Source organism: Eubalaena glacialis, chromosome 1 (assembly GCF_028564815.1).
Source record: "Eubalaena glacialis isolate mEubGla1 chromosome 1, mEubGla1.1.hap2.+ XY, whole genome shotgun sequence".
In the NCBI taxonomy this organism is placed as follows: domain Eukaryota; kingdom Metazoa; phylum Chordata; class Mammalia; order Artiodactyla; family Balaenidae; genus Eubalaena; species Eubalaena glacialis.
In genome coordinates, this window is record NC_083716.1 from 49,958,097 (window position 1) to 50,023,388 (window position 65,292).

At 48.6% G+C, this 65,292-nt stretch overlaps 1 protein-coding gene across 1 annotated transcript; it reads left to right on the top strand.

Annotated features, from left to right (window-relative positions):
• Positions 1-9,774: 9,774 nt before the first annotated feature.
• On the top strand, positions 9,775-54,749 carry ANTXRL (ANTXR like). The gene is made up of 17 exons (XM_061190167.1): positions 9,775-10,055; positions 27,454-27,525; positions 28,843-28,914; positions 31,213-31,294; positions 32,227-32,448; positions 32,525-32,593; positions 32,931-33,011; positions 33,103-33,163; positions 38,983-39,081; positions 43,185-43,254; positions 43,832-43,922; positions 44,929-45,135; positions 46,632-46,670; positions 47,784-47,867; positions 48,412-48,557; positions 52,310-52,451; positions 54,522-54,749. The coding sequence occupies exons 1-17, from the start codon at positions 9,775-9,777 to the stop codon at positions 54,747-54,749; spliced, it is 2,046 nt and encodes a 681-aa protein (XP_061046150.1).
• Positions 54,750-65,292: the final 10,543 nt, after the last annotated feature.

Consider the following 65,292-nt stretch of genomic DNA (forward strand, 5'->3'; position numbering starts at 1 on the left):
TACAAGGCAGCAGGGCAGCACCTAAATCTGCTCTGCTTGCACAGTCACATTGCCTTGTTTTTTCGGCAAATCTCCCTCTGCTTCCCTGTCACAGGACCCTTTGATCAAGTGTAGGAGCCCTCCCAGGTAACCTAGAATAGTCTCCCCATCTCAAGATCCTTAATCACACCTGCAAAGGCCCTTTTGCAATATGACCTACAACACCCACAGGTGCCAAGGATTAGGACCGGGATATATTCGGGGCCATTATTCAAGCGACCATAGCAAACCACTGAACTAGAAGCTTCCTTGAGAGCAGGGACTGTTCTATTGGGCACCTTGCATACTATGCTTCATGTAAAGAACAGAGGGACACAAAGGCACGAAGGTGTGAGTGTACATGGTGTGGGGATGCATAGATCAGGCCAAGAAGCGTCCACACTCAGGGGCCATGGCTCAAACTGTGCTCCTAAGTTCTGACTGCCTTGGTTGCCAATGAGATTTTGGGGGGTAAAGGTAGACCCTGTGGTCCTTGAGGACCTGCCCACTGGAAGTGAGCTGGGAGTCTGGGAAAGACCAAGGTGTTCTCCCTCTTCTCCCTTATGCTGCCTCAGAGCATGGAGGCCCTTTCTTACTCACTGTCTGCATCTCTTGGAGCTGAGTGCTCAGAGTTGTTGCCAGCTTCCAGAGTGCTTAGGGCACCCCGTCTGGCAATCTGGGCTCTTCAGCTGGGAGTCCTCAGCTGAGCAGGAGCTGGGGACAAGGAGGAAATGACAGAAAAGCCAGGGGCAGTTTTTGCTACAGACGGATTACACTGTCCCAAAGGATCTGCATCAATCTTTACCCAAACCTAGGGGCCCATGTGCCTCCATAGCCCATCACCCATCTGAGGGTGCCCCCACCTGCCCTTGCCCTGTGGGCCCAGAGCCCAGCCTGAGGGTTGTGGTGGGGACTCATCCCTTCGGCACACACTCACCAAGAGAGCCTGGGCAATGCTGTGGCTACAGTGGCAATCAGTCCTTGTCCTTGCTCCATAGGCTCCCAGTCCAGAAGGAAGCAGACAAGTTCAACACCAGAGCAAAGGCAGGCCAGAGTCAGAACAACAGGGTTCCCTGGGGAAGGGAGGGCAGATGTCCAATGCCTGAACTGAGTCTAGAATTAGGAGCGCAGGCTGGAGGCCAGCACCCAGGGAGAGGAAGGGCATCAACAAAGGCTCACCCTGGGGATCCTGACAGGTCCTGAGCCTGCTCCCCTTGAACCAAGGAAACCACAGCTTTCTGCTCCCAATTCTGGTGGCTTCTCAGTGACCTTCTCTCTCTACTCTTCTTCACACAGGGGAGGTGCACCAACTTCACCTTAATGAATCCCCACTGCACACAAATGTTCTGCGGCCCAAAGATCTGCCTTCAACCCAGCCAGGAGTGCTTCCCCCTCAGTAGCTGCTGTTCACATGGTCAACATCTCCCACCCATACGCTCTCAGTCACTCTCCAGGATGCTGCCGCTGATCCTCCCCCTGCCCGGAGTGCTGCAGAAGTACTCTGTCACTCCCACCCCCATAGCCCAACACCTAAAGCACCAAAAACCCAACATTGTTAAGAGTACTTTGTGTACTGAATTGGACATATATATTGTGTTTTGGTTTACAGTCAAAAGGAGTTAGAATTTGTTGCTGATCAGCAAGATAGTTTACTTGGTGAGTACTGCTCCACTGTATGAGAAGTATCTATACTGGTCTTGCCAAGACAAAGCACCCTGGTGTCCTCTGGATATAGACATGATGAGTCCCATTCCCCATAGTTGGCTCTTCATCTGTTACCAAGGGCTGGGATACATGCGGTTTTAGTCAAATTCTGCTCTTTGAAAACAGCCCAAAATATCTTTGAAATATGAATACAATCCTGCCTCCACCACTCACTGGCTGCAAATTAATCTCTTAGCCAAGTTACTTAATCTCCTTGCGCTTCAAATTCTTCATTGAAAAGGTGGGGATAATCATGTCTCCTCTACAGGGTGCTATGAGGGAGACAGTAACTGCTGCAATGTATTCAGCAAAGGGCCAGGTCCCTGGTAAAGACTCAGGTGCTCAATAGTTAATGTCTTCCTTTTGTGCCCTGAGAGAGGAGAGGATGATGACTCAGAGATATAAGAAGTGTCTTGTGAAGTCAGGGGAGTCAGAGAGGAGAAGATGATGACTCAGAGATGTAAGAAGTGTCTTGTGAAGTCAGGGGAGTCAGAGAGGAGTACATGACTGGTTTTTTCAGCTCCAGACACCAACATGTGGGGTTGACACACATAATCATTCTCTGAGGAGGCTGCTGACCACACATGGGTTCACATTCCAGGCCCATCACCCATACAGCCTCCCAGATATGCCATTGGAAAAGGTCTTGGCACCTACTAACTCCTGCAGAAATGTTAGTTCCCTTCCCATACCCTTAATATTTCTCATAACATAAAGGAAACCCATGGTTCCCACATTCCCAATTGTTCAAATCTACTCCTCTGCTGATAGACCCAGACCTCACAATCTTTCAGGTCCATTTCCCTCTAGACTTTGAATACCCAATCAAGTTTTCCTTTGACACTAATGTGCTTGAGGACTATCCATAGGCAAGACTCCATTGTGAAAATCCCAGAACATAAGGTGAGGCTGCAGCATCAACCTGAACCACAGAGTTTGAGCAGGTAAGAGGAGATTGCTAACTCAAATATGCACATACCAACAGAACAAATCAGGGATCATGGAGATCAGGTAAACATGACATGACACAAGGAAATGAATAACGCTCTCATAACTGACCCTAAAGAAATAGGGATCTATGAACTGTCTGATAATCCCACAGCTAACATCATAGTCAATAGTGAAAAGCTGAAAGAATTTCCTCTAAGATCAGGAACAAGACAAGGATGCCCACTCTAACCACTTTTATTCAACATATTATTGGAAATCCTAGCCACAGCAATCAGACAAGAAAAATAAATAAAAGGAATCCAAATTGGAAAGGAAGAAGTAAAACTGTCACTGTTTGCGGATGACATGATGCTATACATAGAAATCCTAAAGGTGCCACCAAACACTACTAGAGTACATCACTAATGAATTCAGTAAAATTGTGACACAAAATTAATATACAGAAATCTGTTGCATTTCTACACACTAACAACGGGCTACAAGAGAAATTAAGGAAATAATCCCATTTACAATTGCATCAAAAAGAAAAAAAATACCTAGAAATAAACCTGCCTAAGGAGGTAAAAGACCTGTACTCAGAAAACTGTAAGACACTGGTGAAAGAAACTGAAGACAACACAAATAGATGGAAAGATACACCGTGTTCATGGATTAGAAGAATTAATACTGTGAAAATTACCATATTGCCCAAAGAAATCTACAGATTCAGTGCAATCCTTACCAAATACCAATGGCTTTTTTCAAAGAACTAAAACAAGTAATTTTAAAAATTTATATGGAAACATAAAAGACCCCAACTAGCCAAAACAACCTTGAGAAAGAAGAATAGAGCTGAAGCAATCATGTTCTCCGACTTCAGACTATACTACAAAGCTATAATAATCAAAGCAGTATGGTACTTGCACAAAAACAGACACATAGCTCAATGGAACAGAATAAAGACTTCAGAAATAAACCCATGCACTTATAGTCAATAAATCTACAACAAAGGATGCAAGAATATACAATGGAGAAAAGACAGTCTATTCAATAAGTGCTGCTGGGAAAACTGGACAGCTACATGTAAAAGAATGAAATGAGAACATTTTCTCACACCAAATACAAACATAAACTCAAAATGGATTAAAGACCTAAGTGTAAGACCAGAAACAATAAAACTCATAGAAGAGAGCATAGGCAAAACACTCTTTGACGTAAATCACAGCAATTTTGGGTGGTCTGTCTCCTAAGGCAAAGGAAACAAAAGCAAAAATAAATAAATGAGACCTCGTTAAACTTAAAAGTTTTTCCACAGCAAAGGAAACCATCGACAAAATGAAAACACAACTTATTGAATGGGAGAAAATATTTGTGAATGATATGACTGTTAAACAGTTAATATCCAACATACATAAACAGCTCAAACAGCTCAACAACAAAAAAAGAACCCAATTAAAAACTGGGCAGCAGACCTGAACAGACATTTCTCCAAAGAAGATATACAGACACATGAAAAGATGCTCAACATTGCTAATCATCAGAGAAGTGCAAATCAAACCACAGTGAGATATCATCTCACACTATCAGAATGGTTATCATCAAAAAGACCACAAATAACAAATGCTGACCAGGATGTGGAGAAAAGGGAAGCTTTGTACACTGTTAGTGGGAATGTAAATTGGTGCAGCCGCTGTGGAAAACAGTGTGGAGGCTCCTCCAAAACTAAAAATAGAACTACCATATGATCCAGCAATTCCACTCCTGGGTATGTATCCGAAGAAGATGAAAACACTAACTAGAAAAGACACATGCACCCCAATATTCATAGCAGCATTATTTACAATAGCCAAGATATGGAAGCAACCTAAGTGTCCATCAACAGACGAAATGATGAAGAAGATGTGAGACACACACACACACAAAACACACAACACACACACAATGGAATACTACTCAGCCCTAAAAATGAATGAAATTGTGCAATTTGCCACAACATGGATGGACCTGGAGAGTACCATGCTCAGTAAAATAAGTCAGAGAAAGACAAATACTGTATGTTATCACTTATATGTGGAATCTAGAAAATGAAACAAACTAGTGAATATAACAAAAAAGAAATAGATTCACAGATATAGAGAACAAACTAGTGGTTACCAGAGAGGAGATGGAAGCGGGGAGGGGCAAGATAAGGGTAGGGAATTAAGAGGTACAAACTACTATGTATGAAATAAATAAGCTACAAGGAAATATTCTGCAGCACAGGCGATATAACAAATATTTTATAATAACTATAAATGGAGTATAATCTCTAAAAATTTTGTACACCTAAAACTAATATAATATTGTAAATAAAGTATATCTCACTAAAATTTTTTTGAATAAAAAAGTTGTGGTATATATATATATATACAACGGAATTTTATTTGGCCATAGAAAGGAAGGAAATCCTGCCATTGTGACAACATGGAAAGAACTTATAGCATTTTGCTAAGTGAAATAAGTCAGAGAAAGATAAATACTGTGTGATCTCACTTATATGTGGAAACTTAAAAAAAAATAAAACCTCACAGAAAAAGATATCATATTTGTGGTTACCAGAGGTGGGGAGTTGGGGGAGGAGGAATTGAATGAAGCTGTTCAAAAGGTGCAAACTTTCAGTTATAAGATAAAATAGTACTTGGGATGTAATTTACAACATGATAACTACAGTTAACACTGCTATATGGTATATTTGAAATTTGTTAGGACAACAGATCTTCAGAATTGTCTTCATAGGAAAAAACATTTTTTCTTTTTCTTTTTCTTTTTTTGTATCTAGATGAGATGATATAAGTTAACTAACCTTACTGTGGTAACCATTTCACAGTATATGTAAGTCAAATTATTATGCTGCATACATTAAACTTATACAATGCTATGTTAATTATATCTCAATCAAATGGGGAAAAAAAGAACCTCAGCTAATAAATACAGAAGAAATAATAAAATTAGAAGTCACCATTTTACCTGCTGTACAGCACAGGGAACTCTACTCAATACTTTGTAATGGCCTATATGGGAAAAGAATCCAAAAAAAAAAAAGAGTGGATATATGTATATGTATAGCTCATTCACTTTGCTGTACACCTGAAACTAACACAACATTGTGAATCAACTATACTCCAATAAAAAATTTTTTTAAAAAGTCACCATTTTGCAACGCTTAATGAAATAATATAGACATTTATCATTAATAGATGCTTAAGCCATTAGTTGGAATGTTGCTGGGGGATTTAACCATGAGTCAAAACATTGCTGGAGAAATTTAATGGTGGGAACAGACTGACAAACTTGATCCCATTTACCAATCTTATCATCAGTAAAAATACAACTATCAAGTATCATGTGTCTCCTGATGTAATACAAGAAGAATAAAATCAACAACAACAACAAAAACAATTAACCTTGAATCTCACCAAGTTTCTAGCTCTAACCACTAGCTTATAGGAAATTTATGATACAATAAAAAGTTATATGAGACTATAAGGAAACAACCAAATTTAAAATATGGGAAATTATACAAAACTGACTCTGTTTTCTAACATAAATGGGATGAAATAAAAGGTCAAACTAAAAAAAAAATTGTTTAATGTAATATCACAGAGAAACTATATATCTCTTTATGACTGTGCTTCCTACTTAAAAAGATTCTTAACTAATTTTCAACCTCTTGGAGGCAATATCCTCCTTGTTGTGAATCCATAAAATAAGAAAAGACACAAGTAATAATAGGAATTAAAAAGACGATAGAGCAGAAATATAAAAATCAAACATATTCTGAACAACTTTATACCAATATAGGGGAAAAGATGTTCAAATTCCTAGAAAAATATATCTGAAATGACTGATAAAAGAAATGGAAGCACTAAACAATCCAATGTGGTAGCCTGCTCAGGCTGCCTTAACAAAGTACCACAGGCTGGGTGGCTTAAAAACAGAAGTTTATTTTCTCACCATCTGGAGGCAGGAAGTCCAAGATCAAAGTGCCAACAGGGTTGGTTTCTGATGTGCTTTCTCTTCCTGGATTTCAAATGACCACCTTCTCGCTGTGTCCTCACATGGCCTTTCCTCTGTGTCTGTGTAGGAAGAGAGTTCTGGTGTCTCTTTCTCTTCTTATGAGGATATCTGTCTTCTGGGATTAGGACTCCACTTTATAACCTCATTTAACCTCAGTCACCTCCCTAAAGGCCCTAATCTCCAAATACAGTCACATTAGAGGTTAGGGTTCAAAATCTAAATTGGTGGGTGAACAATTCAGTCCATAACATTCAGTAAATATTGAGTAAATTTTATCAGTAGTTTAAAAAGTTCCCATAAGGAAAACACCAGGCATAGATTATATCATATCAAATATTCAAGGAGATTATTGTGATCATGTTCAAAGCCTTTCCAAAAGAAGGTGAAAACATTCCCAAGCACATTTTATGAGGCTAGTATACCTAATATCAAAACCAGATAAGAATAGCACAAAAACAGGAATTAAAGGGCAGCCTCTCTCATGATCATAGGTTAAAAAATTCTAAACTAATGGTAAACGCAATCCAGCAGTGTTTTAAAAAATTATCATGATCAATTTGGGTTTAGTTATAAAATATTAAAATTAGTTTTACATGCACCAATGTAATTAATCACACTAACAGATTATTGGTGAAATGCACATATTCATCAAAAGAATATACAGAAAGAGAATTTAGATAAAATTCAACACTCCTTCATGATTTGTATCAAACCGAGAATAACAAGGAAACTCCCTAATCTGATAAAAGATATCCAACAGAAGCCTTCAATAAATACCATTCTTAAATGTGATGTGTTAGAATTATTCTCTTTAAAATCAAGAATGCCTCCATCACAACTTCGAGTCAACATTTCATTGAAGAACTAGTCAGCATAATGTTTTTGGGTTTTGTTCATTTTTTATAGAAACGCAAACAATTCTACAGATAAATTTTTACAATAACAGAGTTTAGCAAGTTGGGTGAGTATATCAATAAATACGTAAATGTCTTCAGGATAGCAATCGTTTAAAAACTCTGTATTAAAAATGCCATCCCAATAGCATCAAAAATACAGAGTATATAGGGAAGGCACTTGACAAAAGAAGTCAAGATATTCATAGGGAAATTTATAGGAAAAGCATTGAAAACAACTCAGATAAATGAAGACATTGCCGTGTTCACTGACAGAAGGAGTCCAGATCACAGATTCAAATCCCTCCAAATATTTAGTTATTGTAGTCGAATATTAGAAGGTTTGGCGGGGGGGAGGAGTGAAAACAGTGTGCTACTTCTAAAATTTACATGAAAGAGCGAATGGATTTGTTACCCAAACGCAAGTCCGTGTGCCCCACGCACTGTGAGGCCAAATACCGGAACGTCAGAGTTTGGAGCAGAGAAACGTTTATTTCAGGGCCACGCAAGGAGACAATGGCTCATGCCTTAAAAACCCCAAACTCCCCGAAAGCTTTCAGCAAAACCCTTTTATAAGAAAGGTGAGGGAGGGGCGTGGTTAGTTGTTGCAGACATCTTGGTGTCAGATCCTTCATTCTTGAGGTCAGGTCACAGTCAGGTCACGATGTTATTAACATTCGTTAATAACAAATGTTATTCTCTGTTCTGACAAGAAAGGGAAGGGGAGGCATTTAATTCTGTCTCCACGCCTCCTTTCGACTTTCAACACTTAACCAATCCCATAAGCAAAGCGGCATCATTACCCCTCACTTTACTTGTTCAAGGTCCCAAGGCTGGACTTTCGTCCTCCGAGGTCCAGGCGCCGGCTAAGCGGAGTCCCTGCGCAGGCCGGTCACCCTGCCCGGGAGCGTTCGTCCCGCACCCAGTCTGGGTCCTCCCGCCAGTGCCCAGGTCCAGCTGAAGAGGCAGAGCTCAGCTGGCGGCGCCCTCAGGGCCAGGTCTCCAGACCCTGCCCAGCCTGAGGGAGCCAGGCGCCCAGGACCAGCCCTCAGGCTCCTCAAGCCACCTAAATGGGGGCCGGGTCCCACGGACTGCGACCCATGGAGACGGCCGCCGCCATTAGGTCCCGGAGGTGGGTTTTGGGGAGAGGTTCGGCTACTGCTTCAAGGCCTGGGCCCGGTCCGTGGGCGGCCATGGCCAGGGCTCCACAGCCCTCAGCCTGTCCCCGGACCCCCAGCTCACCTGGCAGCCTGAGGCCGGACGGCCCGGAAGGCCCCGGGGAGAAGGCCGCAATCCACCCCTCACCGCACTCTCTGCCGCGGGGGCCGCTGGGAGGATGACTAAGGGTCACGCCCTAACGGTCTCGAGCTAATGGTCGCAGGTTAACAGCTGCGAGCCCACCACGCCCCCTCCCCACCCCCATTAAGTTTTTGCATGTTTTTCCATGGAGCAGAGACAAGCCATCATCACTCAGCCCTTTCTGAATTTCTGGTCCACAGACCCTGTGAGCATAACAAAATAGTTTTTGTTTTGTCACTCAGCTTGTGATGGCTTTTACAAAAAGTAGATAACTGGCATGCCCTTCATTCACAAGGGACTTTGACATCCTTGCAGGACCTTCTTCCCCTTCTAGATCCTTCCATCCACTGGGTCACACGATGACCACTACAACACTCTACACTTCCAGTTCCTGGACCTCCTCCCCCACGGCGATGTCCTCGTCTAAGCCACCTCAGCTGCCCTCTTTCAGCTGACAAAAAGGCAGGATTTCTCCAGGATTTTAATGGCCACCTGAGAGGGTTTGGGATGAGGAACAAACGGAGGCCTCATCTTACTGCCCCTCCAAAGAGCCCCTGACTCCCCCCTGGGATTGTCAACAGGCAGGACACTGAGCAGAGCTGCAGGTCACAAAGTCACCATGCCAACCTTCCTGTCCATCATAAGGGACATCACAGGGAATTCTGCCCCTTGGGGCGGGGGAAGGGCCATCCCCCAAGACCAGCCATCTTTGCGTCTTCCGCCCTCAGGGCAGGTACCGGGGGAGGCTCACAGCTTTGGGGAAAGGGCTAGAGGGGCCGAGGACCCTGGGAACGCGCAGACTCGGCGGAGGCCGGCGCCTGAGGTGGCCTGAGTGGCCGGCGTCCGGTGGCGCCGCAGGGGCAGCCAAAAAAAAATGGGAAGCGGCGGGTCTGGCGTGCCGGGGCCCACGCTCTTCCTGCTGCTGGTGCTGCCGCCGCCGCCGCTGCTGAGCGCGGGGAGCTTCCAGCACGACGGTCCAGGCCGGAAGGACCTCCACCACCTCAGTCTGGACTGGGGGAACCTCTACCCCCACCCCATCCAGGACGCGGGAACCTTCCACCACCTCCGCGGCCCCAGCACCTGGACCCGGAAGAGCCGGGCAAAAGACAAGAATTCCTGCCAGAGCTCTTTTGACCTCTACTTCATCTTGGATATGTGAGTGGCTCTCCTGCCCTTGATGGCGCCATTGGTAGTAGTAGTGCTGTCTCTGATGTCAGTGTGGGCAAGACTTGGCTTAAACAGATGCCAGCTTCTGTGAGGGGAGAGGGTGGAGTAGTCTTGGTCAGACCTCTGTGGCCTCCCTCCTTGTCCTGAGGCAGAGGGAGTGACCCGGGCATTTGTTTCCTGGGACTTTTTCTTTTGGAAAGGAAAAAAGGCCACCATAGGTTTCTGGATGGCTCTCAGCTTGACTAGGACCTGTGGCCTGCATGCCCCTTAAACAGCTGGAGGGGCAGGTGATTGCTAGGAGCCATCTTCTCAGCACTTGGGAGAAGCTCACTTTGGGTTTGGGGTTGTGTTTTTTGTTTTGTTTTTAACCAAATGACCTCTACTTTTACTGGGCCCCAGAGAGATTACCGTGTCATCTGTTAGGCATTCTCCTAGTGTCACTGCTTAGAAAGTCCTTTGCGTTGCTGGTTCTAAATGTTTTGCTTCTTTCTTTGACAACTTAGAGACCCACATTACGGTTTGTGTGCACTTTCTGAACACTGGTCTTTCTGCATGTGGCCTTGGGAAACCTGGGCTGTGCATTAGGTACCTTCTGGCCCTCAAGGAAGGAAAGGGATGGGCAGGTCTTCAGACGGGGGAGATTGCCTTGGTTCCATTTTCAACTCCTCTGTGGGACTGAGGATAAATTTTACTTATTCAGTAATAACAGTGATATGACTCCCAATATCACTGAAGCACTTTATGGTCCCCAAAGCCCTTTACTGCACATCTGCCATCCTCAAAACAATACTGGGATATAAAGCAGGGAAAGTATTTGCATATGCAATCTCCTGGAAAGGGGAGCAGGCTCCCAGAGTTTGGGTGAAGTAGCCCAGAGGCTGGTGGGGGTGACAGAATCCAGGCTTCCTGTGTTTCCCTAATTCCCACATCCCAGGTTGTACTTCCTCTGATTCCTCTTATTCTCCATGGAGACTGATGATTGGGGGGGATGTGTGCCCCAGCCCACTAGCTTCTAAGCAGAGGCAGCAGAGGTGGGAGCACCGTGCTTGCTAGAAGAGAAATTCCCTCCTCACGGTCCAGTGGCAGGAATTCTAAGATGCCCTGGGCACATCTTGTCTGGTTGCCCAGGGTGGTAGTGATTCCCCTCTTGGGCATTGGGGTTGGGGATGGATGGACATTGTAGGGGGATGACAGCCTCTTTGGGTCAGTCTTTCCAGAGAGTGGCAGTGAGTCCAAAGGGTCCTCTCAGCTGCCATCCTGTTACAGTGCCACTGCCCACACCCCTGCTGTCTGCAGTCAAGCCCAGTGTGGGCACAGCACAGCCCCAGGATGGATGGGGAAGGGCTCTGGGCACAGGTGGGTCACTTATTATGTTCCAGGGATGTGCTGAACACTAAGAACAACCAAGAGCTTGAGGGAGTAGGTTCTATATCCCTACTTTAAGGTGATGAAACTGAGGCTGGGAGTACTGAATGATTTGCTCAATGTCAGTCAAAGTTAGTTTGCTGCAAAACATTAAATAGTGGAAGGATGCTCCCCTTTCCTCTCCTCCAAGAAGGGTGTGAGGTAGGGGGACTAGAAAGGCACCAGAGAAATGGCTTCCTGAGCCAGGTTGTCCCCACTTCTCACCCCTCTCACCCACCCCCCTCCCCCACCTCTTGCCTCCTTTGGCTTCTTAAGTGCTGGGAGGCAGCACTGATCCCTCTGACCATAGCTGGTGTAGCTGTAGTTCAACGTGAAGGGTATGGGTCTTCCCATGAAGGCTGGGAGGGCGGGAGAGAAAGGGGAGCAACTCAAGCTCAGTCCTAGTCAGGCTCCAGGACTGAAGCTGCTCCACAGACCCTGCCCCTTACTGTCAGTAACGACACTTGCCTTTCAGGCTGGCCAGGTCTGAATCCTGCTGGATTCTGCAAATGAGAAGGGGAGCTGGGGATGTCCAAAAGAGGGCCCTCAACACCCATTTCCCATCCCCAGGCCATCAGGGAGGAGTAGACCTACAGCTCGACCACAGTGGGACAGGCCAGGCTTGTCTGAAAGTGCAGCTCGCTCCTCAGCCCCAGGGAAGGAACACCACTCCCTGGGAACTATGCTCTTTTAGTCTAGTTGAAGAAAACCAGCTTGACCAGATTTTCCCAGAATGTGAGGACAGCCTTCCTCCTGATGTCCCCTGCTACTCTTGCGGAGAGGGGAATAATGACCACTGAGGAGGCAGCTCCAGCTTTGCAGTCAGGCAGACTCCACTCATCAGTCATGCGGCCTAGGGCAAGTCGCTCACCTCTCTTTGCCTCAGCGTCCCCATCTGTACAATGGGGCCTTCATACCCACCTCACCAGGTTGTGATGGGGATGAAGGGGAGTTTATATGGTTTGCCCAGCATGTGTCAGATGCAGTCATGGAGGATGAGCATAAAATAAACTGCCAGGGAAGGCAGAGTCACACACCCTGGGAGCTCCCCGGCACTGCAGGGGCCCCTGATCCAGCCCTGACTCCGTGGCTCACTCTCTCTGCATGTGCCCTTTGTGGGGAGGTGGGGTGTGGGTCAGACACCTCTGCTGGTGGCACTCCCAAGGTTCTCTGGATCTTTCATCTATTAACGAACAGTCTTATTCATTCTCTCATTCCCTTGTTCATCCGCTCACTGAAATAATTACTGGAAAACTGCTATACTCCAGTCACTGTTTTGGGCAGTGGGGATAAGGCAGCAAACAAAACTTGAAAAAGTCCTCATCTCTTAGAGCTTTCATATTAGGAGACAAGAAATAAATAAATCAAAGAGGAAATATTGTGTTAGATGGGGATAAACACCAGGGGGAAAATCAGGACAGGAGGATGGGAAGTGCTGAGGTAGGGGCTGTCCTAGAGATGTGCTCAGGAAAGGCTATGCTGACAGACTGGAAGGTGAGGAGGTGGGAGAGGGTAGGTGTCGTTTGAGCAGAGGAGGTGTGTGATTGCACTGTTTCTAAAAGGGTCACAGTTAAAGGGCACAAGGGCAGAGCCTGGCAGGAGACCACTGAGGGGCCTCATGCAGGGATCCAGGGAGGAGATGATGGTGGTGTGGACCAGTAGGTCCGGGTGGTGATGATGGAGCTCTTTTGAAGGTAGAGGCCACAGGATTCCAGACAGAATGGATGGAGGGAGACCAGGTGTGTCCCTAGACTCAGGGTAAGGGTAGAGTAGGAAATCAGCCTCATCACTGCGTTTTCTTAACAACTATGTGTAAATGCTATTACCACTGTTTTACAGATGAGGAAAGGAAGCTGCTCGGGGCCTGGGAATAACCACCAAAATCCTCAGATAGGAAAACATGGAGCTGGAATTAAAACTCTAGAGTATCTGATTCCAAAGCCATTCCAAAGACTCCAAGACTGGGTGGGTCCCTGAGAATCCCTCCGGTGGTTAGAAGCAAAACCAATGTCTCACCTGCAGGAAGGTCTTGAGTGGTTCACTCCCAGCTCCTTCATTAGATTCCTTATTCATTGGTTCCTTCGTTAGGCTGAATTGGATGAAAATGACAGACTGTCCCATGTGCCCACAGTACTGGCCAGTGGCCTATGAAGGCCAGGGAGCTGCAGGCTAAGGGAGTGGCCTGTGCAAAGGCCTGAGGAATGAGGCCCTCAGGTGATCCCAGAGGATCCAGGTATGTAGAAGTTGGGCGTGGGGGAGAAGGAGAAAGGAGGGGCACAGGCCAATGATGTGGCCCTGGGCCCATGTAGGAGGTGTGTTCTTCACATTTTATCAGAGAAATGGATCAGATCTGCATTTTCAGAAGAACCCCTTGGCTGCCTTGGGGAGGATGGGTAGGAAAAGGAAAGACTGGAAGCAGCAGCTGGAGTAAAAAGGAGAAGGGTCCAAGGAGGTCCCAGGCAGCTGGAGAAAGGCAGGTAGGAGCCCAGGGTGGGTGTGCCCAATGAGAGGAGAATGAGGAGACAGAACCCAGAGGAGCACCCACACGTGGGGCAGAGTGGAAGAAGAGGGGCTGGCCAAAGAGGAGAGAAGCAGAGCGCCGGGGACAGAGCGATGCAGGATGTTCATTAGGAAGTGCCTTGGCATCAACACCTGTGCAAGGGGACTGACAGAAGGAGGATTAAGTGGAGCTTCAGTGCAGGCCTGACAGGCTCGGCTGACCTGGGAGGAGCTTTGGAGCTGAAAGGCACCCTCAAGTTTGTCCCAAGTTGGGCCAGATGATTAGGCCATCAGTCACTGCAGGTGTCTACCTGAGGAAGGGAGTGACCTTGGGCAAGGAAACTCTGCACATGAGCGGTTCCTAGAGCTGATGACAGCTGAAGGGACATCCTCAGAGTAATATCCAGACTCAGCATATCTGTGTCCTTCACAGCTCCTCCCGCAGCTTGGATGAATGGAAGAATAGGGCTATGCAGGCCAGACCATTGACCTGTGTTCTCCTGTTTGTGGGTCATCTCATGTCTTGTTTTCTCCTTCTTAGGACCCCTCACAGTCCCTCGTGGAGCTAGACATGGCTTATGTGCTTTGGTCAGCAGAGGACATTGAAACCTGTACCTATTAAACAATAACTCCCATTCATCTCTCCCCAACCTGTGGTAACCTCTATCCTATTTTCTGTATCTGTGAATTTGCCTATTCTAGGTACCTCATACAAGTAGAATCATACACTAGTTGGCCTTTTGTGTCTGACTTATTTCACTTAACAAAATGTTTTCAAGGTCCATCCATGTTGTAGCATGTATCAAATTTTCATTCTTTTTATGGCTGAATAATATTCCATTTAATGTATATACCATTTCCTTTATCCTTTTATCTGTTGATAAGCACTTGGATTGTTTCCTCATTGGAGCTATTGTGAATAGTGCTGCTGCAAACACTGGTGTACATGTAACTATTTGAGTCCCTGCTTTCACTCCTTTTGGGCATATGCCTAGGAGTGGAACTGCTGGATCATTCTGTGCTTTTAATTCTGTGTTTAACTATGTTAACTATGCCATACTATTTTCCACAGTGGCTGCACTATTTTACAGTCACACAAGCAGTGTACAAGAGTTTCAGTTTCTCCACATTCTCTCTGACACTTATTATTTTCCAAGTTTTGTTTTGTTTTATTTTATTTTGTTTTGTTTTTGATAATAACCATCATGAAGTGGTATCTCATTGTGGTTTTGGTTTACATTTCCCTAATGACTAGTGATGTTGAGCATCTTTTTATGTGCTTAATGGCCATTTGTATATCTTCTTTGTAGAAATGTCTATTTAAGTCCTTTGCCCATTTTTGAATTGGGTTGTTTGGTTTTGGTTGTTCAGTTGTAGGAGTTCTTATGTATTCTGGATATCAATTTCTTATCAGATATATGATTTGCAATTGTTCTTTCATTCTGTAGGTTATCTTTTCTTTTTTTAAATATTTATTTATTTATTTATTTAGCTGCATCGGGTCTTAGTTGCAGCATGCGGGCTCTTCGTTGCGGTGCGCAGGCTTCTCTAGTTGTGGCACGCAGGCTTCTCTCTAGTTGTGGCTCGTGGGCTCCAGAGTGCACAGGCTCAGTAGTTGCGGCATATGGGCTCTCTAGTTGTGGCACGCGGACTCTAGAGTGCACGGGCTCAGTAGTTGCAGCTCATGGTCTTAGTTGCCCCATGGCATGTGGGATCTTAGTTCCCCAACCAGGGATCAAACCCGTGTCCCCTGCTTTGGAAGGTGGATTCTTAACCATTGGACTACCAGGGAAGTCCCTATCTTTTCATTTTTTTTCATGGTATCCTTTGTACAAACGTTTTTACTTTTGATGAAGTTTGGTTTATCTCTTTTTTCTTTATTGTCTGTGCTTTTGGTGTCATATCTAAAAACCATTACAAAATCCAATGTCATAAAGCTTTTCCCCTATGTTTTCTTATAAGTTTATTAGTTTTCGCTTTTATATTTAGGTCTTTGATCCATTTTGAGTTAATTTTTCTATATACTATGTAGGTGTAAGATAAGAATCTAACTGCATTCTTTTGCATGTAGACATCCAGTTTTCCCAGAATCATTTGTTGAAAATACTGTCATTTCCCACATTGGATAGTCTTGGTGGTACCCTTGTCAAAAACCAATTGAATACATATATGAGAGTTTATTTCTGGGCTCTCTATTTTATTCCATTGTTCTATATGTCTGTCCTTATGCCAGTACCACACTGTTTTGGTCATTGTAGCTTTGTATTAAATTTTGAAACCAGAAAATATGAATCTGCCAACTTTGTTCTTATTCAAGATTTGCTTATAGCTATTTGAATCCCCTGAGATTCCATATGAATTTTAGGGTGGATCGTTCAATTTCTACAAAAAAAATTGCTGTTGAGATTTTGATAGAGATTGCATTGAATCTGTAGATAGCCTTAGCTAGTATTGCCAATTTAACAATATTAAGTCTGCTAATCCATAAATATGTAATGTTTGCTGATGAAAATTCAATTAACAATCAGGCAAAGAAGAAAAATTAGAGAATTTTATTTGAGCCAAACTGAGGATTATAACCTTGGAGACAGATTCTCAGAAGCTCTGAGAACTGTTCCACTTGCCAGGAGCTAGAGATGCAGTTTTATATATTTTTGAGACAAAGAATTATGTGTCACACTGACAGGTTAACATGATACATAAAGTTCATCAGAGATGTTTTGGCCAGATATGCATATACAGAGTGAGCCTTTAGGTCAATTTGATCCAATGTCAAGATGACAAAAAATATTGATCTTAAAAATTACAATGCTGGCATCAGAAGAAAGGGACCGTTATCCTCAAAGGTTGATTATATCCTCCTGCCTTGAGGAGGTCTGGTTAATGCATAATGCAGAAGCACAATGAATATTTGGGAGAGGTCCATCACAAATGGGGGCATGTCATGCATGTTTCAATTCTGATTTAGTCTGATTGTCTTGCCATAGAAAACTTTATGATCTTCCTTATCATGTTTTTCCAATGATTTACATATTTTAAAATTTCTTTCAGCAATGTATTCTAGTTTTCAATGTACTGGTCTTTTGCCTCATAGGTTAAATTAATTCTTAAGTATTTTATTCTGTTTGATGATATTGTAAATGGAATTGTTTTCTTAATTTCCTTCTTGGAATGTTCATTATTAGTATATAGAAATATAACTGATTTTTATACATTGATTTTGTATCCTATAACTTTGCTGAATTTCCTTATTAACTCAAACATTTTTGTGAAATCTTTGGAGTTTTTTACATGTAAGATTATATTATCCAAGAACAGAGATGTTACATCTTTTTTTCTTTTTTTTCAACTTGGATGCCTTTCTTTCTCTTTCTTGCCTAGTTGCTCTGGCTATAACTTCCAATGCTATGTTGAACAGAAGTGATGAAAGCGGGCATCCTTGTACTACTCTTGATCTTTGGGGAAAAGCTTTTAGTCTTTCACCATTGATATGTTAGCTGTAGATTTTTCATATATTAGCCTTTATCATGTTTTTCATAGAATTTTTCTCTATTCCCAATTTGAGTGTTTTTATGAAGAAGGGATTTTAGATTTTATCAAGTGATTCTACATCAGTTGAAATGATCATGTAGTTTGGTTTCTCTGATATATTAATTTTATTAATTACATTGTTTGATTTTTATATGTTGAACCATCTTTGTATTGTGGAAATAAATCCTACCTTTTCAGATGCTGCTAGATTTTTTTGTTGAGGATTTTTGAATTTATATCCATATGAAATATTAGTCTGTACTCTTCTTGAAGTGTTTGTCTGGCTTTGGTATCAGGGTAATGCAGGCCTCATAAAATAAGTTTGACAGTGTTCCCTCCACTTCAATTTTTTGGAAGATTTGGAGAAGGATTAGTGTTAATTCCTCTTTAAATGATTAGTAGAATTAATCTGTGAAACCATCTGGTCCTGGACTTTTCTCTGTTGGGAGATTATTGATTACTGATTCAATCTCTTTACTAGTTATAGGTCTATTCAGCTTTTGTTTCTTCATGATTCAGTTTGGGCAGGTAAGTGTGTTTCTTGGAATTTGCTAATTTCATCTAGGTTATCTATTTTGCTGGCTTACAAATTCCAGTGTTCTCTTATAATCCTTTTTATTTGTATAAAATCAGTAGTAGTGTCCCACTTCATTTTCTGATTTCATTAATTTGAGTCATCCCTCTTTTATTTAAATCAATGGATATAAAGGTTTGTCAATTTTGTTTATCTTTTCAACATACCAATTTTTTATTTCACTGGTATTTCTCTATTTTTCTATTCTATACTTTATTTATCTCTGTTATAATCTTTATTATTTCTTCCCTTCTGCTAGTTTGGGTTAGTTTTCATTTCTTTTTCCAGTTCCATAAGCTGTAAAGTTAGTGTACAGATTTGAGATTTTTCTTCCTTTTTAATGTATTTGTTTACAGCTACAAATTTCCCTCTCAATTCTACTTTCACTGTATGTTTTGGTATGTTGTGTTTTCATTTTCATTTGTCTCCTGGTATTTTCTAATTTCTTTTGTGATTTCCTCTTTGACCAATTTGCTGATTAAAAGGGTATTGTTTAATTTCCACATATTTGTGAATTTCCAGATTATTTTCTGCTATTGAATTATAGCTTTATTTCATTGGGGTTGGAAATGATTTTAAGCTTTGTGGTGATTTCCATCATTTAAAAATTTTAAAGAAATGCTTTGTGGTCTAACATCTACTCTATCCTGGAGAACATTTCACATGCACTTGAGAAAAATGTGTATTCTACTGTTTGGGAGAAGAGTGTTCTGTACATATCTGTTAGGTACAGTTGGCTTATGATGATGTTCACATCCTCTATTCCCTTATTTCTCTATTTTCTTATATTATGTCTGATTGTTCTATTACTGAAAGTGGGATTTTGAAGTTTCTAACTATTATTGTAGAACTGTCTATTTCTCCCTTAAGTCTGTCAATGTTTGCTTCCTAAATTTTGCTTCTCTGATATTTGGTTCTTATCTGTTTATAATTGTTTTGTCTTCTCAGTGAAATGACCCTCCTATAATTATATAATGTCTTTCTTTGTCTTTTGTAACAGTTTTATATGTAAAGTCTAGTTTGTTAATTATAGTCATCCCAGCTCTCTTTAGGTTTCTCTTTACTTGGAATATCTCTTCTCATCCTTTCATTTTCAACCTCCTGGTGTCTTAACATTGAAAGTGAGTCTCTTGTAGACATCATGTGGTTGCATCTTTTTTGATCCATTCTAGCAATCTGTACCTTTTGATTGGAGAGTTTAATCCATGTACATTTAAAGTAATTACTGATAGGGAAGGACTTACATCGGACACTTTGCTATCTGTTTTCTGCTTCTAGCTTTTTTCTCCCTAATTTTCTCCATTTCTACCTTCCTTTGTGTTTAGTTGATTTTTTTTTTTTTTTTTGTAGTGACAGGTTTTGGTTCCCTTTTCACTTCCTTTGTGTGAAGATATTTTCAATATCTATTATAGATATTTTCTTTACAGTTACCTGGGCATTAATGGTTACAAGTTAATATTCTCATATATAATATATATCTTATATATATATGTAATTTTCCTGATTTTCTTTTTCTTTCTTTTTAAAAATCATTATTTGTATTCAAATATATTTGACATTTATCAAATAAATTTAGATAGCACCTCTATCACATCACATAATTATTATTTCTTTTTTTGTGATTGGAATAATTAAGATCTAGTCTCTTAGAAAATTTGATGATTAAAATAAAATATTGCTGTCTATGTTCACTAAACTGTGCATTAGATATCCAAGATTTATTTGTCAACTAGTTGCAAGTTTGTACCCTTAAACGACACCTCTTATTCCCCCAAGCCCCTGGTAACCACCGTTTTACTCTGTTTTGACGAGTTGGGTTTTTTAGATTCACGTATAAGTGATATCATAGAGTATTTGTCTTTCTCTGTCTGACTTATCTTACTTAGAGAAAGGTCCATCAGTGTTGCCACAAATGGCAGGATGGCCTTCTTTCTTATGGCTGAATTATATTCCATTGTATATACATACAACATCTTCTTTATCTACTCATCTGTTGATGAGCACTTAGGTTGTGTCTATATCTTGGCTATTGTGAATAATGCTGCAATAAACATGGAAGTGCATATATCTCTTCAATATCCTGTTTTCATTCCCTTTAGATATATACCCAGAAGTGGGATTGCTGAGTCATGTGGAAATTCTATATTTAATTTTCTCAGGAACCTCCATACTGTTTTCCATAGTGGCTAAAGCAATTTACATTCCCATCAACAGTGTAAAAGTTTCCTTTTTCTGTATGTCCTCACCAATGCTTGTTATCTCTTGTCTTCTTAATTATAGCCATTCTAACAGGAGTGAGATGTATCTCATTGTGTTTTTTTTTTTCACATCTTTATTGGAGTGCAAATGCTTTACAATGTTGTGTTAGTTTCTACTGTACAACAAAGTGAATCAGCTATATGTATACATATATCCCCATATCCCCTCCCTCTTGAGCTTCCCTCCCACCCTCCCTACCCCATCCCTCTAGGTCGTCACAAAGCACCAAGCTGATCTCCCTGTGCTATGCAGAAGATTCCCACTAGCCATCCATTTTACATTTAGTAGTGTATATACGTCAATGCTACTCTCACACTTCATCCCCGCTTCCCCTTCCCACCCCCATGCCCTCAAGTCCGTTCTCAACGTCTGCATCTTAATTCCTGTCCTGCCACTAGGTTCATCAGTACCACTTTTTAAAATCCCGTATATATGCGTTAGCATACGGTATTTGTTTTTCTCTTTCTCACTTCACTCTGTATGACAGATTCTAGGTCCATCTGCCTCACTACAAATAACTCAATTTCGTTCCTTTTTATGGCTGAGTAATATTCCATTGTATATATGTGCCACATCTTTTTATCCATTCATCTGTTGATGGACATTTAGGTTGCTTCCGTGTCCTGGCTATTGTAAATAGTGCTGCAATGAACATTGTGGTACATGTATCTTTTTGAATTATGGTTTTCTCAGGGTATGTGCCCAGTAGTGGGATTGCTGGGTCATATGGTAGTTCTATTTTTAGTTTTTTAAGGAACCTCCATACTGTATCAATTTACATTCCCACCAACAGTGCAGGAGGGTTCCCTTTTCTCCACACCTTCTCCAGCACTTATTGTTTGTAGATTTTTTGATGATGGCCATTCTGACCAGTGTGAGATGATACCTCATTGTGGTTTTGATTCGCATTTCCCTATTGATTAGTGATGTTGAGCATCTTTTCATGTGTCTGTTGGCCATCTGTATGTCTTCTTTGGGGAAATGTTTATTTAGGTCTTCCACCCATTTTTGGATTGGGTTGTTTGTTTTTGTGATATTGAGCTGCGATGGCAAATGAGATTGTTTCCTTAATTTCTCTTTCTGATCTTTTGTTGTTAGTGTACAGGAATGCAAGAGATTTCTGTGCATTAATTTTGTATCCTGCAACCTTACCAAATTCATTGATTAGTTCTAGTAGTTTTGTGGTGACATCTTTAGGATTTTCTATGTATAGTATCATGTCGTCTGCAGTGACAGTTTTACTTCCTCTTTTCCAGTTTGTATTCCTTTTATTTCTTTTTATTCTCTGATTGCCGTGGCTAGGACTTTCAATACTATGTTGAATAATAGTGGCGAGAGTGGACATTCTTGTCTTGTTCCTGATCTTAGAGGAAATGGTTTCAGTTTTTCACCATTGAGAGTGATGTTTGCTGTGGGTTTGTTGTATACGGCTTTTATTATGTTGAAGTAGGCTCCCTCTATGCCCACTTTCTGGAGAGTTTTTATCATAAATGGGTGTTGAATTTTGTCAGATGCTTTTTCTGCATCTATTGAGATGATCATATGGTTTTTATTCCTTAATTTGTTAATATGGTGTATCACATTGATTGTTTTGCGTATATTGAAGAATCCTTGCATCCCTGGGATAAATCCCACTTGATCATGGTTTATGATCCTTTAAGTGTGTTGCTGGATTCTGTTTGCTAGTATTTTGTTGAGGATTTTTGCATCTATGTTCATCAGTGATATTGGTCTATAATTTTCTTTTTTTGTGATATCTTTGTCTGGTTTTGGTATCAGGGTGATGGTGGCCTCGTAGAATGAGTTTGGGAGTGTTCCTCCCTCTGAATTTTTTGGAAGAGTTTGAGGATAGGTGTTAACTCTTCTCTAAATGTTTGATAGAATTTGCCTGTGAAGCCATCTGTTCCTGGACTTTTGTTTGTTGGAAGATTTTTAATTACAGTTTCAACTTCATTACTTGTGATTGGTCTGTATTTTCTAATTCTTCCTTGTTCAGTCTTGGAAGGTTGTACTTTTCCAAGAATTTGTCCATTTCTTAGGTTGTCCATTTTATTGGCATATATTTGTTTATAGTAGTCTCTTATGATCTTTTGTATTTCTGCGGTGTCAGTTGTAATCTCTCCTTTTTCATTTCTAATTTTGATTTGAGTCCTCTCCCTTTTTGTCTTGATGAGTCTGGCTAAAGGTTTATCAATTTTGTTTATCTTCTCAGAGAACCAGCCTTTAGTTTTATTGATCTTTGCTATTGTTTTCTTTGTTTCTATTTCATTTATTTCTGCCCTGATCTTTATGATTTCTTTCCTTCTACTAACTTTGGGTTTTCTTTGTTCTTCTTTTTCTAGTTGCTTTAGATGTAAGGTTAGATTGTTTATTTGAGATTTTTCTTGTTTCTTGAGGTGAGCTTGAATTGCTGTGAACTTCCCTCCTAGAACTGCTTTTGCTTCATCCCATAGGTTTGGATCATCGTGTTTTCATTGTCATTTGTTTCTAGGTATTTTTTGATTTTCTCTTTGATTTCTTCAGTGATCTCTTGATTATTTAGCAGTGCACTGTTTAGTCTCCAAGTATTTGTGTTTTTTACTGTTTTTTTTTCCTGTAATTGATTTCTAATCTCATAGTGTTGTGGTCAGAAAAGATGCTTGATACAATTTCAATTTTCTTAAATTTTCCAAGGCTTGATTTGTTACCCAAGATGTGATCTATTCTGGAGAACATTCTGTGTCCACTTGAGAAGAAAGTGTATTCTTCTGCTTTCGGGTGGAATGTCCTAAAAATATCAATTAAGTCTATCTGGTCTATTGTGTCATTTAAAGCTTGTGTTTCCTTATTTACTTTCTGTCTGGATAATCTGTCTATTAGTGTAAGTGGGGAGTTAAAGTCCCCCACTATTAATGTGTTACTGTCGATTTCTCCTTTTATGGCTGTTAGCATTTGCCTTATGTATTGAGGTGCTCCTATGTTGGGTGCATAAATATTTATAATTGTTATGTTTTCTTCTTGGATTGATCCCTTGATCATTATGTAGTGTCCTTCCTTATCTCTTGTAACTGTTTTTATTTTAAAGTCTATTTTATCTGATATGAGGATTGCTACTCCAGCTTTCTTTTGATTTCCATTTGCATGGAATATCTTTTTCCATCCCCTCACTTTCAGTCTGAATGTGTCCCTAGGTCTGAAGTGGGTCTCTTGTAGACAGCATATAGATGGGTCTTGTTATTGTATCCATTCAGCGAGCCTGTGTCTTTTGGTTGGAGCATTTAATCCATTTACATTCAAGGCCATTATTGATATGTATGTTCCTATTACCATTTTCTTAATTGATTTGGGTTTGTTTTTGTGTGTCTTTTTCTTCTCTTGTGTTTCCCACTTAGAGAACTTCCCTTAGCATTTGTTGTAAAGCTGGTTTGGTGGTGCTGAATTCTTGTAGCTTTTGCTTGTCTGTAAAGCTTTTGATTTCTCCATCTAATCTGAATGAGATCCTTGCCGGGTAGAGTAATCTTGGTTGTAGGTTTTTCCCTTTCACCATTTTAAATATGTCCTGCCACTCCCTTCTGGCTTGCAGAGTTTCTGCTGAAAGATCAGCTGTTAACCTTATGGGGATTCCCTTGTATGTTATTTTTTGCTTTTCCCTTGCTGCTTTTAACATTTTTTCTTTGCATTTAATTTTTGATAGTTTGATTATATGTGTCTTGGCATGTTTCCCCTTGGATTTATCCTGTCTGGGACTCTCTGCGCTTCCTGGACTTGATTGACTATTTCCTTTCCCATGTTAGGCAAATTTTTGACTATAATCTCTTCAAATATTTTCTCAGACCCTTTCTATTTCTCTTCTTTTTCTGGGACCCCCATAATTCGAATGTTGGTACATTTAATGTTGTCCCAGAGGTCTCTGAGACTGTCCTCAATTCTTTTCATTCTTTTTTCTTTAGTCTGCTCCCTGGCAGTTTTTTCCACCATTTTATCTTCCAGCTCTCTTATCCGTTCTTCTGCCTCAGTTATTCTGCTATTGATTCCTTCTAGAGTATTTTTAATTTCAGTTATTGTGTTGTTCATCACTGTTTGTTTGCTCTTTAGTTCTTCTAGATCCTTGTTAAATGTTTCTTGTATTTTCTCCACTCTGTTTCTGAGATTTGAGATCATCTTTCTATCATTACTTTGAATTCTTTTTCAGGTAGGTTGCCTATTTCGTCTTCATTTATTTGGTCTTGTAGGCTTTTACCTTGCTCCTTCATCTGTAACATATTTTTTTATCATTTCATTTTTTTTTTGATGGGTGGGGCTGTGGACAGGAGTCTTACTGGTTGTTTGGCTTGAGGCGTCCAGCACTGGAGTTTGCAGACAGCTGGATAGAGCCTGGTCTTGATGTGGAGATGAGGACCTCCAGAAGGCCTCACTCCGTTCAATATTCCCTGGGGTCTGAGGTTCTCTGCTAGTCCAGTGGTTTGAACTCAGAGGTCTCACCACAGGAGCTTGGGCCCTACCTCTGGCCTGGGAACCAAGATCCCACAAGCTGCGTGGTGAGGCAAAAAAAAAAAGAAAAGAAAAGAAAAGAAAAACAGGAGCAGTACAATAACAAAGAAGAAAAAACAAAAGAAAATTAGAAAGATAAAAGTATGTTAGGAAAAATAAAAATATAATTGAAACAACTGCAACAAGGTAAAACAAAACCACAACAGAAAAAAGAAAAAAAAGGGAGGGGGGGGACAACAAGCCAAAAGGAGCAAAACAATAACAAAATATAAAGAATAAAATAAAATTAGAAAAATAAAAGATTTATTAAGAAAAATAAAAATATAAATGAATCAACAACAATGAATCAACAACAAGGTAGAACAGAACCCCAATCTACAAATGGAAAAAAGGGATTGGGATTGACATATATACACTAATATGTATAAAATGGATAACTAATAAGAACCTGCTGTATAAAAAAATAAATAAAATTCTAAAAATTCAAATAAATAAAAGCCGAAAAAAGGAAAAACAAAAAAAAATGCCTTGGCTATGGCCGGGGAAGAGTTTGGGCGGAGTTTAGGCAGAGGTGGAACTTAGGCAGGGGTAGGGTTTAGGGTGGGATGGGACGTAGGCGGGAGGGGGTGACGTTTGAGCGTGGGGTGGGTCCTAGGCTCAGGACCCACACAGCCGCAGCCGGAAGAGGCCTTGGGGGCAGGCCCTAGGCAGGGCGACGTTCAAGTGTGGGGCGGGGCCTCTGCTTAGGACCTGCCTGGTAGCAGAGAGACAGTTCGTCCAAAGGGGGGGGTCTCTGGAGTGTGAAGTTCTGTGGTTTGGAGGTAAGGCCCTGGGTGAGGGTGTGTGGGTGGGGTTTAGGCCCAGCGGGGTTGGAGGGGGTCTCAGAGGGGGTCTCCAAATACAGATGTAGGACCCTGGTTGTGGGTGTAGGGGCGGAGCTTGGGCTCTGTGCGGTAGGAGGGAGGCTCCGAGGGCAGAGGATTAGGCCCTGGAGCCCAACAGGTTCCCTGGTGCCGAAGTGGACAGGGAAAGCGCTGGCTGCGTTCCCTTCCGTTCCTCCGTGCCCCACACCCCCGATTTCTGTATGTTGATTTTATATCCTACAGCTTTACAGAATTCATTGTTTAGTTCCAACAGGTCTTTGGTTGAGTCTTTGGGATTCTCTATATACAAAATCAAATCATCTGCAAATAATGACAAGCTTACTTCTTCATTTCCAGTTTGAATGCCTTTTGTTTCTTTGTTATGCCAATTAGCTCTAGCTAGGACTTCCAGTACTATGTTGAATAAGAGTGGTAAGAATGGGAATCCTTGTCTTGTACCTGATCTTAGAAGCAGAGCTTTCAACTTTCCACCATCGAGTGTAATGTTAACTGTGGGTTTGTTGTATATGGCCTTAATTATGTTGCGGTATGTTCCTTCTATACCCAATCTGTTTGAAGTTTTTAGCATGAAGTGTTGTTGTAATTTGTCAGATGCTTTTTATGCATCTATTGAGATGATCATCTGATTGTTATCTTTCATTCTATTAATGTAGTGTATCCCACTTTTTAATTTGCATGTGTTGAACCATGCTCGCATTCCAAGGATAAATCTCATTAGGACATGGTGTATAATTATTTGGATGTGTTCTCTTTTTTTGAGTTGAGTACATAGTTCTGTTTTTTAATTGAAGTATAGTTGACTTACAATATTATATTAGTTTCAAGTGTTACCATTAGTTTAAAAAGTTGTCTTGCACTTTAGCATGGAAGCTTCTGATAGAAAGTTTATATTGTGGGAGTTGTCAGAGTCTAGTGTTTGCTACCCAGCAATTGTTGGACATAGCCATGTCACACACATCTGCCCAGTGCAATGGGTAGAGCATGGGTTTTGAGGCGAGATCTGGATTCAGATCCATGTTAGCTATGGAAATTGTGGAAAATTCCATGACTTGTGAGAGCCTCAACTTTCTTATGAAAATGAAAATAATGAAAATGAAAATAATGCTGATATCATGGGGTTGTTCTGGAATTGGAAATCATGTATGTAAAGTGCCTGGTACATACATCTCAATGAACGATAATCCTGATAATGTTAAAAGAATCTGTTCTTAGTTTCATCACTATTTCTTGAGAGATTTAGATGCAGCCTAGAGGACGCAGAATGAATGATAGGACCAACTAAGAGACTTTTGTGGGAATGGTGTGCCAAAGAGCCCTGACCCCTACCCACCCCCACACCTTTTCAAGGGGCAGGAGAGAAGCAGACAGCTAGGAATGGTTTATTCCCAAGGGGAATTGAGGGACCAAAAGAGTCATATCAGAATCACTGGAGGCTTTTCCAACCAATGCATCCTACATCATTTCCTGTGGAACAGCTCCACCAAGCCTGCCCAACCATCCTAGTTTGCCACCAGAAGTCCCTCACCCCTAAAAGTTCTTGAGTCCCAAGCACACAGGTCTGGTTGGTCACCCTTCCCACATTCACACGGATGAAGTCATCACCACGGTGACCCACTGAGGTCTCTGAGGGAGTGTGGCAGCCTTCAGCTACATTGGTGGTGGTGGGGGAGTTGCTAAAGGGTCTGCTGGAAGCTGGGGAGACAGAAATTCTGCCCACACAATGGATGCACCTCATCTGTCTGACTCAGGTCTTCTTCATTTTCAGGTCAGGCAGTGTGAACAACAACTGGATGGACATTTACACCTTTGTGGAGGATTTGGTCAAGAAGTTTGACAAGTACGGCTTCTCCAAGTTGCAGGGTGTTTACGCCTGCCAGGCAGAGTACACAGCTGTTTAGACTCAGTGGCCATGGGAGCCCCTCGGGTCAGGAGCACAGAGCCCAGGGGGGTGTTCTGAAGCAGAAGAGATCACGCTGGTTCCATCAGGTCTCAGCAGCTTTCTTAGCTCCTACCTGGAAGTCAGGCCATATTGTAGGGGACACAGTCTGCCCTTGAGGACCTCATAGATGAGGAAACAGGCAAACCAGTAACACAATAACTGAACACCAGGTTAAATGGTGCCAAGGGCCAAAAGAAAAGGGAGAAGGACTTATAAGGCAAATTAAAAGGAAAAAGCAAGAATTCTTAGGAAAAAAGTCAAGGATGATTTCTCAGAGGATGTGGAATTTTGAACTAGGTCTTGAAGAATGGGGAAAGACAGGGTAACAGGAACCATCAAGGAGACTTCTTGTGCAGTGAGTGGTCTGTTCAGCTGGAGAGTAGGGTTAACTCAGGAGAAGGCTAGGAGATGAGGCTGGACAGGACAGATTTGGACCAAGGTCATCAGGGCTTATAATGCCAGGCCAAGGGACTTGTATTTCCTGCTGTGAACAATAGGGAGCTATAGATGATTCTTGGTCAGGGGTCTGACATGATCAAGGTTGTGTCCCAGGAAGGAAAGTCGGATATTGTGGGTAAAATGTTTTGTAACAAGAACGAGGAGCAGTAGGGAGCTTATCCATGAACCTATTGTAGCAATTTAGCTAAAAGATAATGAGGGTCAATGGACCAAAAGGCAGTGGCCGGGGAGAGGAAAGGGAGGGATGTATATGAATAGCTGCCAAGAAAGAGAATGATTTTTCTAGATGAGAGGAGATAAGGCAGGGAGGGCTATAAAGGAAGGAAGAGGAGTGAAGGTACAAAGAATTTTATAGAAGAGGAGAAGCCAGTTGGGAGGCCCTCATGCCAGAGGCATAGGTGTCTGTCTCCTGATGTGTGCATGTGCACCTGTGTGCGTGTGCGCATATGTGTGTGTGTGTTTGAGAGAAAGACACTTTGGGTGGGGGGTGTTGGGAGCATAGGGTTGGAGCAGGATGCCGTCCTGGCACTTTCTTGCAAGAAGGCACCACATCTCCACAGGCCTCCTTCACCAAGATTCCTAAAATCCTTCACTAAAGATATAGGAGCTTCCAGGGTTTGGGAGATGGACCCCAAAGCAGAAGAGTTGGGGTGAGGAACAGAGAAATTGGGATGCACCTTCTTTCTGGCTGCTCATTGGTTTCATTTTGAGCCTCTGTCACGTATACCTTCTCATGAGCACGTGCTTCCTCCCCAGCCCTAACCTGCGAATGTCCTTCATCACCTACTCCACACTGGGTCACACCCTCATGAAGCTCACCTCAGACAGGTAAGTACTGCTTTAATCCCCCAAGGCAGGCCTGGTGGATGGGGTCCATTGAGAGCCCAGGGAGCTGACAGTTCCCACTGGGAGCAGGCTGGGCCGTCCTGGGCTCCCCTCAGTGTCCACTCTGACCCCCAGCCCTGGCTCCATGGCTCCCACTGACCCCTGGCTGCGCTGGCCCTGGCAGACCCCATGCTGCTAGACCATCTCCGCCCCCTCTAAGCCCTGCCCTCCGCCTGTCCTGTGTCCTCTCAGCGCTCTTTTCTGAGAACCGGCTCACTGCAAGGACTCCTGGGATCTGGTGGAACAGATGTGTGGGCCCTTTGTGAACACTGGCCTGTGTTGGGCACCTCTCTGTGTGTCACTCTCTGCTCTGGGCCAGTGGGGGAAGAGGGGAGGCACAGTCAGAACCAGGAGGCAGGGATGGGCAGTGCTGAAGTGCTGGAGCTTCAGTGGAGGGGAGCTTGGTCCCTTGGTGGGTCTGAGACAAGGGAGCCCATGAGTGTGGGCTGGGGTGCAGGAGGGAAGCATGACACACCAGCATCCTAGGTGGGCCATTAGGAGGGCCCAGCGATGTGCCCAAAGCCCTGGAAGTGGGAAGATATGGAGCTCCTGAGTAGCCGGGAGGTTAAGATGCCCATGATGCAAATGATCGGAACCCAGGGAGTGTGTTGGTGCCAGTGCGTGGACACAGCACTCCCCATGCCTGGCTCCCAGGAGAAGCAGGGGCTGTGCTTCCTGTTAGGTGAGCTAGGGGAAGGCGTGGTTTTGTGTGTCCCTGTCTTCTGCATTTCAGAGAGAGAGACCTGAGTGAGGTTGAGGTGGAAGACAGCAGGTCAGTGGGGGGCTGTCAGGCAGGTGGCAGAAAGAGAGGCGGGGGCTGGGCGGGGGCCTCTGGGAGAGGAGCTGCCCGTGGGGGAGAGGAGGACCACTGCCTCCTCCAAGGCAGGGGTTCAGAGCCTGAACCAAGGGAGCTGTGGGGAGGCTCTTGAGGGTCTCTGGGGTCCTCTCCGGAAAGTGGAGGTGACGTCTTCCTCAAGAGAAGGTGTCAGAAGTGGGAGTGGGTTCAGGGGAGTGAAAAATGGGGTGGAATCTTAAGAAGTGAAGGGCCTGATGAGGGCATAAGCAGCCTAGTGCACAGAGCTGGGAGTAGGGATGGGGGAGGCAGCCCAAGAAAAAGGCCCGCTCAGGCAGGAGTGAAGCCTGGCCAAGCTCAGTCCCGGGCCGAAGGCTGGGGAGAGATGAGAGCTCCAGCATATTTGGGGGTGCTGTCAACAAAACAGAAATCTTCCCAAAAGTGTCAGGAAGAGGGGAGGGTGTTTGTGCTGGGGTGGGCAGGGTCTGGTTTGGCCTCCACTGGCCCTGGGTCACAGCCTCCTCAGCTCCTGGGCTGGGTCAGGCAGGGCAGGACCTGGGGCTCTCAGATCGCACCTCACGTCAGAATCCCTCCTGCGCAAGGCGAGAGCCAGCCTTCAGGGACCACGTTCTCCTTAGAGTTGCTGTGACTGCTCAGCCCATCACCCTGGATTAGCCTGAACCTAAGCCCCACCCCTGGTGTGTCCCAGTCCCATCCCCTGCTATCTGCTTTAACAGAGGCCGACTGCCCATCCCCGTGGCAGCCTGGGGTCACTGCTCTTCCTCCCACATGGACGGGCCTCAGGCATCTTTTCCAACTTATGGTCTCTTTCTTCAGGAGCACATGAAGCCCAGGAGCCCTGGACTCTAATGGAGTAGCTTGACTACTTCCTTTAGTACGGATCCAGAGGGGGAAGTGGCTTGGAGGGTCCAAGTCCACCTCAGGAGTCTGTGGCAGGGGAGGAGGGGACAGGGCAGGGGTATCAGCAGAGTGACCTTTCCAAACTCAGCCTTGCCTGTTGGAAGGTGACGTGCCCTCACCAGGGACCCCTTAGGTGCCAGCAGTACCGCCAGTCACATTGGGGGTGCTGGATTCACAGGTGCACATCCATGGGTGCTCCCCCCTCACCACGGACAGTCAAGGCAGGGCCCTTGCTGAGTCCCCTGAGGTCTGCATGCCTGAGACAGGGATGAGCACATTGAAAGCCAGGCCCCACCCATGGGACCAGCAAAGCAGCATCCTCCACACCCACTGAATGGGAGACAGAGAAGCGTTGACCAAGGCCTGTCAGTGTCAAAGACACAGGCAGAGAGGTCACCACAGGGCCACTTGTGTCCTCTCTGGTCCAGGCAGGTCTCCACAGGGCAGAATGGCACCAGGACAGCTGGTCTGTTTTGTAACAGTCAACCCTCATTCCTCCTCAACCCCCTTTACTGATTTTTTTTCAGAAATGAAATTCGTGATGGTCTTAGCAGACTTCAGAATATAGTACCTAGTGGAGCCACACACATGCAGGAAGGATTTAAAAAGGTACAGATCCTACAGCTCTGAGAATTTATTCTGCTTTATCAAGTTCTTAGAGTATTATTGGGTCATCTCACTGCCCTCCCCCAACTTTCCTACATTTTGTTGCAGGCAAATGAACAGATTCAACAAGCTAACTCAGGAGGTAAGCTGCCTGCTGACGTCACTGTGCTCAGGTGGGACAGAGCCAGGTGCGGGCCTCAGCGAGGGCTGGTGCAGACCCAGGGCCTCAGCGAGGGCTGGTGCAGACCCACGTTGGCCAATCCTAGCGTTGACCTTGGAGCAAGTCCCTTGTCCTCTCTGTGCTGCAGGTTCCTCCTCTGCGCAGTGAGGATGAAAACCACCCCCAGGGATGCTTCCGAGAACCACATGGCATCATGCATTACATTCCTGGTTCTTACTAGGTATCAAGTGCTTGACCTATGGTTGGGCTGCATGAAAAAGAAAAGAGAATTTCCAGGGACGGCGAGCAGACGGGGTTCAGTTTAGGGAACAGAGACCTTGGCGTCCCCCTGGCTGCCCACACTTTGTCCACCACAGTTCTGGCTCTGCCTCCTTTCCCTTGAGCCTCTTCCCTCTGGTTGACTCTCATCCTGTGACTGTGCCTCTGACTGCGGAAATGGCTGTACTTGGCCCAGACCACCTGCATCTAGACTGTAGGGTTGCAGCCCTTGTCAGGAAAGATGCATGGGCTGCTGGGGAAAGGCGGGGAGCTGGGCGGGGGCTGCTGCCCAAGCACCTTGACAGTCATTCTGGCTGCTCCTCCCTGTGCTCACCTGAGAGGCTTGTTCTCGTCCAGTGAAGTAGCTGCAGTTGCCTTTCAGGGCAAAGGCTGTGCCACCTGCCCATAGTGAGGGTCCACTAGGAAGGGCTCTGATCCGGTCTCAGGCTTCTCGCCTGTCAAGTGGGTCCTGGGCTGAGGCCCCTTCTCCCTCCAGGTGCTCTGGGTGGTGGGTACTCAGGTCAGGGTGGCCTCTCCCCAGGAGGAGGAGGTGTGGGAGCAGTGCTGTGGGCCCGGCAGCCTGAGGCAGGTCACTCCAGGTGCCTTGCTGACCAGGCCACTCCCTGCTTCTTCTGCAGAAAACAGGGTTCCCTCTATGATTATCTCCTTGACCGATGGAACCCTGGAGGAAGCGCCGTTTGAAATGACTAAGGAAGAAGTGAGTCCAGACCATCGTTACCAGCTTTGTGCTCCACCTGTTTTGTGAATTGTACTCAACGCTTTTTTCCTCTTAGGCTGACAAGGCTCGGAAAATGGGAGCAACAGTATACTGTGTGGGTGTAAAAGACTTTGAGGAAGACCAGGTAATTCAGAACAGGTAACCAGGTGCCACTCTTGAGCCCAGTAGGGGAAATTTTTCAAAGGCAGCTGTCCCAGGGTCTCCGAGAGGATGGCCCTCTACCCACCCCAAGTGTCTGGACAACAGGTGGCCACTGCAGATGAATAGCAAGTGTTGTGTAAACCTGCACAGCAGAGGTACGGGTGGAGGAGCTTTCCACTCCCTAAGGGTGGGCTGCTAGCAGATGCCAGCGTGTGGCCTTGGAATCCAGCATGGCAGGAGGCAAGAGCCTGTCTACTGGGATGGGACCTGCTGCGTCCTCAACCCCTGACTGTGTGCCAACCATCTCCTCTCTGCTGTAGTTATTGGAAATTGCAGACAGCCCGCGTCACGTCTTTGGAGTGGACCACGGATTCAAGGCTCTTAAATACATCGTTGAGCCAGTGAGTGAGGGCTGGACATGAGAAGTGGGAAGGGGTAGCTTCTCGCCAAGCCCCCGCATTCAAGCCCCTGCCCCTCATCTCCCTATTCTAGCTCGGAACTAAGTCCTGTATTGAAATTACAGCTGTGGAGCCTTCCAGTGTCTGTACAGGAGGTAAGAGCTGGAGTGCTGTTTTAAACACAGGGGTGTGTGTTTGTGTGAGTTGTGAATGTGCCCAGTGTGCGTTGTGGGTGTGCTGTGAGCACATGGTTTCATTATGTGTGGGGTGTGTGTGTAGTGTGTATGGTGTGTGTGAGTGTGGTGTCTGAGTGTGTGGGGTGATTGTATGGAAATTGTGGGCATATGACTACATTGGGCATATAAGGGAATGTTTATGTGAGGTGTGTATGCCGAGTGTTGGGTGTGTGTGTGTGTGTATTTGTATAATTACTGCTTTCTTCCAGTTTTACTGAGGTGTAATTGACATACAGCTCTGTATAAGTTTGATGTATGCCACAAAATGACTTGACACAAAAATATTGCAAAATGATAAGTTTAGTGTACATATTTTTTAAACTCAAAACCAAAAGTTTAATTAAGAAATAAGAGGGCTTCCCTGGTGGCGCAGTGGTTGAGAATCTGCCTACCAATGCAGGGGACACGGGTTCGAGCCCTGGTCTGGGAAGATCCCACATGCCGCAGAGCAACTGGGCCCGTGACCCACAATTACTGAGCCTGCGAGTCTGGAGCCTGTGCTCCGCAACAGGAGAGACCGCGATAGTGAGAGGCCCGCGCACCGCGATGAAGAGTGGCCCCCGCTTGCCACAACTAGAGAAAGCCCTCGCACAGAAACGAAGACCCAACACAGCCATAAATAAAATAAATAAATAAAATTAAAAAAAAAAGAAGAAAAACTTTATTTTAAAAACCCTCAACAAAACACTAGCAAATAGAATCCAACAACATAAAAAAAGGACAATACATCAAGAATAATTAGGGCTTACCTCTGAAATGCAAGCCTGATTCAGTATATGAAATATCAATGTGATTTTCCTCATCAGCAAAATGGAGAAGAAAAATATGATTATTTCAGTGGATGAAGAAAAGAATTGGACATAGTTCACGGTCAGCGTCATACTAGCAACACAGACTGACAAAGGCATCCAACAAATACTCACAGCTATCACTACACCCAGTGGTTCAATGGGGTCGACCTCTCCCTGAGATCTGGAACTTGACGAGGATGCCCTCTCTCCCCCAGAAGGGTCCCTGCATCAGTGTGGGGAGGATCCTGTGCAGTTGCTTTTCTGGTAGAAGCCCTCTCTCTCAGTGAGCTCTGTGTGTGCTGGCTCGTACGTCCACATCACTGGGATTTGTGGAGCTGAGGTGGGTGGATAAGCACACGCTCCCACTGGTAACAGCACACAGCTGGATGCAGCTGGACGCAGACCCAGGAAGCTGGTCCTGGCCGCGGTGCTCTGAACTGCAAGGCTACAGCACAGCAGGCCATGGGGTCAGACACAGCAATGTTCATATCTGAGCTCTGCTGCCCCCAGATGTGAAACCAGGGCATCTCTGGTGTCACGTGCCAGCCGTGCAGTAGCCTGACAGCTTCAATTCTCTGATTATGTCCCTGGGACATACACAGGCCTGTCAAACCCAGAGGAAGATGCCCATTGTCATTCATGCCCTGTGGTGGCCCAGCTGAGGTGACAGGTGCCCACTGCACACCCTGTGCAGGCGTGGCCCAGCACTGCTGCTCTGACCTTTACAGCTGCTGTCATCTTGTCAAAGGCTGCCACACAGCATGACTGTCACTTGGAGGGAAAGCTCAAGGCAGGAACCTGGACCCCAAATAAAGTAGAAAAAGCTGTTCATCAGGCTGTCGTTCTGAATAAGTCAGTGGGCCGGGTGTGAGGAAGCCGGGAGTGGGGAGGCCCTCTTCAGTCTCTCGGCCTCCCTCCAGGACTAGGCAGAGGCCTCTGCTGGCCTCCCTGCCTCCAGGCCTGTGCTCCAGCCCATTCTCTGCACAGGACCCGAGGGGCAGAGAAGGCCACTTCCCTACCCCAGCCTGACCATGGAGGCTGAGGCCCCCGAGCCAGACAACCGGGCCCTCCAAGGTCCAGCCTCTGCTCTAAGCCCACCTGCTGCAGAGGCTGGGGGCTGGGGGGACTGGGCTCCCTGCAAAACCTTCCTCAGCCTTACAGGGTCCAGCCCACCATCCTTTTAGGCCTTATTCTCAGGGCACCTCAATCCCAAAGCCTTTCCTGGTCAACTGGTCCCTCTGGCTTCTCACAGCCCTTGCTCTGTTCCTGTCATTAGGCACTTGTCACCCAGTATGAACCGTGACTTCTGCTTGGCTGTGTCCACAGCTTTGTTTTTTTATTTTTATCATTCAATTCATTGTTTTTATTCCAGCTTTTTATTACGGAAGATTTCAAACCTAGCAAAGTGGAAATGAACGTACAATGGATACCCCTCTCTCCACTACCTGGATCTGCAATTAATACCTGACCGTATTTCCTTTATCATTTATTTATCTAACTCCTCTCTCTTGGCTCTCTGTTTTCATCAATTCATCTTATTTCTTTTTTTTTTTTTATTTTTTGGCTGCATTGGGTCTCCATTGCTGCAGGCTTTCTCTAGTTGTGGTGAGCAGGGACCACTCCTTGTTGCAGTGCGCGGGCTTCTCATTGCCATGGCTTCTCTCGTCGTGGAGCACGGGCTTTAGGCTCACAAGCTCAGTAGTTGTGGTACACGGGCTCAGTAGTTGTGGCTTGCGGGCTCTAGAGCTCAGGCTCAGTAGTTGTGGTGCACGGGCTTAGTTGCTCCACGGCATGTGGCATCTTCCCGGACTAGGGCTCGAACCCTTGTCTCCTGCATTGGCAGGCGGATTCCTAACCACTGCACCACCAGGGAAGTCCCCATCTTATATCTTGATGCATTTCAAAATAACTTACAGTCATCAGGCTACTGCACCACATTTCTTTACCTGGGAAACAATTTTTGTTAAGATTTCTCTTTTTGAAATGCAGCAAACAAGTGTATCATTTGATGACTTCTGACAAATGCACACACCCGTGTAACCCCCAACCCTATGAAGACTCAGACACTACATTTGCCCCCAGAAAGTCCTCTCAGCTCCCTTCCCAGGCAGTCCCTGCCCCACCCCCTGGAGGCAGCTACTCCCTGATTTCTTCCTCCACCGGCTAGTTTGCTGCTTTAGAACCTCTCCTCAGGGACTCACAGGGGGTGAGTGCGGCGCCTGGCCTGGGGCACTCGGCACCGTGGTTTGGGGATTCATCCCTCCTGTGTGTTGCTGGGTTTGCCCTGGGCTTGGACCCCAGAGGCAGGCTGGAGGCGACACCTGGTCACTCCTTTTCCTGTATGTGACTGGGCCAGAGTGAGTGTCTGCAAGAAGCCCAGCAGGTGGGGCCCAGCAGTGGTGGCCATAGGAGGACACAGTGCAGAGCAGGGCTTCCCTCTGAGGTCTGGCATCCAGCTCTGCGTCATGGCCAGAGACCCTCTGGGGGGGTGGGGGGGGCAGGCTGTGCGGGGCAGGAGGACCTGCGGGATGAAGGCAGGACACACTGCGCAGACGGGGACACTCCTGCAACCAGCCTGGGTCCAGGCTGTCCCCCCACCATGATAAGGTCCCCCCTTGTCCCATCCTACTCTCTCCAGAGATAACAACCACAAAGAGTTCAGCTTTTATATGTAAAGACCTACCTAAGTATACTTTACAAGGATATTTTTATATTAATGGGATCATGCAGTACATAGTACTTTCCAGCCATCTACATAGTATTCCATTGCATGGATGGAACAATTTATTTCATGGGTCTCCCTTGATCAATATTCAGACTGTTCCTAATAAGTCGATACTAGAAGTCATACTGTAGGACCATCCTGATGCTTACCACTACGAGCTTGGGAAAGGAATTCCCTGGGGTCAAGACCAGACGTAGACCTGCTGCCTTAAGGGGACACCCAGGTCACAGTTGGTCAGTGTCCAGTTTCTCTCAAAGTGACTGTCCCAAGCAGCATGTGGTGCTCCCAGACCCGCCCGCCCCAGGGCAGGTCATGTCCACCTTTGCGCCCGTGTCAGTCTCAGGCAGGCTAGATGCCTTTTTCATGCTCAGCTCCACCAGCCTTCTCAGAGAGACGCCTGCCTTCCCAGCTGCTCTCTCTGGAGCCCCCGGCTGGCCTGGTGTACAACTTTTCTTCCAGAGAGAAAGCTCTCTGTTCCAGAAAGGATCCATCTCCCTTCCCGGGGCTGTTCGTGCTTCTGCTGCCTGAGAACTGGTGGGCAGTGGACTGTACGTGGGACATGCAGCCCTGCAAGCCGATTTTAGACCTTCCTGTGACTTCATTTTCTTCCTGTGGTTGATACTGTTGGAGGAATTGGGGTGCAGGGGGAGGGGTTTGGGAAGCAAAAGGAGCAGCTTTCTGGACAAAGCAAAAGTCCTTTACCTGGAGGTCTCTTTTGCTGAAATATTGAAACCATCACCCTGCCTTCCACTTTGGAGACTTGCCGGAGTTCAGAAGCCCCCTTTGGGAGCGGCAGTGCCTGGGGCACAGGGGGCTCTGCTGCAAAGGTGAAGCAGCACCCGAGCGGTGTTGAGGGCAGCAGGAGACACAAGGAGGAAGGAGGGTGTCCAGGCGGAGGGCAGCGTGCGCTGCTCCTGAGGATGTGGCACAGGCTGTGCGCTGGGCTATCAGACGGCCCTGCCCTCGGCTGCCGCCCTCCCTCCTGTCAGCTACGTGGAAGAGGAGGCTGGGTCCAATCTTCACCATGAGGCCGGGACCTCATGGCCAGGTCCTCTATGGGGGCTTTCTGCTTCCAAAAGCCTATCAAAACATGTTAGCAGGCCAGCTTCAGCCTACAGCCCAAGAATCTAATTGCCTCAAAACAGAGAATTTGCAAACTTAGCCTTGATCTGATGGGAACTGCATGAAGAATTGAAGCAGGAGGAATCAGGACTGCCAGGTCCACGGTTGTGCTGGCATTTCTGAGGCATGTCCCTCAGAGTTAACTGACCTCAAGTAATTAATTGACCTTGACCAGGAGACAGAGTTGGAGGCTAATTACCTCGGGCTAGCAGCAGGAAGACCTGCATTTATCCTAGCCAGCTCCGCAGAAGTCAGGCCCACTAGCTGCCTTCTCTGGATCCCCTAGTATTTGTTTCAGTTGCCAGGAAGCGACAGTGGGGACCCAGCAGCCTGCAGAGGGGCTATGGCCCAGAACTGCATCTTAGCAAATCAGTGTCTCCCACCCTGACAGAAGGAGGTGCTTGGTGAATCCCTGGGGGGTTGTGTGAGGCACATGAAGGGGCAGGAAGAGGGAGGAGAAGAGCACTCATTGCAGACTTCAGAACCACAGCTGAGGCAGGATTTCACCTTCCATGGGGGATTCTCCTGTGCAGGGTCCTCGCCGCCTCCTTGCCTCACCCAGGTCCTGGCCTTGCTCCTGGGGTCTCCAGCCTGCCATAGGCAGAGAGAGACACAGGGAGGAGGAGCAGACCCCCTAGTGTCACAAAGCCCTACAGGCACCCAGGCTTGTGTGCTCACCTCAGACAAGGGTCAGGACTATCTTCAGCCTGCGTTATCTGTGTTCCTGTCTTTTGTGTAAGGGAGGGCCTGGTGGAGAGCACTGCCTGCGCCTTTTAGGGAAGACCTTGGCTTCAGAGTCAGAAACCTATGGCTGGGTTTGCCCCTGTGGAGGGTATGAGACTGGGTGCCTTTAATGAGTTGGATGGGTCAGGGGCAGTGGTGAGAAGCCCCCGAGTGCTCAAGGCCCAGCCATCTCAGTTGTACCCTTTGTGATACCAGGTGAGGCCCAGTGTGCACACAGATGTTGGTTCAGACACATATCCTTCCTCATCAGAGTCCCTGGTAATTCAGTTATGGAGTGGCCTGTCATAACTGCAAGATCAGAGGGAAGACAGCACTCAGCCCCTCCTAACACAGACCTTTGGGTGTTGCCCTTGCAGATGAAAATGAATTGATGATTTCTGGAAAAGGATTTAATAATGCAAAGAAGAAGGATGAAGTTATTTGTAGATTTAAGTTCAGCGACAAGCAGTTCTTTGGTAAGTAACCCCCTTGGTGCCGCCAAGTGACACGCTTCCCACACCACACTGCATTCCCTGAGCCAGCTAGGCCATCGAAGCCCTTGCTCACCACTCACTGTGGACACTGTGAGGATAGAGGCAGCATGGACAATGGAAGGAGGGACCTGGCTGGGAAGCCTGGCCACCGCTCCCTTCATCTCAGGCCAGGAAGTGATCAATCCCCAGCACATCAAGAGCGTCTTGGGTCAGGGCGTATACCTTTCAAGGCTGGGTTGGGGGTGCTGGGTCTGTCCTCACTGCTTCACTCCCCCCACACTCTCCTCGGCCCTCATTTCCCTTGAGAGACAAGGACTTGAATCTCACGAGTCTGCTGGTGGGAAGTGGAGTCGGCCCCAGGGCTCTGAGTCTGGGCCAGGTGCACTGAGCTCTCTCAGGCCCGTGTGGTCACCTGGGATTGAGAGAGGATGCCAACTGCCAGGCCTGGGCCCTGGAATCCTGGCTCTGGCCCACATTACATGTGTGATCTTGACCTAATGAGTGTTCTGTTCTCAGCCTCTATTATCTGTACTGTGAAATGGGGCCAGTATGGTAGGTGCACTAACTAAGCCCTATCACATATGTAAAGCTACTGTTTGGAAATACTCAGGCACCAGGTGTCCCTCCAGGATGGGTGAGAGGCCTGAGGAAGCACACAGTTGGGGAAGCAGATGTGTCCTCAGTGCTGAGGTGGGCCTGATCTCCCCCACAGAGTGCCTGGGGACAGTTGAACTTCCTCTTCTTTCTCAACCCTCCCCTGATGCACTGATTTAATATGATTATATTATGTTCAGTGACACTCCTCATTCCAGGGCCATCTGGTAAACCCAGAGCGAGTCCTCTGCCCCATCACAGTTCTGGGCTATCTCTCCTTCTTCCACGCGTGCATAGAATGCGCAGGGCTCTGCCATTGCCACACTCTCACACCACATAGTGTGTAGATAGCCTCAGGGAGCTAGATTTCCCTTGGACTGTAATTTCTCAGGAGTGATTAGGACTCAGTAACACATTTATGTGGAGAGCTAATGTTTATTGAGCACTTACTACATCTGCTAATGTGCTAAGTGCCTTACATGCACTATCCCAGTTAATTCTCAAAAGAAACCTATTGTTATTCCTTTGTGTAGATCTGAAACCAGAGTCAGGGTCAATTCAAGAGCTTGCTCAAGGTCACAGGCTGGTTCAGAAAGAGCTGGAAAGTAGGCATAGGTGATATGATTGCCCAGTCTGGGCCTTTGACCTCACTGAGATGACAGTTCTTGAGGAAGGTGGGACTCCACCTATCCTCCAGGAAATGTGTTCAGATGTTCCCCTGTGGTCCATGGCTATATTGCTTTCCCACTCTAGATATCACCAGTGTTTCTCTCTGAGGTGGACCAGCACCAGGATCTCACACGGGAGAGCCCATCCCACAGTCCTGGGCTCCTCTGCTGACCGCCTCACTGCACGTAGTCAAGGCTGACCAGAAGTGGCCGTACAGGGCTGTTTATCGCCAGGAGCCCTGATGCACTGACTGGGATTGATTTGGTTCTTTTTAATTACATTTTCCTCTGATTAAAACATATGGCAAAACAGTTTAGAAAATATAGAGAAGCATAAAGAAGAAATATTTTAATCAAGGTTTCTATAAGTTTTGTCTGTCGCTAGTATGTAAAGTTTTCATATTTTAAGACAAAGCTTTTTAAATGTGGCAAGTGAAGTATTTAGTTAATCCGTTAATATTGGAAACTGCTTTCCAGTCAGCCATGCTTTTCTGGGCCCTTAGTATGTGGGGTGCCTGCCGTCACCTCCCTCTCCCCGTTCTAGATTGTGAACAGCCTATGGAAAGTAAGTTGCTCCCCTTTGGAATTTTTTTCACACTAATCCCAACCATCCTATCCTTCAGATGCAGATCCTTTCCCCTAACCATACTCGGCGATTCGTTTCCATTTTCAGTCCCAACAAAGGACTAACACCGTCCGAAGTTCACAGCTAATCTGACAGTTGAGTTAGATCCAAAAACCTTTCCACATGGAAATGAACCATTCTGTAGGGAATAGCCCTGACCGGCGGCAAAAAAAGAGAAAAACAATAAAAATTATTAGAGATTGTTGATTATAACAATGCTACACAGTAGAAAGCAGGAAGTACAAAAAAGTAAAGAATTAAACATTACCCCTGATTCCAAATCCACAGATAAGTGCCTGTAACACCTCAAATACAGCTGGTAAACCCCAGTTTTCCTGAATGATAGAAGAAAAACTGAAGTGGAATTGAGGAAAGTATTGAGCGTCACGCAAAGCCTTCTTCATGAGACATATTAGTTCCCCAAAAAATGCCCCTAAGTTAAAAGGAGGCTATAAAAACACTAACAGATTAGGAATGTAAGAGGAAAATCTTTAGTTTGATTATGATCTGTGTGCTTTTGAAGTTTAGGTGTCCAGGTAGTGACACCTAGACTCCAGTCTTGTAAAAATTAGAGAATATTTCTAAACAAACGACAAGCCTATTTTTGAATAAATTTAAAAGAAGAACATTTAAAACTATCTCCACTTTTAGGGAGATGCTCCGGAACGTGTCCCTAGAGGTGCGGCCCTGGGCATGGCCCCTCCTGTAGAACTTCATCCCTAACCTCTGATCACAGCCCTGTGGGTGCAAGTCTAGGAGAGAACCTGCTTTCATCCTACACAGCAAAAATGTGCAAGCCAGCATCTGTCCACGCAGGGCAGCAGGTGCAGAGCTGTGGTTCCAGACCCCGGGAAGTGGTGACCTAGCTCCTAGGGCCTTGGGAAGCCTGTGTCATGAAAAAGGCCAGTGAAAGGACTCTCCTCCCGAATCACCAATGTCAGAACCGCTGCAGCCCTCTGGGACCATTGATTCTAACTTTCAGAGGGGAAGTCTGGGACCTGGGGAAGTTTGAGCAGGGTGGGGAGAAAGCTGGTAGGAAAGCCAGCAGTCAAAGCAGCTGGGCCTTCCCATCTTTTTTTACATCTTTTTTTACAAGGATGTAAAGAGTTAGGGCTCAGGAGAGGAGAAGGTTCCACAGCTACTAGTTACGGACTGTCTGAGCCTCCGGAGTGCCACCTCCCAGCTCCCACAAAGTTACAGAACAAGCACGAACACAGAAGCCCTGTTCCCCTCAGGCTTCCCTGTGTCCATAAATGTCACCACCACCCACCCAGGCGCTCTGCTCACTCACCTGCACGTCGTCCTTGACTCCTCTTTGCTCTCATCCCACATCCAGTCCACCTGCAGGTCCTGCTACCTCTGTCTCCAAACTTACCCGAACCTGGCCAGCCACGCGACAGGCTCACTGAACTTAGAATAAAGCCCAAACCCCTTCCCAGGGCCCACGAGGCCCCGCCCCCTCTCCTCACTCACCTCTTTCCCACAACAAGCTCAGCTAGTTATGCCTCAGGCCTCGGAACAGGTGTCCACAGCCCGGACCCTCTTCCGCAGACCTTTCCCTGCCTTTCCCCTCATCTGGTTTCAGCTCCAGGAACACCGCCTCAGAGAGACCTTATCTTTAATGGGAATTTTCAATAATATACAAAAGTAGCAAAAATCGTATAATGCCCTTGAAGCAGCCTACCCCTACTTTCAGTAATTACCAGTCCTGGCCAACCTGGTTTTGCTGATACTCTCACCGTTGATTACTGTGAATCAAATCCCAGACATCCCATCATGTCCTGTATAAATATTTCACTTTCTCTTAAAGAGAAATTGAGTCTCTAAAAGACAGGGCAGGTCACCTGCTCCTAAGCAGCTGTCCTTCCCCCTCCCTTCTCTATCCCGTCCCTTGCTTTTTGATGTCACTGCACTTTTCACTCTGGCACTTATTTTGTTCATTGTTTGTTACTTTATTGTCTGTCTCCCTCTCCAGTCCCACAAATGTCAGGTCCTTGAGAGCAGGGCCTCTGCCTGCCTTGTTCCCACTAAACGCCAGAGCCCTGACAGTGCCTGGTGCACAGTAGGTGTCAGAAGAAGGCAGAGAAGAGAAGCTGCTTCTGCCAAAGTGGCAGGTCTGCTGCCAAGGGCAGGCAGAAGGGGAGGGGCGGATGGGTGGACAAGTCCACTGACATTCTTCTCATGTGATTGTCTTTCAGATATAAAAGCCAAATCTGTGAAAGATACCAGTATAACATGCCCAGGAGTAAAGATAGAGAAGCCAGATCAGTAAGTGCCCAGCCCAGGGGCCAAGTGGGCAGTTTTTGCCACCATGAGGTGTAAAAACTTTAGGAAGCCACCTCTACTGGGGCAGCACATGTCTGTCTCCAGGAGGACTGAGGGCATCCTTCACACCTGCCCTGGTTGGTGGTCACCGGAGGTGCTCAGCGATCTGCTATGGCCCAGGCTCTGCTGAGGAGCATAGGATGCAGGAGATGATGTGCCCCAAGGATGGTACCTTTGCTCCAGGCAGCCTTTTGGAGCTAAATTCACATACTCTGTATATACAGAGGAGTCGGGATGATGACATCATACCGCCATCCCTGGTCACTTCACTCATGGCCACGAGGACATCTGACCCCATGCAGGGATCCTCACTGCCTGGTCAGCCTTCACTGCAGAAGCTGACCTCGTAGTACTTTGGGATGAGCTCCCCTTACCCCTGCTGTCTGCTCTCTGGTAGCCCGGAATGCCTGATGTTCAAAGTCATTACAGTGAGGAGATATTATAAGCTACAATTTGAGCCAAGTGTAAGAACTATGTCTGTCTGGCCTGGTAGTCACTGTCTGCCCCTTCTATGCTTTAGGGAGGTCTTTGTTGAAGTTAGCCTGAACAATGGTGTCAGCTTCATCAACAACAATGTTAGCATCACCAGCAAGAACTGTGCGAGTACCAGGGTAAGGCTCTAGCATCTAAGGCTGTCCTGACACCCTGCACCCTGGGGAGGCAAGTAAAGGGAACAACACCCCAGGCAGGCCCAGCAGGTAGCCTGTGAAGACAGGCCCCTGAGCAGCATCTCACAGGTAGCTCGGAGCCCTTAGCCCTACCTCCAGGATCTGAACCCCCATGAGGCTTGGGTAGTGCCTTGAGAGTGCTACTAAAAAGAGCACCTGGGGGACACCTTACTGTCCAGGCCTTGCAAACCTTTGCTCTCTCTGTGAACCAAGTGTCACTGAAGGCACATGGAAGAGACCAATTAGAGCCCTAAGCAGAGTCCAGAAACAGTGCTGAGGCTCTGCCCACCCTGGACCCACCTTGCCATCTCCCCTGGCCCCGGCCTTGTGGTGGGGAGCTCAAGGTTCCATCCTGGATTCCAGCCGGGGTGAGCGGGAGAGGCTGGGGCACTGTGTACTAGGAGACAGGGTCCAGGGCCTCTGGGACACCTGGGCCCTCCAAGTCGGGGTTCCCGGCACAGGGGTCAGAAGGGTGGGAGCAGCTGTGACTGTGCTTAGTCAGCTTGGCCCGAGGTTGCAGAGCGGGGAAGTAGGGGGGAGAGGCAACGGGGAGGTGAGCAGGGTGTCCTGCCTCTGCTCTTGCACCCACACCTCTCTGGGGCCCCGAAGCCCCTCCCTCACCCATCTGTGTGTCATAGCATTTTGTGGTCCTCACAAAACCCCTGTGCTCTCAGCCAAGGCAGGCAGTGAGGGCTGGGTTGTCACTGCATGGAGGACGGCTTCCTTGGCAGGGCTCTAGGGAGAGTCTCGGAACAGGGCCAGCGGTGGGGTCTGAGGCCCAGGGCTCCACAGTGGCTCTCTGGGTACCAGCCCCGAGCCCCTAGAATCTGTCTCCTCAGGTGGGGCAACCAAGTAGAAGGGGGCCTGGGAGGACAGGGTGGGCTGGTGTGGGATCCACGTAGCAGGCGCCTGGTCCATGCCAGGACTCTGCTGTGTGTTTTTTCTGTAGGAAGGGGGACCAGATGACGAGAATGCCCCACCAGCTGCCCCACCAGCTGCCCCACCAGCTGCCCAGCAGTCTCCCGAGGACCCTCCCTCATCACCACCCCCACAGTTCGTCCCCTATGTCAACCCCCTCTACTTCTCTGCCCTCATCCCAGCCCTGCTCCTGTTCCTCCTGATGCTCTGGTGCATCTGGTGGCTGTGCCGCAGGAAGGTGAGTGACCCCTGCCCGCACAGCCTGCGTCCAGCCCTCGCCAACCCCCAAGGGACCACGCCCATGCCTGCCCCACGATCCTGCCTGTGGGCGGGTTCCCATCAGCTCCAGGGCCAACACGCAAGCAAACAAGGCACAGATTCTGTCCTCCCGTCCCGGGCATAGACACAGCCTGGGCTTCTAGGGGGCCACCTGCTTCGTGCTTTCACCTTCACAGGGAGGTGGCCTATGGGCTGTCCCGGCCCCTGGGGCAAAAGGACCCCAGACCTCCTGAGACCAGGGCTGCCCCACAGCAGTCAGGCTTCTGAAGGACTCAGGTAGACCAAGGCCCCAGGAGTCTCTGCTGTTGGGGGACAAAGAGGGGTCTGCAAGGGCACTGATGGCCCAAAGGGAGAAGGATGCTGGCTGGGAGGATGCTAACCTCGGGGGCAGCTGCGCCTTTGAAAACAGCATAGATCCCTGCCCATCTCTGGTGCCTTCCATCATTCCTTCATCAGTCATCACTAAGTCACCAGGACGTGCAGGGCCCCGTGCTTGGCACAGAGGGTCAGAAATGAAGCAGCCACTACCCTTGCCCACAGGAGCTCACCATCTGGTGTCTGGTCTGGTATTGGTAGCTGGGGGGCATTGAGGGTAAATGTCACCTTCAGAGGGTGTGGCGGGTGCCCTGATAATGATAAAGGACAGAGACTGGCCCCGGGTGGGTGGGAAGGCAGAGGCGCTGGCCGGCTGGGTTTGCAAGGACACAGGCCAGAGCTGGGTGAAGAAGAGGAGCAAGCAGAGCTGAGAAAGGACAAGCAAAGCAGCATAGAAGCCAGCAGGTCAGATTTCTGCAAAGGGCGAGAAGTGAGGAGAGAAAGCGGGGTGGGGGAGAGGGAGGTGGACTGCCATCCCTGAGGGCTGGGAGGCAGGGAGGGCTGCAGGGGGAGGGAGGGAAGGGGAGAGGAGGAGGGGTGTGGGGAGTGTTCTCTTGTCTTCATATAATGTCAGGGCTGCTGCTGAAAACTCTACCAGGGACCGGGGGCCTTAGTCTGCCTGTCTCCCCCTTGACCCTCCACGGAGGTACCAATTCCCATTTGATGACTGAGGAGCCTGAGGCTTAGGGAGGTGGAGCCTGTTGGTTGCAGACCCACAGACAGTGGGCACCTAGGTTGACACCCCAAAAGGCCATGTTCTGTCCCCCTACTGCTGCTGAGCACGGTCCTCTCCTGTCTGCATGGCTGTGCCGGAGTCCTCCACATGCCTTCTAACCTGTGATTATCACCGTGCCCCACAGTGATCGTCCCTTGTTATGGGTACCAAGTAAGAAGGAAAAGATGGATGGAGGTGGAAAAAGCCATTAGGGAAGGAGCTGTGACCCCCAGGCTAGGGAGTGAGAGTTGAGGGAAGCCAATTCATGCTGCAAAGACCTGGTCCCAGAAGGCATCGCTTCAGTAGAGATGAGTTTTATGGGCACTAAACTTTGACCACTTCAGTTTTGACCATTTCCATTCTAGACCATCAAGGAGCCACCACCAGTGCAGAAACCAGAAAGGGTAAGTGGTGTGTTTGGTCCTGATGTTGTCAGCATGCCTGGTGTACACACTCACCTGCACAGAGAGGCCCCCTGCTGTGTATGGGGATATGACTTCCCCCACCCCTCCAGCTCCCACCTACCTGGGCAGAGAGAGCTGGCAGAAAGAAGAGAGTGACAGAGGGCAGGAAGGGATGCAGATGAAGAAGTGGGCTCAGAAAAGGTCACCCAGACAATATCATTCCTGAACTCCTAGCACGGCCTGATCCAGGAGCTTTATCACAGCTATGATCCCTCCTGATATAAATGGGCTTTTTGCCAATTCCCAAAGGACTGTTTGTAGGATGGTCTTTCCCAGGACTCGCGCGAGCATTTGGAAAAGGATCCTCAGGTTTCAGGGACCTGGTCCCCCTCCCCGGGCTCTGATGTATGCTGGGCTCCATTTCCTTGGTCTTCATCCCTGGCTCATGTCAGGGTGAGGGTCTTGGCAGGGTTGGCCTTTAGGGACTGGGGGCTGAGCAGGGTGGAGGGACTCTTACCGGGCATTGAGCTTTGAGGGAGGCACAGCCCGGGTGAGCACAGGGACCAAGGGTCAGGTGAGGAGGCTGGGGCTGACCCGGGGTGAAGCCCAACCCAGGGCCCATAAGAAGTAGTTAGAGCAGGGGTGCCGTGTCCCGAGGCAGGGGGACCTGGGCCTGAGATCTGGTGGGAAACAGGGTCACTGCCCGGGCTGACGTCTACACTGGCTGCAGTGTGGCCGGGGGAGGCTGGATCTGCCAGAGTCGGGTGAATACAGACCTGTCACCTGCTAATGCCCGCACCCCTGCCAGCCTCCGTCACATGGCACAGCCTCACGCCTAGCTTCTCCTGCAAGGGTGGCCGCCAGGAACCAAGGGGACAGGGTAGAGTTTGTTGATGTTTGGAGAAGAGCCATCTTTGTAAACCAAAAGGAGTTGGTGTGTTTTTCACATGGAGGCCACTCTCTTACTGTGCCGGGTCCTGCTCATTTGTCCTTGATTCTCCAACAAACATTTGCTGAGTGGCCAGTACTTGACAGGTGCCGGGGCAACAGATGTCATTTGTCTGCACCGAGGAGCTGCCAGACAAGGACGCAGACGGTGTTTTCTCTTCCTAGGAGCCAGAGGAGACATGTCAAATGTCATGCCCCACAGTGATTGTCCCTTGTGGGTGCCAAGGAGGTGGGATGAAACGAATGGAGGTGAGAAAGGCCCTTGGGAAGGAGTGATGACTCCAAGGCTGGGGAGCAGGAGGTGAGGGTAGCTGGTTCATGCACAGGTCTGGACCCATAAGGCATGGAAATGAGCTATGGGTACTGGACTACAGTCACTTGGTGCCAGAGAAAAGCCAAAGCCCTCCCGACCCTAGTGGCCCAGGGGAGGCCAAAAAGTATGAGGGCTCATGTTCCCATCACCACCAGGGTTTCCCCTTTGGGATGGGCCCAAGTTTCTGGATGTTGGTGGGTGGCCCCAAAGGGTGGCTGCAGTGCTGTCTCAGGGAATTGGTGGGGACAGAGCCCTGACAGGCCATCTCAAGTCAGAGGGGACACTACCCCTCTAGAGGCAGCATCTATGCCTGTAGCTTCCTCACAACCACATCTGCTTTTCAGGGAAAACTGGATACCTTGTGTGACTTTGTCCAGCGGTGCAACCAGATGTCATTGATGTGGTGTCCGCCCATGGACATGGTAAGCAGGGCACAGGGATGCTCCCCGTGGGCTGGGGTCTTGCTTTTGCCCTTGACAGTTGCCCCCGGGACTGTGGGTCAGAGAGCCCTCTCCGGGCATCTGCCGAGAGGAACGCCCAAGGCGTGGAGACCTGGAGCTCATGAGCCTCCAGACGGTTCTCAGTGTGGCGCCCGTGCATTTCCCCTGCATCCTCGTCTCAAGGATGTCAGGACCTTTCTTCTCCAGAGCAATGCCCAGCAATTCCAATCTTAAGTGAACAGGGCTGGAGAGGCCTATGGGACTCCCGTCCATCGTCCCTCCCCACTGCCCACCCGACCCTGTGGGACTGCTGGCTGCACCCCATCCATGAGACCCTCCTGGGCTGGTCACTCAGGTGCCAGGAATGGTGGAGGACATGGTGACACGCCCTCCCCAATGTTGTCTGGCCAGCAATGACTGGTTTTACCAGGCAGTAAAGATGCCCTCCTTGTGTTAGTGCCTGTGACAGTGGGGAGAAGCTAAATTGTTCTAGTTGTCATCCTTGTTGTTTAATAATAATGACCGATGTTATTGAGTCCTTTCTGTGGGCCAGTTGCTAACCTAAGAACTTTACATGTTTTCAGTGCTTTAATCCTCCCAGTAACTGTACAGGTAGATACGACTATTATCCCAGCTTTACCAAGGGGGTACTGACCCACAGAGAGGCTAAGTGACTTGTCCCAGGTTACAACGGCTGGGAGGGGCAGAGCTGGACTTGAATTCTGAGTCTGGGCCCACCTTTCTTACTGCTCTGCCCTGCTTTTGGGTCAGCACTCATGGTCTCGTGATGGTTACCCCCAAACTACCAGACACTGCCTTACTCAGGCCCCTGGGGCCCAAGGAGGGCAGTGGTTTGCCTGAAAATCATCTGCCTGGCCATTCCAAACTCAGACCCTATGCATAGACCGGGCCAGAGGCCTAGAGGATGCTGTGGTCCCAAGGTCTATAGTGAGGGCTGCGCTCACCACCTTCACTGAATCAGGAAAACACTGGCTCTTGGTGGCTGGGCAGGTGGGCGTTTGGAAACTCTAGACAGGCCTGAAAGCCTCTGGACACTGCTGGTGACATACCTGAGGCATGCTCACACCCAGCAGAGACACTGTCTGGTGACAGTGGCGTCAGGGCTCCTTTGGCGGCTGGGCTCCCAGTTCTGGGTCTGAATCGAGCTCTGAGTCCCAGCCTTGATTGCACAGAAGCTCCATTTTCCACCTGATTCTCCTGGAGCCTCTCCCAGAGCCAGCCCCTTTATAGTCGTAGGAGCCCCACCCCAGCCTTATGCCCTGAACAGTGGAGACACCCACCCAGAGATGCTCACTCAGGATCAGGAGGGACAGAGCAAGACAGAGGGCTGAAGCAGAGGGAGGCAAGAGACAAGAGGGTGGACAAAGCGAAGATGCCAGGTATGGCCTTCCTGCCCAGCGAGGTAAGGGCAGGGGCGCTGAGCACCTCTCTGAAATGGTCCCATTCCCAGGGCCACTCTTCGAAGCTCAGGTTGGGGAAGTGGCAGAGTGATGGATTAGGGGGCCTTATAACTGCCCAGGGCTCTGCCAGGCCCCTCAATGCCAGCTCTCGAGTCCGCCCAGCAGTCTGTGGCTCACAGTGACCTGTGTACTCGCTGGAGGCAAAACTGAGGCCTGACACGTCAAGGGAGTTGCCAGGACCACCCAGAGAGTAAGTGGCAGCAGCCAGAGCTGCCTGAAATCAACCCTGCTCATCCTGAGAGGGGCTGGGAGCCCGTAACTGTGCCTGGTGGATGTGACCCCTCCCACTCCTCTGCCCCCATCCCATTTGACCTTGTCCCTCCCAACCTCAGCCCTGGAGACCCTAGTGTTGTAGGATTTCTGTGGATACCCCAGTATTCCAGTAGGTGCAGGAGTGAGTCCTGATTCCTTTCCTGAAGCCCTCAGTGCTCTGGTCCCAGGCTTAAAGTTAATCATGAACCAAGACATGGTGTCAGCTGAGACCTGCAGTCTCTGCAGACCAGAGTCGGTCCCCAACCCCAGCCCTGAATGTGCAGACATAAGCCTTTCGTCTGCTCACTGCAGACCACCCCGTGTTCTGCTCAGACGGAACCTTGCCCAGACCCTCTTCACCAGGCTGTGCTGGAAAACAGAAGCCGCAGGAGAGGGGGTTCCCAGCAGCACAGGCGCACAGCCTCTCCTCCTTCCAGTTCCCGATGCACAAGGAGGTTGTTTCCAAACTCCTCAGCCTGGACTGGAATTGCAGTCAGGCCTGCGGGTGTGAACGTGCTCAGGATGTGAACAGTGGAGTCTGGGGGTGAACTTGTAGGAGCTACTGCCTTCTAAAACCTCAGTCAGCTGCTCGTTTCAGTGAATCCAGATGTTTCTGCACTTCAGCACAATACAATGCAGAAAATTCTCAAAGGCTCAGTTTACCAAAAATCTCTGTTTTTGTAGCAGAAGCAGTCATTCTTGTTTACTGTAACCTTCTGTGAAATGACCGTGTCTCTCTGCCCCACCGCCTTCTCATCCCCAGAGGAAGTTTTCTAATAATGGTCCCTTCCAGACCATCTCTCCCTACACACATATACAAAATGACGCAGCAAGACTCAGTTTAGTTTCTTAGTCTTGAGCCAAACCCTGCCCCCCATCCAAGGTCCTGATTCTCTTCCTTCCCTGCCTTTTCCAGGACAGCCCATTCAGTTCATGGAAATCAGTTCTCCTAGATCCTTCAGGAAAATCGGGTATAAATGGGAAACCTTCCACTTCTCACTGAATGTGATGCTGACAGTGATACAACTGTCTCCAAGAGAGTGTGACCTGGGTGCCACCACCATGCAAGGCCCTTTACACAAGGATCTCATTCATTCTCCCAACAGCGGCCGTTTATACAGAGTAGGGATCGCCAGACACTGAGTACTTTACACAGGCTCACTCTTTTCATCCTCCCAACACTCTGCGGGGGAGGAAGCTGACCCCTGCGCAGTTGAGTCACCTGCCCAGCCGCACAGCCATGAAGCAGTAAGGCCAGTACCAACAGCCCAGGGCCCAGACCTCACCCCGTGCTTGGCTGCCTCTCTGTCCTGCCAGGTGATCACTCCTCTGCATTTTGAAGCTGAAGAAACCGAGGTTCTGATGTTTCATGATGGGCTCAATGTGACAGGGTTCTGGAGGGGTACAGCAGGGCTGTGAACAGAGCCCAGGGAGGCTCACTTCCAAGTCCAGGCTACGGCTCCTGTAACCTGCTATCATGGTGATAGGGAAACAACTGGAAAGTAATTCCTTCCTCTGTGCAGTGTGTTAGATGTGCAAACAATTATGAAGGTTAATTTCTTATTTTCACACTGTGTTGCTTGCAGACCTCCTCTAAATATGAACACATAAATATTTACTGGAAACAATTGTCCTGGGTAACGATCAGAGCTGCAGAGAGGCCATATGATGCATTCATGGCCAAGGAGCTCCTGAGTTCCTATCTTTTGACCCCACCCACAGAGGGAGCACCAAGGCATGTGTGATAAAGCTGGGGCAGGACTTCAGCCCTCCAGGAAGTCCCAAGTTGACAGATGTCCTTCAAGACAGTGACCTTTGTGAAAGTCCCAGATCATAACTTTGGGACAGTGATGGCAGGCTGCTCCTCCATCCTCGACAACCCTCACCCCCTACTCCTCACACACACACAGACTCTCTCACACACATTCACACATACAAACGCTCACACGTACACGTGCACACACACTTCCCTCTGTAATAAGCAGGAAATCCAGGAATGGAACCAAACCTCCAAAGCACTGGAGATTAAGGTTCAATCAACCATTTGCCAATCTCTTAAACATCCCTTCACTGTGGAGTCGCTGAGTTGATGTAAAAAGTAATTGGTCACTGGCTTAGATCTCTTCATTAATAGAAAACCAGAGGGGAGGGAGACCCCCCTCAGCCCCTAGTCACCTCCCTCACCCCCTTATGATCACACAACAGACTCAGGGACTCTGCCACTACCCAGGGGCCTCCACCACCACCTGGAGCCACTCGCTCCTCTCCCTCAGCCCATGTACACGTCCCCCCTGCAGCTCCCCGTGACGGGCTGCGGCTGACGGAGAGGAGCCAGGCCTCAGCACAGGTGCCCTGCAGTCGTGCTTTGAGGAAATCAAAGGGATCCCACAGCAGATGGTAGACACTAGGTCTAGAACGGTCTGTTCACATTCTGGAGTAAATAAGCAGAAATAAAGGAGATTAGAAATAAAAATAGAAGATCCCAGTCTATTCACAGTAGCAATAAAAGAACTTACCCACGCACAGGTGTGACAATGTGTGCTGACGTGTAATAAAAAGAAACCACAAAACTTTACTCTTCGCTATAAAAGAAGACTTGAAAATACAAAAACCTAGACCACAATGTCAGCTTTTCCCAAAAGAATTCATGGGCTTAATGCTGCTTTAGTGAAAATTGTAATGAATATTTTTAGGGAATTTGATCAAAATGATTCTAAAAATTCACCTGAGTAAATGAACTGTTAAGAGTAGTTAAGGAATTTGGGGTGCAGTCCTAGGGCAGGAAGGGTGAAGGTCCTGCCAGTGAGGGAGACCCTGCTGGTGGGCTTGAGAGAAGAGGGAACCAGCTCCAGTGCCCTGGGGGCTGTGTGGCCCAGGCGCTCCCAGACTGGCTTGCGGGAGGGCAGAGGCGGCCTCAGAGGATGGGTAGTCTGGATATGGGAAACAGAGAGGCGGGGAGGACAACCCTGGAGCAGAGGAGCACGGAGGGTGCAGCTGAGAAGCACGGAGGGTGCAGCTGAGACACAGGGACACTTTGGGTGCGTGCGGGCAGTGTTGGCAATGGGCCAGGAGCCGGCGGTTGGGTGGCCTGGTGGGCCAGGCTGGGCACTGGGGCTGGATTCCCAGACAGTGAGGAAGCACAGCTGAAGGTGTGAGTTGAGGAAGAGGAAGCCAGAGGAAGTTGATTCCGTGAGGCCTGGATTGGGGGGGGAGGGGAGGAGGGGAAGGGCCAGGTGACCAGTGGAGAGGAGACACTTGAGTTGGCCTAGGAAGGGAGCTGAGGGCCTGGACAGGCAGTGGGTGCAGATCACGGATGGGCAGCCGGAGACACTCGTGGCTCAGGACAGGGTTCGGGCAGAGTGGGCCCCGAGGCTGGGCCTGGGGACCTAGAGGCTGAAGAGGCCTGCAGAGTAGGAGGCAGGGGTGAGCTTGGACGACACAGGACCCGCAGGAAGGTGGCAGGAGAGGGCAAGCCTGGGCCACGCATCTGGAAGGGAGAACGGCCAGCTGGGAGTGGAGATCAGAAAAGGGGAATTGCTGATAAATGATCAAAGCAGTTGCTGTCTGCAGAGAGTTCAGGATCCTCTTCATAGTGGTTATCGTGGGTGGTTGGAAAAGAAGCATGTATTTCCTCGTGAATATTTTCCTGTGTTGCTTACGTTCTCTATAATGGGCAGGTACTACTTTTATAATCAGGAAAAGTAAAAATGTTTATCTGTAAAAGAGAAAATATTAACTTATTGAAGCCTAAGGTGATTTTACATAGAAAGTTGCTAGAAAGTGACGTTTACCAAACTATCTCAGGCTTGTCATGCCGGGGAAAGTCAGAGTGAGAAATCCCTTCCCATTTCTGGGTCTGGTTCTGCTCTGCGCCGAGGGGTGCAGGTCCCAAAGCAGGGTGTATTTCCTGAAAGTTTCATTGGATCAGACATCCCTGTGGGTATGGAAGAGGACAAGGTCAGGCTCAAGGTGTCAAAGATTTGTTAAGAACATTCTTTCAAATTCAAGGGGGGTTAGGTGTTCTCTTTTCCTAATGTGGCTACATTACCAGGGAAAACCACGATCATTCTAAAGGGTTACTAAGGATTTTAAAACCTAGGGTGATGAAAATGACAGCCTCAGGAGGCGCAGGCAGCGTTCAGTGGCCTTTGTCACTCACAGGCACTCAAGGTAATACTTCACGCGTGAATGGCAGGCTCACGGAAGCCTGAAGTCTGCACACCACGTGGAGCACCTATAGGGACCAACAGGCCCAGACAGACCCAGCAGGGGCATCAGGGAACTCTGGGCAGCAGGAGAAGGGTGGGCTTGAGACAGAGAAGGAGCTCGGCAGGCCCCAGAGGCCAGGGAAACCGCAACCTTCTGCTCCCAATTCCAGTGGCTTCTAGTGACCTTCTCTCTCTTCTGTCCCCTGCAGGGGAAGTGCCTCAACTTCGCCCTAATGAAGCCCCACTGTGGGCAATTGCACTGCAGCCCTAAGGTCTGCCTTCAGCCCAGCCGGGAGTGCTTCTCCGTCAACAGTTGCTGCCCACGGTGCCAATGCCCCCCGCCCGTGTGCTCCAGGCTTCCCTCCAGGATGCAGCCGCTCGTCTCTCCCCCTGCCCGGCCACGCTGCGGAGCCACTTTGTCACTCCAGCCCCCGTAGCCCAACCTCTAAAGCACCAAGAACCCAAGATTGTTAAGAGCCCTTTGTTTGCTGAATTAGACATATATACTGAGACTTGGTTTACAGTCAAAAGGTGTTGGAATTTGTTGCTGATCAGAGTTTGTTACCTGGTGAGACGTATCTGTACTGCTCCTGCCAGGACAAAGCACCCCGGCATCCTGTGGATGTAGACATGATGAGTCCCACTCCCCAAAGCCTGGTCTTCATCTGTCACCAAGGGCTGGGACGCGTGGGGTTTTAGTCAAATTCTGCTCTTTGAACAAAGCCCAAAACATCTTTGAAACATGAATACTATCCTGTGTCTCCTTCCCTAATCTGACGCAGAGAGAAGTACTTGAATTTCTCACCTCCTTCACTCCGTGCTCCTGGTTTCCATTTTTTGGCTACCTCCATTGCGAACGTGTCTCAGAAAGAGACGAGGCCCTCTACAGTTCACCAGCTGGAAGTGCATCTTCCAGAAATGCATCTGCTCTTTCCAGGTAAACCAACCGGTTCCTAGGCCCAGGGGAATTTTAGAGGAGTCTCTCCATTTCCATAAAGTTCCACCTCCCCTATTTGCCATCTGCCACCATAGAAGAAACCGTGCTCCCGACAGAGATGTTTTAGCATGCTGTGTCCTCCCCACCACCCAGGGGGTCTGTATGATACTCCAGCGCCATGCATACGGCCCACGGGAGCACTCAAGGAGGGGTCCCCCGGGGTTGGGGCCCTGGGAACAGTAACCAGTTGTCCCTAATCCGTATTGATAGTAAGTTGAACTACTCTCCACCCTCACTCCCATCTCCTTGAATGTTATATTTATGCCTTTCAGTTGCATTTCTGTAAGACAACTAGAGGTAAAAATATGTCAGGTTTGGATTTTTCATCTGTACTGATTGAAGTGGATGGATAGTGATGACCATAACTTTCCCTATGTTCAAAAAAGGAAAATGTACTCACGATACCAAGGAAAGTGTGTGAAACTTTTTTTTTAAAGGCAGAAAGGGGGTTTAAATAATGTGAAATCCTACAGAGAGATTTTATCTCTTCCTTAGAAGTGGAATATTTTAGATTGTTTGTAACTGGTGAAAGCATTGTCCAGGCCTGAGAGGGTCAGGGACACTTTTCTGAAACTGGTTCTGTGCTCCTACATTATATCTATGTGTCTGTGGATACCTGTAAAATAGTACATGCCCATCTCTGAGACTCTGTGACCCTAAATGGAGAAGTGTATCTGTGATTTCATAACGAGCCTAACGTGACCCTGGCTGAAATCCACGTGTCTGTTTATTAATGGATGTTGAGAGCCTTCTCATTTTTAGCCCATCACTCCTTCCTGACCCCTGAACTGAGGAGGGAGGCAGTCATCACTTTCATCAGGTCAGGGGAGATCTGGGAGGGACACAAGCCCACAGCTCGGCACCCACACCCACTGACCCCGGCCTCCCTTTCTGCGGTGGACCGTAACAGGAGACAGCAGGAAAAGGGAGTTTCCTCGGCAGTCTCCCCCTGGACCCCTCTGTCCCCCTGCCTTCCTTCCTTCTAGCTCATCCAGTCCCTCTGGTTTGGCATTAACCAGGGGCTCCTCACCCTAGTAAAGAGGAAAGGGGGCACAGCCCTCAGCTGATACCTGACTTGTAGGGCGGCCTTTTGTCCCAGATCCCCCTTCTGTCTGAGTCCTGGCATGGAGCAGGATAGCTTTACGTAACAGATCTCACATCTGAGCTGCCCCAAGCTGAGACCTGTACACAGAGGAATATACTGGGCAGTGCTTCTTCCTTATTTTAGACTATGGCAACAAAAACGCACATTTTCTGAGTGCCTCTTGGTGTTATGTAAAGCAGCCCCTGTAGACTCAGATGGACCTCCAAGCCTGGGCCAAAGGCTTGAGCTTCTGGAAGCTGGGAGCCTCCCTGAGACCCCCGCAGGGTCAGCCACAGGCCTCCTCCACAAGCACACAAGTAGAAGCCATGCACACGTGCCCCCGCGAGGGAACTTGGGTACCTGGCAAAGCTGTGGCCTTAACAGCAGTCCTCCCACCCTCTTGTCTGTGCGTCAGGACCCCGAGTGTGCCCAGGATGCAGAGGAGGTCGAGGTGGCAGAAGGGAACTCCATTTCTCAAGCACTGCCCGGGGCTCCCAGTTGCGCTGTGCTGGGCAAGCTGCACACATGTCCGCTCTGTGTCATGCTCTCACTCTGCTTTCCCTTCCACATTCCTAGCAGGGAGCCGGGCCCTTGGTATTGCCTGGCTGCTTGCAGTGGGAAACGAGTGGCCCGAAGTCAGCCTCTTTTCTATCTTGTGTCAAGACTGAAGCTCCTGAGAGGCAATGCTTTGTGTCTCTGAGTGAGGGAGTAGAGTGGAGAGGGCAGGAGGCAGAGGTCTGGTGTCAGACGGGGGCTGCCCGTCACCGGACTCCAGAGAGGTGGCTGGGTGGTGAGCAGGACTGGGGATCCAGCCTCACCAGAGCCACCAGGACTGCAGGGCCCCTGCAGGCCGGGCCCTGGGTGACTCAGGGGCAGCCACAGCCCTGGAGAAGGAGGAGCTCTCGGAGCATACAGAAACTATGTTCGTAAATATGAACGAGCCCATTTTTAAACCATGAATCTTTCAGGTGAACCACACAATTTGCACACATTTCCTAGACCATGTCAAAATGTGGCCCAGTTGACTCATGTTCTCCATCTACCGGGGATTTTCATGGAAAAGTTTAAGAAATCCTGCCCTTTGAAGTCTCCACACAGGAGAGCCCAGCATGACCTGCTTCCAAGCTGTGCAGAGGCAGGGTCCACAGCCGATGCCAGAAGGACAGGGCTGGCGTGGCTGTGGGTCCCGACCCACGCGTGAGTGGATAGGCAGCCAGGCCCCGGTGGGACCAGATGTTGCCAACTCCATGGGGTCCATGCTTGGCCTTCTCTTGCAGGACCTCCTGCGCTCTGGACCATGTCGTCACCGGCCTCTGTCCCTCCCCCTCTCTGTGCGTCTGCTCTTTCTCCCCCATCTCTGCCGTCCTGTGCACAGTTCCTGGTTGCTGGTCCTCCGCTCAGGTTGTCTGGCTGCTCCCCAGCGCCCCATCGCTGGGGGAAAGATGTCCATGCCTGGTCCAGCCACCAGGGTCATGTACAAACACGGCTGCTGTCAGGCCCAGCATGGGGCCCGGGGGCAGTTTTGAGAGTCTGACAGTGGGCTGAGCAGGCACCTCCAATGTATTTTCAACATGTTAAGGAGCCTGACCCATCTGTCTCTCCATGAGTTGCCCTTGTCACCCTACATCCTTCATTCCTTCTCATTTCTCCCACCTACTTTGTCCTCCTGACGCCCTAGGAAGCTGGGCCATGTAGGCAAGCAAGAGGCCCTCGTGTCTGCTCTTCCCTGCCCCCAACCCCTGCCCCTTCTATGAAGGTCCCACACCTGCCTGCTGCCTCCAGTCTACAGACTGGGCTTGTGACGGCTGGGAGAACAGGGCTTGACTTGGCAGTGGAGGTGGAGAGGGGAGACCCTTAGGTACAGGAAATGGGGTGGTGCAGTGTGGGTTCAGTTAACAGCAAAGCCACTGTATTCATTTGCTTGGGCTGTACCCAAGCTAAGTACCACAGACTGAGTGGCTTAAACAACAGAAATCTATTACAATTCTAGAGGCTAGAAGTCTGAGATCAAGGTGTCTGCAGGGTTGATTTCTTCAGAGTCCTCTCTCCTTGGCCTGTAGATGGTTGTCTTCTCCCTGTCTTCACATGGTCTTTCCTCTGTGTCTGTGTCTGTGTCTTAATCTCCTCTTCTTATAAGGACACTAGTCATATTGGATTAGGCCCACCCATATGACCTCACTTAATTACCTCTGTAAAGACCATATCTCCAGTCACATTCTGAGGTCCTGGGGGTTAGGGCTTCAACAGGTGAATTTGGGGAGGACACAACTCGGCCCATAATAGCCATTTATCAGGAGTACCTCTTTTCAAGTAGTGGGTTCTGGGGAAGAGGGGGGTCCTGGGAAAAGACTCCTACAAGCTTTGGAGACAAAAAGGCCACAGGTCCTGCTCAAGTCCATTGTGATGGACAAGTTGGATGACCCCAGGCGGGTCACCCTCACCTCCGTAGTGCCCCCAGCTGTGTGAAGACAGAACATGACTGTGTACATAGCTCCCTGCACTCACATACACAGTGGGGGCCCCTCAGAGACAGCTCCTGCACCATGAGTTCCTGGCAGTTTGAGGCAGTGCTGGGTCAGGACCCGCTTGCTGCAAGATCAGGAAGGGCCTTGGCCACTCATCCTCACCTTTGACAGGTGAAGAGCTGAGGAAGCATGTGTTGCAGCCCCACGCTTATGATCCTTGTGGAGATTCTGGGGCTGCAGGGGACCTCAGGATGCCCAGTACTGCAGCTCATGAGCCCAAAGATGACAAGGGGTTTTCAACCCAAAGATACAATTCCTTGTAACTGGAAATTCGGAATTTTCATTCCTTATTTCTCTGCTACCCATGGGTGGTAGGCATCCCAAGGAAGCAAACTCTGGCTCAGAGAGCAGATGGCCAGCCACAGGAGGTGCTCATCATGCAGGCAGAAGGACATAAAGGGGAAGGAGGCCAGGGGCGGGGACCCTGCCCTAGGTGGGGCAGGGCTGGGGACTGTCTCAGAGATGGGCTGGGCCTAAATCAGCAGCAGTCTAACCCTGGGGGCCCAGGGGGCAGAAGGCACAGGGGGCTAATGGGCATTGCCTACAGTCCCACCCTCACCCCCCAGGGGCCTTTCTGTCCTGTAGCTTCAGGCATTGGGTGCCCAGGTGGCTTGTTGAGGACAGGATGACAGGAAGCTGGTGTGATGTGGTAAACTGTTCCAGTGTTCAGAGCTTACGTTTGTCTACTAGCCCAGTTTAAAAATCAGTTTTAAAATGTCAGTGTTAGCAGAGTCATGGAACAAGCATGATGGAGACTTTTGGTTCACTTCTTAGTTGATTTCATGCCCGTTATGTGGCCCCTTCTGTCACATTGTCAATGGTGAGAGCTATTTTTCCCCTTTCTGGAGATTGGAGATATTGCTTGAAAACCTAGAGAGATGGCAGAGTACTAGGGGGGTTGGGGGGACCCTGCCCTAAGCCCTCAGCATGGCCTTGTCCCACCCACAGGCTTCCCACCAAATGTGCAGCTTCCTGTGATGGACAGCAGACTCACGGCTGGGGCAGCCAGGTCTGTGCCAGCGGGCCGGCCCCAGCCCTTCTGCTAGAGCCCAGCGTGCCCAAGTGTAAGGGCCCCGCATGCTATCAGGGACCCGTGGAAGATCCCGGCCACTCCGCTCTGCCATCCTCCACCCTTCTCCCCATGGACATCCTCTACTCATTCACTGCAGACTTGGGCACCTGGCTGACACTGCCCCACAGCCCAAAGCCCACTGTTATCCCCGGGAACTTCAACATCCACAGGATGACGCAGGACCTCTTGATCCTTGACCTCTTGGCCTCCAACTCCCTGCACTGCGAGACATCTCTGTCCCTCACACCTGCATCCTGCCGCCATTTCCATCTCTCCCCTGTCTGTCTGCAACCCCATGTCCCCTCCTCCTCACTTGCCTGGTCTCTGGCTCCCCAGCTGGCTCCACACAGCTGCAGGCTTCCAGAATCTGGGCCAGATCATGCCATTCTCCTTTGTGCGCCGTCCATACTGCCTCAGTGTGCTCAGGCGAAGCAGAAACCCTGTCCACGGCCTGCAAGGCTCCTGTGTAGTCCCCGTTACTTTCCCTGCTGACTCTGCAGCCGTTCTCATCCTGAACAGGCCACACCCTCCCACGTGTCCCTCCCTCGTTCTAATGGGTAGTTAGCCCCGGGCACACACACCCGACCTGGACATGAGCACCGCACCATGGGCATCCCTTACCTCCACTTTGCCTGTCTGCTACCCCACCTGCAGCCCTGTTCCTGGGCTAACTGCAACCATTCATCAGGGCCCAGAGAAACATCGCTTCCTCAGAGCAGCCTCCCGACACGGGGATCCAGATGAGACCCAATCCCCTGCCCTGCTGTCTGTTCCGACAGCATCCTCTGTCTTCCTCTCTGCCACTCACCTGCAGCTTACAGGGCTTTGTGGACAGTCTTTGCTCCCCCGGGCCAGGGTTGCAGGCTCAGCATGGCCCGCTCTCAGCTGAGCGCTGGGAACACAGCAGCGCCCATTGCTCTTTGTGCCATGAGTGAAATGTGAGGCTGGAGATCCTGAGACCCCCTCCCCAATCAGAAGAGCCTAACGTTCCTCACGAGAACTCTAGCTTGGCCTGGCTAGGTACTGAGCACCTCCCAGGCCAGCTTCTGCCAGCCTCATCGTTGTGTGTGGTCCTTACAGTCCCCGTCTGAGCAGTGGGAAGGGCAGACCACAAAGATTTCACCCATGAGGACCCACACAGTGTGCTCAGACAGTCACCCCAGGGTACGGCTAGCCAGACCCAGCCCTGCCTGACGCCAGGCCAGGGCTCACTCAGCAGGGCTGAGCAAGCCCCATGGTTTCGGGCACCTTCTTCCTGCCTGACTCTGTGACATCACGTGGCCATCCCAGCCAGGTAACGTGGGGGAAGAGGATCACTCTGCTGGGCAGAGGCTCACGGCCAGGGCCGGCGGGCTGCCCATGCCCAGCCAGGAGTGAGGAAAGGCCATTCAGGAGGAGGAAGTAGGCACAAGAGCAGGCTATGGGCACAAGTGGGTGGGTGAGAAGTTCCAGAATGGACGTGGGGATGACGCAGGACGTCAGAGACCCATAGTGACATGATGTCAGTGGGTGATTCTGGGATGGGGACGTTGAGCCAAGGGGACCCCAAAAGAGCAGGTGCAGACCTTGGGGCTCTCGTCTCTGGGGTAGGAGGTACCCAGGTGAGCCCAAAGGGCAGCCTAGCCTCAGAACCACCAACAAAAAGGGGGAAGAACGGAAGCCCAGGGAGGAGTCCTAGGGGACAGTTTGGTTGCAGAAAAGAGATGAAAAAGAATGGCCAGGAGTGCTGGGCATCCTAGAAGCTAAGCCCAGAGTTTCAAAAAGAAGGTGAGGTCCTGCCTGCAGGAGCTGGTCAGGGTGGGGCCTGAGAAGCGGGCACGAGTGCTGGAGGGAGCAGGTCACAGAGGGCAGGTCTTCATGCGACCTCACTGGGTCGCTGTGCACTGTGGACCCTCAGAGGGCAGGACCCTGTCTGACATTCTCTCTGCACCGAGCTCTGTGGCCTGTCTTGGTCTCAGAGACAGAGTTTCTCTCTGGGCTCGGCCCAGGGCCACCACACTGCGGTGACCTAGCTAGGGTCATCCTCATAACTGACTTTGGACAGACCCCCTGGAGGATACCCACTCCCCAGACCCTGATCCTCATGGCATGACGTGGGCACGGCCCCCGTGAGCAGCTGAGGTCCTGAGAAAGACTCACCAGTGAGGACACCTTGGTTCTGGCCCCAAGGGCTCCCAAGGAGGGTGGGGAGTTTGGGGCCCCAAGCAGGCCCTTTCTCAGTCCATGTGACCTGAAGCAAGCTGCAGTCTTCCTCTTATGGTGGCATCCCACAGCTCTGCGTGATGACCCATCCCCGTTCCCACGGCAGCCCTGGGCAGCGGCTGCCTAAATCAGCAGCAGTCTGAGCCCCGCCCCCGCTGCCTCCCCTCCCTTCTGCACGCTGGCCCAGCTCCCTCCCCACCCGCCCAGCCCTTACTTCCAGAAGGAACAGCCTGGGGACTGTGTAGAGAAAGGAGCACTGGAACTAGGGTCAGGAATCCGGAGGGGACAGTTCTTACCTGCTACCCTTATGAAATAAAATTCATATTTTATGGCAAGACAAGAAAAATTTAAACAAACGATTTTCTCTGCCCTTTGGCCTCCGCTCTCCCGCACTGTGCATTGTGTGTCTGCGTTAGGCATCAACCAGCCCTCCTGTGGGCAGAAACACTTGCTCCATCATAAGGAGCAACATTCTCCTAGCACCGGCCGGACCGTCCCTTAAAAGATAACTTTCCTTCTTGAGCTTGTAAGGGGCCACGTGGTGCTTAGATCTGGATTGTGTAAACTATTAATGACACGTCATTTAATGTACAGCCCTCTGTCTCAAAAAACTTATATAGCCTTGACTTCTAACAGGCGGAACAGTTCTCAGAGCTTTCTGAGATGCTCTTCCCTGGTTATAATCCTCAAATTTGGCTCGAATAAAATTTTCCATTTCTTTCTTAGATCAACTGATTAATTTTTCATCAACACCCTGAGGGGTTTCACTGAATGCAAGTCACGCCAGGGTGGGGCTGTTTTTCTCTGGGGCTCTAGGTGCAATGGGGGTTCTGGAAGCCCTGAGGAAGTAACCCCAGGATGGAGGGGTTACCGGGTAGTCGCTGAGACAAGGTCTTTACCCTGAAGGGCGGGTTAAGGGGTGGCATGGGGAGAGTGGTGCTAAGGAATGTTCTAGGCAGGGGCCCCAAGGAGGGCAAACTCCAGAAAGGAAAAAATTAACCTCTTTCCAAGAGGTTCCTCTCTCCCTTGGCGGCCAGCTTGTCCTGCAGGGCCCATGGCAGAGCTGGCAAGTCCAAGAGGCCTGGTGGATCACGTGGCTTCTTCCCACAAGAAGTGTGATTTATGCAAATTATCTAAACTTTAGAGTTTCCATTTAATCTTTGTGGCAAAGATTAAAGAGGATAGAGTGCACAGAGTGATTAAAGAGGGATCTAGGCATAGAGATGCCCCAACAAGCGGAGGCTGCTATTATTTTATGTCCTTTGCAGAGCTCCCCATTGCATTGTTCACTGGGGAGAAGCCGTGCAATAAATAGACTCCTTTTTATAGATCAGGTCTAGCAAAGACCGAATGAAGACCCGTGTTTGCTAAGTGGGGCTTTCACAGGTTGGAGCTCAGCATTCCCAGTCTGTGTAACAGCACAGCTCAAACATTTGGCGGCGAGTGGTGTGTTTCCACAGGGCATTTGGGCTGGTGCCAGGGTGGGGCCTGAGAGCCACAGGAGGGACCCAGAGCCCGGGGGCAGGGCGGGGGGTGTGCAGGCGTGGTACTGGGTGGGGCCTGGGGCCTGCATGCTGGTGCCACCATGCCCAACCCCAAGCCGCCTGCTCTTCTGAGTGCAGCAGGGCCGAGTGTGCAGAATCTCGGAGTGGAGGGAGGGCTGACCGGTACATCTTCATCTCCCTGAGGAAAGGCGCGGCGAGGTAAACGAGATGGCCTGGTGGAAAGCCTGGGTAAGTGCAGAGCAAGCAGAGGTGGAGGGTTCCCTCATGGTGTTGGTCTAGAGAGAGGTCAGCTCCGGCAACACTCTGTTTCCTGCAGGGCCAGGCACTGGACTGGGCTGCCCCCTGGGGAGGAAGACAAGGAGATACTGCCCCAGTCCCAGAGGCATTCATGGTGGCCAGGCTGGGAACAGGGGAGATGGGCAGATAAAGAAACCTTGAAATGCACCTGGGGAAGCTGAGGAGCTGGGGGAGCCCAAAGGGAGGGGTCAGGCTGCTGGAAACAAGGGGGAGTCATGGCTGAGTCATATGTCCGTGTGTGTGTGTGTGTGTGTGTGTGTGTGGTGTGTATGCACATGCATGTGTTTAGGGAGAATCAGGCAGATGTTTCCTTAAAGAGGGAGCAGTATGTGCAAAGGTTCAGAAGACTGGGAAGCTTGGCTTTAAAGAGAAGTAAGCTTGAGGGTCCTGGATGGGAGGGTAGAGGGTCGGGGGAAATGTACCTAAAGAAGCAGGCAGGGCCGGGTCCTACAGAGCTGTGCATGGCAGGCTAAGGAGCTTGGGCTCCACCTTGAGAGCAATGCGGAGCCATTGAAGGACCTTGAGCTGGAGAGTAACCTGATTGAATAGGCTGATGTTAGAGGACTCATCAATGTCTTCTCCTCAGGGGATGGGAGGACGACCTGGGCCACAGGGGCCTTCCACATTTGAAATCCATGAGTGAAATTTACAGAGTGACAGAGGGCTGAGTTAGGGGGGACAGCACATCCTGCCCCCAAGTCTCCCATGTCCAAGTGAATGAACAGATTCTCAGGAGTGTTTCATCTGGGTTTGAGTCCGATGCTGTCTCATGCTAAGGAGTTGAAAACACAAAAGGGGGACAAAGATGAGGAGCAGGTGATGTCCCCTGGGCAGGCACAATGCTGTGTGCTCTGCACACCTTCCTTCATTTCATCCCCAGGCAGCCCTGGGATATCAAGCCTGCTATTTCCACTTCACAGATGAGGTAACCAAGGCTCAGCCATATCTAGTAACTTGCACAGTCCCACAGCTAGCAGATGGGGGTCTAGTGTGAACTGCGGTCTCTCTCTGTCCCTGCCCCCAGGCTCTCTGTGAGTCTTAGTGGGTGACCTGGGCTTATCCTAATTCAGGAAGTCTCTTTGTCACAAACGTCACAACCCAGGGGCCCTCAGATTCAGACAGGCTGGGCCTGGACAGCGAGGAGACCAGGGGCAAGGTGTGGCAGCCATCTGGCCCCAGCGAAACAGCCAGGACAGGGCAAGGGCCAGGGCGGCCTCCAGCTTCGTCCTGGCTGGTGGGGAACAAGGCTTTGAGGAGGCAGATGTGGCAGGGAGAGTCCAGTGCTGGGCACTTTCCAA

Coding starts and splice junctions, on each gene's coding strand:
- ANTXRL (XM_061190167.1), top strand. CDS start 9,775: ATGGGAAGCGGCGGGTCTGGCGTGCCGGGGCCCACGCTCTTCCTGCTG. Junction 43,923..44,928: donor AGAACTGTGCGAGTACCAGG/GTAAGGCTCTAG, acceptor TTTTTTCTGTAG/GAAGGGGGACCAGATGACGA. Junction 52,452..54,521: donor GGAGCCAGGCCTCAGCACAG/GTGCCCTGCAGT, acceptor TGTCCCCTGCAG/GGGAAGTGCCTCAACTTCGC.